The 72,089-nt window shown below is 42.5% G+C and overlaps 1 protein-coding gene and 4 non-coding genes across 8 annotated transcripts; all 5 read left to right on the top strand.

Annotated features, from left to right (window-relative positions):
• Positions 1–28,563: 28,563 nt before the first annotated feature.
• TRNAE-CUC lies at positions 28,564–28,635 on the top strand. The gene has a single exon. It is a non-coding gene; the product is annotated as a tRNA-Glu (tRNA).
• A 761-nt stretch (positions 28,636–29,396) lies between these two features.
• On the top strand, positions 29,397–29,468 carry TRNAE-CUC. Its single transcript has one exon. It is a non-coding gene; the product is annotated as a tRNA-Glu (tRNA).
• Positions 29,469–30,228: 760 nt separating this feature from the next.
• Positions 30,229–30,300, top strand: TRNAE-CUC. The gene has a single exon. It is a non-coding gene; the product is annotated as a tRNA-Glu (tRNA).
• A 760-nt stretch (positions 30,301–31,060) lies between these two features.
• Positions 31,061–31,132, top strand: TRNAE-CUC. Its single transcript has one exon. It is a non-coding gene; the product is annotated as a tRNA-Glu (tRNA).
• Positions 31,133–44,632: 13,500 nt separating this feature from the next.
• Positions 44,633–66,115, top strand: MMADHC (metabolism of cobalamin associated D). Of its 4 annotated transcripts, XM_043525087.1 has the most exons (9): positions 44,633–44,771; positions 45,409–45,454; positions 49,278–49,422; positions 49,675–49,892; positions 53,187–53,292; positions 55,357–55,487; positions 58,376–58,462; positions 62,037–62,241; positions 64,809–66,115. In XM_043525087.1, exons 2-8 carry the CDS (start codon positions 45,446–45,448, stop codon positions 62,229–62,231), a joined length of 891 nt encoding a protein of 296 aa, XP_043381022.1. In that variant the 5' UTR covers positions 44,633–44,771; positions 45,409–45,445; the 3' UTR covers positions 62,232–62,241; positions 64,809–66,115. The 4 variants fall into 4 exon arrangements, with proteins under 4 accessions (XP_043381022.1, XP_037768009.1, XP_043381023.1 ...); XM_037912081.2 differs by lacking the exon at positions 64,809–66,115 and having other exon boundaries at positions 62,037–62,366; XM_037912082.2 differs by lacking the exon at positions 64,809–66,115 and having other exon boundaries at positions 44,730–45,325; positions 62,037–62,366.
• Positions 66,116–72,089: the final 5,974 nt, after the last annotated feature.

The following is a 72,089-nucleotide window of genomic DNA, read 5'->3' as shown; positions in this document are numbered from 1 at the left end:
ATGCAACTCCATGGAAGGCACTGGGATGCAGATGAATGCAAAATTTAGCCTGAGGATGTTTAACTTGTACAATGCCTTAAAACAAACTTCAAGAAGTAACAGTTATTTATTTGCAAAAAGAAAAGGTGTACTTGTGGCACCTTAGAGACTAACAAATGAAAGGAGACTCAGGGAGCTTGGCTTGTTTAGCCTAACTAAAAGAAGGTTGAGGGGAGATATGATTGCTCTCTATAAATATATCAGAGGGATAAATACCAGAGAGGGGGAGGAATTATTTAAACTCAGTACCAATGTGGACACAAGAACAAATGGATATAAACTGGCCACTAGGAAATTTAGATTAGAAATTAGACGAAGGTTTCTAACCATCAGAGGAGTCAAGTTTTGGAATAGCCTTCCGAGGGAAGTAGTGGGGGCAAAAGATCTATCTTGCTTTAAGATTAAACTCGATAAGTTTATGGAGGAGATGGTATGATGGGATAACATGGTTTTGGTAATTAAATATTCATGGTAAATAGGCCCAATGGCCTGTGATGGGTTATTAGATGGGGTAAGATCCAAGTTACCCGGGAAAGAATTTTCTGTAGTATCTGGCTGATGAATCTTGCCCATATGCTCAGGGTTTAGCTGATCGCCATATTTGGGGTCGGGAAGGAATCTTCCTCCAGGGCAGATTGGAAGGCCCTGGAGGTTTTTCGCCTTCCTCTGTAGCATGGGGCATGGGTCACTTGCTGGAGGATTCTCTGTTCCTTGAAGTCTTTAAACTACGATTTGAGGACTTCAATAGCACAGATATAGGTGTGAGGTTTTTTTTTTGTAGGATTGGTGGGTGAAATTCTGTGGCCTGCGTTGTGCAGGAGGTCAGACTAGATGATCATAATGGTCCCCTCTGACCTAAATATCTATGAATCTATTAAATTTATTTGAGCATAAGCTTTTGTGAGCTACAGCTCACTTCATCAAATGCATTCAGTGGAAAATACAGTGGGGAGATTTATATACATAGAGAACATGAAACAAAGGGTGTTACCATACACACTGTATCGAGAGTGGTCAGGTAAGGTGAGCTATTACCAGCAGGAGAGCTGCGGGGGGGGAGGTGAACGAGCTTCTGATGGTGTGGCTGATGTGATTAGGCCCTATGATGGTGTCCCCTGAATAGATATGTGGACACAGTTGGCAACGGGCTTTGTTGCAAGGATAGGTTCTTGGGTTATTGGTTCTGGTGTGTGGTGTGTGGTTGCTGGTGAGTATTTGCTTCAGGTTGGGGGGCTGTCTGTAGGCAAGGACTGGCCTGTCTCCCAAGATCTGTGAGAGTGATGGGTCGTCCTTCAGGATAGGTTGTAGATCCTTGATGATGCTAACCCAGGAACCTATCCTTGCAACAAAGCCCATTGCCAACTGTGTCTACATATCTATTCAGGGGACACCATCATAGGGCCTGTCAAGGTTCCTCCCCAACTCTGAACGCTAGGGTGCAGATGTGGGGACCTGCATGAAAACCTCCTAAGCTTATCTTTACCAGCTTAGGTTAAAACTTCCCCAAGGTACAAAATATTCCACCATTTGTCCTTGGATTGGCCGCTACCACCACCAAACAAATACTGGTTACTGGGGAAGAGCTGTTTGGAAACATCCTTCCCCCCAAAATACTTCCCAAAACCTTGCACCCCACTTCCTGGACAAGGTTTGGTAAAAAGCCTCACCAATTTGCCTAGGTGACTACAGACCCAGACCCTTGGATCTTAAGAACAATGAACAATCCTCCCAACACTTGCACCCCCCCATTTCCTGGGAAATGCTGGATAAAAAGCCTCACCAATTTGCATAGGTGACCACAGACCCAAACCCTTGGATCTGAGAACAATGAAAAAGCATTCAGTTTTCTTACAAGAAGACTTTTAATAGAAATAGGAGTAAATAGAAGTAAAAAAATCCCCTCTGTAAAATCAGGATGGTAGATACCTTACAGGGTAATTAGATTCAAAATATAGAGAATCCCTCTAGGCAAAACCTTAAGTTACAAAAAAGATACACAGACAGAAATAGTTATTCTATTCAGCACAATTCTTTTCTCAGCCATTTAAAGAAATCATAATCTAACACATACCTAGCTAGATTACTTACTAAAAGTTCTAAGACTCCATTCCCGGTCTATCCCTGGCAAAAGCAGCATATAGACAGACAGAGACCCTTTGTTTCTCTCCCTCCTCCCAGCTTTTGAAAGTATCTTGTCTCCTCATTGGTCATTTTGGTCAGGTGCCAGTGAGGTTACCTTTAGCTTCTTAACCCTTTACAGGTGAGAGGAGTTTTCCTCTGGCCAGGAGGGATTTTAAAGGGGTTTACCCTTCCCTTTATATTTATGACAGGGCCTAATCACATCAGCCACACTATCAGAGGCTCGTTCACCTGCACATCTACCAATGTGATATATATATATGCCATCGTGTGCCAGAAATGCCCCTCCGCCATGTACATTGGCCAAACTGGAGAGTCTCTACATAAAAGAATAAATGGACACAAATCAGACGTCAAGAATTATAACATTCAAAAACGAGTCGGAGAACACTTCAGTCTCTTTGGTCACTCGATTACAGACCTAAAAGTGGCAATTCTTCAACAAAAAAACTTCAAAAACAGACTCCAACGAGAGACTGCTGAATTGGAATTAATTTGCAAACTGGATACAATTAACTTAGGCTTGAATAAAGACTGGGAGTGGATGGGTCATTACACAAAGTAAAACTATTTCCCCATGTTTATTCCCCCCCTTCCCCCGGCCGCTGTTTCTCAGACGTTCTTGTCAACTGCTGGAAATGGCCAACCTTGATTATCACTACAAAAGGTTTCCCCCCCGCCCCACCCCACTCTCCTGTTAATAGCTCACCTTACCTGACCACTCTCATTACAGTGTGTATGGTAACACCCATTGTTTCATGTTCTCTGTGTATATAAATCTCCCCACTGTATTTTCCACTGAATGCATTCGATGAAGTGAGCTGTAGCTCACGAAAGCTTACGCTCAAATAAATTTGTTAGTCTCTAAGGTGCCACAAGTCCTCATTTTCTTTTTGCAGATACAGACTAACACGGCTGCTACTCTGAAACCAGTTATTTATTTGTTATACATTATGTTTTAAATATACCAGTAAAGTCATCTGGAGTGCTAAAGGGATGGAGGGCAGAACTAGATTAAGAAATTTTCATGGAGAGTTGGGATTTGGATTGTAAAATAAGGTGAAAAAGGAAGGCACTAAACTTGTACTGTTGGGATGGGAGTACTGAACTTATGGGAAATGAGGGCATGTATATGTATATTGCTGCTCTGTGCTGGAAGAAATGTCAGACCTCTTCACAGACAATATGTATGATCATGTTGCCTTCTATTTGCTGGCCCACCAAGAGACTCCTAGTAACTTCGATTGGGGTTGGATCAGAACCTAAGTCTATTGTCAGCTAAATGAAGCTATCTAGCTCAGGATGTAGAAGCTTGTTTAGGACACTATGGTTCTAGGTCTTCTGTTGCACACGTTCATTACAAAGGGAAGAGGGAAAGTTTATAGTTAACACTTTTTAAATCTTGAAAGAATTTTAATATGAGAATCTGGAATCATAGAATCATAGACTTTAAGGTCAGAAGGGACCATTATGATCATCTAGTCTGACCTCCTGCACAACGCAGGCCACAGAATCGCACCCACCCACTCCTGTAACAAACCCCTAACCTATGTCTGAGCTATTGAAGTCTTCTAATCGTGGTTTAAAGACTTCAAGGTGCAGAGAATCCTCAAGAAGTGACCCATGCCATTCTCTTTCTTTTCTCCAGCAGAGCACTATTTTAGTGAACACAGTCATTCTGTGCTTTGGCTGGCTGAGGCAAGGACTGGAGTATAGCTCATGTAAAGGGAACTATATATATATATATATATATATATATATATATATATATATATATATATATATATATATATATACATATATATATGGAATTGTAAAAAGAAAACAAAGGGGGTTATAACTTCAAGGAATTATTTGTGGTTGGTGACATTCAGAAGAGCCCAAACACAGCTGAACTACCATGGTAGGTCATGTTAGGGGAGCCAGGAAGAGGAGAAGCTATGCAGGGGAACAACACAGTTCCTGAGCACCACAGAGCAGGTTTCCATGGGAACACATGTGGATGAGACAGGGATGTGATCAGAAAACTGCTCAGATCCACAGGCCACAAACCTCATGTGGAGGTTGTAGCCTGTCCAACTTGTGTAGTAGCAGCTGTGGATTTGCTGAGCAGGTTGCACTGGGGATTGTATTCACTCATCCCTCACTTTGGCCCCCCCATAAGAACCCTTATTCAGAGTTTGGATGGGGGACACAAAAGGGAAAAATTCAGGCTATATGTTAGTGAGAGAAAAAAGAAAACTCTTAGAGGGAATAGGTTGGTGCTCAGCACTCTAAAAATCAGACTAGAGTTATTTAAATGCCTAACTTCAGGCCCCCAGGTTCAATACTTCCTGTACAATTAATGCATTCAATATTTTAAGTTGTAGGTATAAAATAGAATGTCTATGCATGAATATTTAGTGAATGGTAAAAGGTAAGTCACTCAGAACACACAATCTCAGAAAATTCTCTGTGCCTTTTTTTTCCATCTTGAACAATGTTTATTTTGAAACCTCACTGCTCCCTGGAGCTACTCCAATGAAAACAATCCAATAATGAGTTTGCCTTTTGGGATCATTTTTGAGCAGCGATGGCAGACAGACAATCCCAGTAAACTATAGTTTAAAGGGTTGCTCCCATCCCCTCCCAAGAAGACTGAAATAAATAGAATCCCATAAAATTGGGAACTGTTAAAATGCTTGATTCTTGCAGTGACACCCAAGATTTCTAATGAACACTTTGTCATTTGGGGAAAAAATAAAAGCCAATTGCCTTTTACAACCGAGGAGAAATCTCTTAGTTTGAATATATGTTTACACTGGAAATGCATGATTCAGCTGTGTACTTGTAATTATTTATTTATTTTAAAATAAAAATGAAATAAAAACTTGTGCTCATGACAATAGAAGACTGAGTCAGACATAGTGCTGGTAGGCGCTGCACAAGCCCCCCTGCACTTTTCTGCTATGCGCTTTTGTCCTGACCTGTTTCACCTTCTGCCTTTGCTGTCCTGAGCTCCTCACACAGCTCTGCTAACACACCTGTATCTTGACACTGACCTACCGCCTACTGTTTCATTGCTGGGGTCCCCATACAGCATTGCTAATACACCTCAGTCCTGATCTGCGTCTCTCTCTGCTTTGGCTGTCCTGGGTTCCCCACATAGCTCTGCTAATGCAGTTGAATCTTGACCTGCAGCACCCCCTGTTATTCCACTTCTGATTCCCTACATACTCTACTAATGTATATCAGTGTTACCTTACTGAATACATTCTCTCTCGTCTATGTACCTTTTAAAAAGATTGTTGTGTACAGGATCGGAACTAGTCGAGGACTGCATACATCTTTCAAACATAGCAATGAAGATTTCCCTTTTTCTGCACATGTAAGGTTAGGTGACAATATAAGTCCAGCTGTGCACTCTCCTCTTTTGTAACAAAGGAAGCCTCCAGCAACATACGTGCAAAGAATTCAGAGGCTTGGAGTAGTGAGTAGGAAGAGTGTTGTGACACAGTTTGCTTTTATTCTTGATAAAGCCACTCCTGTTGCCTTCTGTGGTCACATCTTCTATTACTGCAGAGCCTCACGCTCAGGTACAGGGACCAAGGCAGAGCATGAATCATGCACTTCAGCAAACAAACCTTCCTCCTTTTGTCCACCCCCAATTAAATCTAGAAGATAAAAAAGAAACTAGAATCCATGTAACTGACAAAGCCATGCCAATTCTATACTCAGTTGTTTGTATGTTATATCCGCATCCCTTTGTGTGTCTGTACCTTTGGTCAGTAAGCTCTTCTAAGCAGGGATTGTCTTCTTTTTTGTGTTTGTACAACATCCAGCAGTGTCAGGGGGCAGGGCAGGGAGGAATTTCACTGGCTGTATCTGTTCTGTGGCTAATTAGAAAGCTTCATTCTCCAGGGGAGTCAAACATACCCCTTTAACAAACACTAAATGCACCATAAAGGGGCTAGTTGATCTTTGCCTATCTATGCCAACTGTGGTTCTAGCCCAATGTGATTAGAAAAGAAAAATATCATACTAGTTCCACAGAAATGAGAAACTATTCCTCGTTTCACTTAAATGCCACAGATAGCAGACAGGTTGTAATTCTAGCCATGAGAGAGTCCGTATTATAGAGCAGACTTCCCAACAGATTAGAACTTGAGGAAGATATAATTTTAATATTTATCTGTTATTTTGTTTTGTCTCAAAAGCAATAGAAACAATATGCTTGGCTTGAGTTTCAATGAGCAAGGCAATCATGGCTAAAATAAAAAGATGCCCAAATGTTCATTGTGTAAATATACTCCAATTTACTCTGGCCCTGGTTATAATTAGGCTTCTTCTTACTATTTTAAGAGAGATGTGAACACAAACTCCTCATACGTATAATTAAGACCTCCAAGTCTTAGCCTACCATAACAGGGTTTAAGAGAGTGTCTTGCTGTCACTCTAAATACAGCTTCCTGTTGTGAGTGTAATTACAGTTTTTATTGGCACTTCAGACTGTTTACCTCCTAGAGAGATAACACTGTTTATTATCAAGGTTTCCTTGGTCATATTGTGCTCACCTCTACAACATATTATCTCATGGCCACATTTCTTTATTCATGCTATGTCTAATATTTTCTGCATGATAAACAAAAGTCCAATGAATTAAACAGCAATGGTAATTTTTACATAATTTTTCCTGTGTTATCTTAAGGATTCAGGTGTCCTTCCATTTTGCTTTGACATGCTGATCCTCAGAACATAAGATTGTCTCTTTTCTTCATTAAAAATAATAATACATAAAAGCCTAAAACAAACTAGAATGAAACCCATTCAATTTCCACCACCGAGCTAGAGGGCTGCAAATAGCAGTTCAAATTAGATATCACAGTTTGGATCTATAAAATCTTTAGAGCACATCCATATTTAACATCAGGGAAGTAACAGATCTTTTCTACAGGCTGACTTAGCAGAGGATTGGGAAAGTAATTATACAGTAAAGTAGCAACATGCATTCAACCTTCAGTCACATGACCTCTTAATTTTTGAAAAGACTTGTCCTTCAGAAAGAAATTCATGGGAGACACTAACAATAACTTATTTCCATCCACCTATGTTAAGTGGTAGTAGAAAGATACCATGCACAGGAAATTGATTTCCTTTCAGTGATACAAACAGAGTCTGAGAGGGATTATATTTCCGTTTATCATTACAGTATTATATTCAATATTAATACCATTATTTAAACTGCTTTGAACCTATCTCCACTCTCCAATATTTCATTATTGTTCAAATTCATTTTTGAGGATTATGCTATACCTAAAAAAAATATTATTTTATGGTGCATTTTTACAGCCATTAGAGATGTAATCTGTCTAGTAGTGACGTGCATCTATCACAGTTGCTCCATGGAGCTAAAAATGAAAATGAGAAAATTGGAATATAAAAATTGTTTGTCATTAACTGCAAAATGCCCAAAGCAGTAACTATCCAGTTAAAAGAAGTGGAAGTTGGTAATTTTGTATATTTTTTTCAAATTTGAAATCTTAAAAGTTTTGCAACACATTGAAATTAGATGCTGTGTTTAGTCTATTTTTATCAGCCCTGTTTCTTTCCCATATGGTATCTGTCAATGGCATAATATTTTTTTAAATGTAAAAAATTTGGTGATTTACTTTCAAACTTTGTTTACCAAATACAGTAATAATATTTAGCACTTAGGCATATATGTTTGCAGCATCAGGGTTTTATATGGTACTTTGTATTTGTACAGCTAAAAGTGCTTCACAAGAGGGCAAATTTTAATACCCCTGTTTATAGGTTACAGAGCAATGAAGGGCCAGATTTGGACACACTTTCTCATTTTTCGTGGTAGAGCTGGTCCCAAAAAACAAAATTTCTGCAGAAATGTTTAATAAAAATGAAAAAATCTTCATTTTTCTCACAATTTCTCATGGAAACTTTAACGTTTTCAGTAAAACCTCAAAAACTGAATGCTTTAAGCCAAAATATTTAGATGAAAAAACAAAACTTCCAGTGGAAAGATGACATCTCTTCACTCTCAAAAACTCACTTCACTCACAAAAACCCAATTTTCTGTCAAGAAACAGTTTAGATGGAAAATTTTCAACAAGCCCTACTAATGGTAGTACATTACTCCACAAGTAGCCAAATTGAACTCAGTCAGGCTAACAGTGGAGTAAGTCCTACCCACCTGAGTAAGGGTGGCAGAATCTGGCCCTGTCATAAATATAAAGGGAAGGCTAACCACCTCTAAATCCCTCCTGGCCAGAGGAAAAAACCCTTTCATCTGTAAAGGGTTAAGAAGCTAAAGATAACCTCGCTGGCAACTGACCAAAATGACCAATGAGGAGACATTATACTTTCAAAGCTGGGGGGGTGGGGAACAAAGGGTTCTCTCGGTCTGTGTGTTTTTGCCTTTGCTGGGACCAGAGCAGGAATGCAGGTCAGGACTCCTGTAAAGGGTTAATAAGCAATCTAGTTAGATATGCATTAGATTCTGGTTTGTTTAAATGGCTGATAAAATAAGTTGTGCTGAATGGAATGTATATTCCTGGTTTTGTGTCTTTTTGTAACTTAAGGTTTTGCCTAGAGGGATTCTCTATGTTTTGAATCTGATTACCCTGTAAGGTATTTACCATCCTGATTTTACAGAGGTGATTCTTTTACTTTTTCTTCAATTAAAATTCTTCTTTTAAGAACCTGATTGCTTTTTCCTTGTTCTTAAGATCCAAGGGTCTGGGTCTGTGTTCACCTATGCAAATTTTAATCAAGCCTTCCCCAGGAAAGGGAGTGTAGGGCTTGGGGGGATTTGGGGGGGAAAGACATTTCCAAGTGGACTCTTTCCCGGTTATATTTTGTTAGATGCTTGGTGGTGGCAGCAATAAAGTCCAGGGACAAAAGGTAAAATAGTTTGTACCTTGGGGAAGTTTTAACCTAAACTGGTAAAAATAAGCTTAGGGGGTTTTTCATGCAGGTCCCCTCATCTGTACCCTAGAGTTCAGAGTGGGGAAGAAACTTTGACAGGCCCTTAGAGATTAACCAACATCACACAACATTTCAGTGGCAGAGCCAGGAACAGAAGAAAATATAAAATCATCAGTGATCAAGTTGGCAGATGACACAAAGATTGGGAGGAAAGATCACTGATCAGAGAGATTGGTTAAAGATGGACGATTGGTTAAAAAGTTCTTGGGGTTGTGGTAGATAATCCGCTGAACATAAACTCCCAGTGGGATGCTGTGGTCAAAAAGACTAATACAGTCCTTGGATGTATACATGGGGGAATATCAAGCAGGATTAGGGAGGTTATATTACCTCTATATTTGCCACTTGGTACAACAGCTACTGGAATACTGTGTCCAGTTCTGGTGCTCACAGTTCAAGGATCTTGAAAAACTGAAGGAGGTTCAGAGAAGAGCCACAAAAATGATTAAGAGATTGGAAATCTGCCTTATTGTGATAAACTCAAGGAGCTCAAACTATTTAGCTTATCAAAGAGAAGGCTAAGGAGTGACTTGACCACAGTCTGTAAGAATGCCTATATGGGGAACAGAAATCTGATAGTAGAGGGCTCTTCAGTCTAGCAGGCAGGCATAAAAATATCCAATGGCTGGAAGTTGAAGCTAGAGAAATTTAGAATAGAAATAAGACATATTTTTAACAGCGAGGGTAATTAACCTTTGGAACACTTTACCAAGAGCTGTGGTGATTTCTTCATCACTGGAATTTTTGTAATTAAGATTAGATGTTTTTCTAAAAGATATGCTCTAGTTCAAACAGGAAGTAATTCAAGGAAGTCCTGTTAGGAGGTCAAATTGGTTAATGATCACAATAGTCTCTTACGGTCTTGAAGTCTATGAATCCAGGGGTGAGATTTTGTGCTGCGCCTCTAGAACTCACAGAACTAACAGCCCGAGGGCAGGAGTGACTAGGGAATCTTTTAGCCACCTTTGCTCCCTCCTGATCCTGGTCTGCTTCAGGGCCCTGATGTGATTAAACAGTCCTGGGGACTTATTTAAGTCTAAGTTATGGTAGCCTCCTAGGGCTGCCATATGGGCTGCAGTGCTTTCCAGAATCTCCGCAGCACTGTGTGCTGTGACTCTGCCCTTTCATACTCCTCCTTCCCCTAGACCCACTTCCAGCATATTCCATACACCATGGCCAGGGTTTATAAGGGGGTTCTCAGAAGCCATCCATGGTCTCCAGACTCCCAGAATTTTCCCCCTATCAATTCAATACCTTTCACTGTAAACCCTCCTATATTCATGATGAACATGGAAAGCATTTTTATGTTCATTGTTTCTCAAAGAAAATCCAGCCCTGTATTTTCAAACCTGAACATGATTGACCATAAGTCAAATGTATATCCTGGAAAAATGATTTACACACTTCAAAGGAAATCAATATAGAGCTTTGTGGATTTGCACACACATTCATTCACACATCTACACATTCACACATGTAGTTGTGTTTCTCTATCTCAACCACCCCCCCATTTCAACTTGTTTGTTTGTGTATTCCATCCCTTGATCTTTCTCATCCCCTCATTCTCATTGTTTCATTTACTCTGCTTTTCATTTTAAGAGCAGCCCCACTGAAAATGAATGTAAAAATATCTTGAATTCTGACAGAGTCCTGTGGCACCTTATAGACTAACAGACGTCTTGGAGCATAAGCTTTCATGGGTGAATACCCACTTCGTCGGATGCAATGATGGCTACCCCTCTGATACTTGAATTCTGAAGCATTCTTGCAGGCCAGTCGGGATTTTTAACTCTTTTCCCTGCACTGTTATGAGTAAGTGTTGAAGAGGGGAGGAAATGGAAGAGGAAAACATCAGAGGGAAGTCTTCAAACTTGTCCCTTCTGAAAGATTGGTTGGTCAGAGAGGGTAGTAGAACACTAGTGTTCTTCTGAAGTGCTGCCTTTTCTGCCAACACCCTGCATTTGCCTTTGAGATTAGTGGTGCTGCCACTTACAGTGCAGAGGATCCAGTGGGACAAAGTGAAATATAATTCAAAACCTGTGTTTTAATCTTTAAAGCTGGGTGTGAGACTCAGTATGCTAAACCACACAAGGTTTTGAATTGTCATCCAGTTTGTCCCACTCAATCCTCCTCAACTGAGTCAGCAGCAGCATATCTTCAAATGGAAACATTGTAGCCAGTCAAATATGGAGAGAGAAAGTAATCTACATTAAAGATAAAACCCTGTGGGAAAAATTATTGCAAGGGATTGCCATGAGATATAGGTACTTTTATTGAATTCCCAGGATTTCCAGTATTTGGCAGGGGGGCGGGGGCGGTCGTAAGTTTAACTGTAATTCTGAATATCCTGATTTGTTTTGTATTTAATACAGTTATTTAGCTATTTGAGGCAGGGGGAGGGGATTCAGAGGAGCTCGGGGGTGGGAATTGGGTGTTTTTCTAGACATTCTCGTCAGGATTTTGACCCTTAAGTTACGGCTGTATGCTCTCAACCTTTACTTCAATTTAACAGCTTTTTACCTGGGAATTTCCACAGTTTTTTACAATAGTCCTAACATGGAACTAGTGTGAAAAGGAGAGCGGGCATTGCCCATGCTTCTTGTTGACTTCTTGAGATGGGCAGGAATATGGTAATGCCTAGGTACATGCTTCAACACCCTGACAATGCTTATGAGGCTCATCATGAGCCCCAGCCCACATGAGGTTTGTCCAGGGCCTCCCAACACCTCTGTAGGCCATAAGAGCCTTATGCACCCACCTTAGAAGACTGGTAGCCCACCATCCCCCTGGGGAAGCTCTTCAGGGGCTGCACAAGCCTTAGGAGAGTCATGGGACAACCAGTCCCCTTCTCTCTGCGAGCCATTGGAGGCTTGTTTCTATCAGATGAGCCAAATTTATTTGGGATCATCTGGATCTGCAGTGTTTACTAAGGCTCCTGCCAAGGAAGAGGTCATTGTGAGCATGCCCAGCACAGCTACTAAGGATTATAAAGGGTTGGATTCCTAAGGTTTAGAGTGTATGTGTGTACGCAACATGTGCATGCATTCGTGTGTACATAAATCCCCAAGGATTCTTAATATCTAAGGCAGCAGTTCTCAACCGGGGGTCCACGGCCCTCTGTGGATCGTGAGCAGCCCTGGGCAGCAGGGCTCAAGCTTCACCCATGGGCAACAGGACTTTGGCTTCAGCCGCAGGTGGTAGGACTCGGGCTTGGGCTTCAGCCTCACATGGAGGGGCTTGGGGATGGAGTACCACCTCCTCCCCCACCCCCGACTCACCTCAGCGGGCCACCCAGCCTATGGATCAGCACCAGCAACAAGTTTCACACTGAGTAAGTAAAACAAAAATAACATTCAGGTTTTTTTATTTTTGTACCTACATTATCCTTTTCTTTTTTTATATTACGTGTGAGTGTGTTTAACTGTATAACTCTCAATTTACTACAGCTTTTAATCTACTGGATATGCAGAAAAACAGTTGTTGTGGCACAGATGGGCTGTGGAGTTTTTAGAGCATGTTGGGGGGTGCCTCAGAAAGAAAAAGGTGGAGAACCCCTGATCTGAGGGATGGGTGGAATCCTTCCCCAGCCTGCTTCGCTTCAGGTTCCCCTTCTTCATACCCCCTTCTCTGCTACTGCCATAGCCCCATTTCCACTGTCCCTTCATGCTCTCCTCAGCCCACAATAATGCCACCCCCCCCACACACACACACACCTCTGCCCTATAAAAAGGAAGACTTGAGAAAGTCTACAAGAGAAGGAGATACTGGAGCTAGTAGTGGGCTTGTGCGTGGCAGCACAGCATGGAGGCATTTCCTCATGATCTGGATGACTCCAATAACCTTACTTTTAATTGTAATGTACTTTCTGTTCCTACACTAGATCAGCGAAAACAAAGTGTCAGAAGAGTTTCCTAACAACTTCTACTTTTTAAAATGTATTTTAATTTAAAAATGGCTTGTTTGACCAACTCTCTCTAGTGATTGATTTACAACTGGCAGCCCATTTCCACAAGGAAAAGGGTTACTGACTTAGGCCTCGACTACACTGGGATAGCTGCAATGATATAGCCACACAGATGCGAACTCGTAATGCAGATACGCTGCACTGGTGTAAAACGAACCAAGGCACTCCACTGTTGCAAGTCACAGTTCACACTGGTACAGTGAATCTACACTAGAGGTTGGCTCCAGTGCAGCTACACCCATTGACGAAAACCCAAGTGTAGAAAAGGCCCTTTCTTTCAAGGAAAGCATAGCTCTCCAGCAGTCATTTGTCAGACTGTTTCTAACCCGCTGTAGCCAACTTGCCATTCTCATGTTACTATTTAAAATCTTAACAACATCGACGGAGTTACACAAGGGATTAATCTGTAAGTCTTTCAGCATTTAGAAGCTGAAATAGACATATGGTCATTCCTTATACTTCATAAGTGAAGGCAAAGTAAGATGGAGCATACATCGTAAGTAGATGTTAACTCAATGTTCATTATTTTATGATTCATCTGAAAACACTACAGAATGGCCATTTAATTCTCTGCTTCAATTGATCCACAGGCTGTGAGGGGCAAAGAATTCAAAGCTTACGCAATAATGCCCAAACATTAACAGCTAGGGTTAAGTAGCCATCTGTCTACTAATTCCTGCAAAGGAGTTAACTGGAGCATAGTCAGAGCTGCCAATACTTAAAACTTTCCAGCATTGCATAGGGAAGAACATTGCCAGCTAGAGGAAAAGCAGAACTGCTGAAAAGTAAGAGTAATTAAACCCACTTTTTTATATATGTTCTTTCTCAAATTATAAATACAGCAACAGGAGAAAGACAAGTACAAAAAGAAAAAAAAACTCATTTATCACTACATAAGAGTAATAAGATGTCAGAATGCCTGAACAGAATGACAAAAGGGAGATAAACACTCATATATTTTTCAGTAGTGTCTTTCATGCAAAGTTATTGCAACAGAGATTGCAGTCTATAAAAGCAAACACGCATGACATCAGTGGCTATGGTGTTTCATCCTGTAGGGCTGGTGTGACCCCACTGAAGTCAATGGAGTTATGCCTGTTTATATCAGCTGAGACTCTGGCCCATCATAGGTAGTACATTTAGTTGTGAGTGAGCCGATATGGAAAAGACCTCAACAGTTTGGAATGATTTTCCCTTCCTTTCATACGTTGGCCCTTAGGGACCAAGGAGAGCTTTTCCTTCCCCACACACATCATGACTAGACTATCCCTCTTGAAATCCATTATTTCCTTGTGGCTTCTCAGAGGCCACAGTGATGGGCAATCTTGTTAAAACTTAAATAGATCACCACTACTCAGATTTATTCAACATAAAATCTCCAGTTGATCTGCCTGGATCAGGCTAATCCACAGGCTAGATGTCATCCATTCTTTATATCCCTATTTTCTGACTCATCTCTCTAACCCTGATGTCAGGAAGTCACAATAGTCTGGTTAGCAACAACCCTAAATGATCCGTTTTATTCCACCCTGCATTTCAGGCAGGTGCTATGAGAGTTTATCTTGAAGCAGTAGCTGCCTTTCATGACAAGAGAGTCATACAGAAAGTGAGTTTCATCAGGTAGGTTAGATATGTTTGAATAAATATAAGGGCATTGAGACCACCACGGAACTTGTCATCCTTCTGTGGTGCTTAGTGACAGCACTTAAGGCTAAAGTCCACTGAATTAAAATCACTGTCATGGAAATCAGCTTTCTCTTGGCCAATCAATTCTGCTGGGATCTCTGGAGACAGTTAGGCCCATATAATAGAGGAGCCTGTGTAGAGGCTAATGATGTTCCTATGTTAAGACAAGATTTATTATTTGACTCTGAAAGCTTTGTCACTGTGTTTGAGATAAATATAAAGAACTGTATATGACAATTTACTTCCTGGACTCCAGAAGTGGGGAAGTGACCAAGAGAAAGTGACACTTCAGAATGTATTAAACTTTGAAAATAATTAGCCCTATCCTACAGTGTGACATGGGGAAAGGGCCTTCTCTCTCCTTTTGTCTCTCTCACCAATCTGAGTGGTGGCTGGGGGACAAATCAGCACCCAGCACAACTTAGAGTGGCCGTGAGGATGATCTAAATTGTACTAGTATATAATAAATCCTAAGGAGCTGCTCCACTAGCCAAGATCCAAGAGCATTATTCTCTCCCGCCTCTCCCCTGATACTCCCCTTCTTACCTCCAGCTCATACGTGAATGCCCTTTGCATGGATAGGGATAAAATACTGTAGCAACTTCTACACCAGTCAGGATACTTGACAAAACAGCTTTCTTTCATATCTCCAACAATTATAAGACAAATTGCTAAACCCCTAGTCCATTTTTATGCAAAACTCCTTAAAATTTCATCCCCTTAATGAGCATTTTAACTGAGGAATGACATCAGGATTTGGCTGTAAGGTTTTGATTGGTGAAGTATGTTCTTATTAAAATATTTTTAACAGAGCTGAGCTGTGATACAATGCACTGGATTTTATCTCAAGTGTCACTTCTTTCACACCAATCAAGGTGTCTTTAGGAAGAGAAAAGGACAGGAAGAACAATTCACATTCAGTAGCTGTTTCCATAGAAACATACAAATTAAAAGATGGAAAAGACCTTTGACATAGCCCATCCAACTGCCAGGGCAGCAGTTAGTGTCATATAACAACGATCCTGGAGTTTCATACAGTGCCTCTTTCCCATTTGAGCTGTAGTTAGCCTGCATTTCAAAGCCCACAAGGCCACAGCTTTGTCTTCCTCTCACATCTAGAGTGGTCATTTATTTCATCCAGTTAAATCATGGCTCATGACATTGTAAAATCCACACCTGCATACAAGGAGGCAAAATTAAATCTGTTTTATACAGCTTGTGTATCTCTTTTTTTAAATTCACAGATGCTTATACAAATTAGAGGTGCATCAATGCACTTCTATTAGTTCCTGGTATTTCATCATCAGGAAGCTTTGTATACAAATCTTTAACCTCAACCATGAGACTACTAAGAATTAAAGAGATTATATATTTGTACTCCATTAGTTCCAGTTGTATATTCACACAGTATATTCAACAGTTGTATATTCTAATGGCTGGCTAGAAGATTGAAGACACTCCTTCCATGCTCAACAGTACCAAATTAAATTTCTAATTTTATAAATAGCACTTCCTTATTTACTTTCTCCATACCAGTCATGATTTTATAGACCTCTAGCATATCCCCCCCTTAGTCGTCTATTTTCCAAGCTGAAAAGTCCCAGTCTTATTAATCTCTCCTCATATGGAAGCCATTCCATACCCCTACTCATTTTTGTTTCCCTTTTCTGAACCTTTTCCAATTCTAATATATCTTTTTGAGATGGGGCAACCACATATGAATGCAGTATTCAAGATGTGGGCGTACCATGGATTTATATAGGGGCAATAAGGTCTTATTATCTATCCCTTTCTTAATGATTCCCAACATTCAGGTCGCTTTTTTGACTGCCGCTGCACACTGAGTGGATGTTTTCAGAGAACTATCCACAATGACTCCAAGATCTCTTTCTTGAGTGGTAACAGCTAATTTAGACCCTATCATTTTATATGTACAGTTGGGAATATGTTTTCCAATGTGCATTACTTTGCGTTTATCAGCATTGAATTTCATCTGTCATTTTGTTGCCCAGTCACCCAGTTTTGAGAGATCCTTTTGTAGCTCTTCACAGTCTGCCTGGGAGTAGTTGACTATCTTGAGTAGTTTTGTATCATCTGCAAATTTTGCCACCTCACTGTTTACCCCTTTTTCCAGATCATTTATAAATATGTTGAATAGGACTAGTCCTAGTACAGACCCCTGGGGGGACACCACTATTTACCTCTCTCCATTCTGAAAACTGACCATTTATTCCTACCCTATGTTTCCTATCTTTTAACCAGTTGCCAATCCATGAGAGGACCCTCCCTCTTATCCTATGGTAGCTTACTTTGCTTAAGAGTCTTTGGTGGGGGACTTTGTCAAAGGCTTTACGAAAATCTAAGTACACTATATCCACTGGATCCCGCTTGTCCACATGCTTGTTGACCCCCTCAAAGAATTCTAGCAGATTGGTGAGGCATGATTTCCCTTTACAAAAACCATGTTGACTCTTCCCAAACAAATTATGTTTATCTATGCATCTGACAATTTTATTCTTTACTATAGTTTCAACCAGTTTGCCTAGTACTGAAGTCAGGCTTACTGGCCTGTAATTGCCGGATCACTTCTGGAGCGCCTTTTTAAAAATTGGCGTCACATTAGCTATCCTCCAGTCATTTGGCACAGAAGCTGATTACAGTTAATAGTTATGCAATTTCACATTTGAGTTCCTTCAGAACTCTTGGGTGAATCCCATCTTGTCCTGGTGACTTATTACTTATTTCTGTTTAGTTTATCAATTTGTTCCAAAACCTCCTCTAATGACACCTCATTGTAACCTTCTGTAACCTAATCATTGTGTAAACACCATGTGTAATAACAGGAATCAGACATCATTTACTAGGCATCTTTTTCAGGGCACAATTACACAGTGACATGCATGAGACACCCACACACTCAGCTCCTTGGCTAGGGGATCATGTGCATGTTGACACTGGTGGGAGTTATTCAGCAAGTATTAACATGTTCACAATATCCAGATGGAACATACAAGTCTTCCAGGAATAAGAATATCATTACTTAGAGCAGATGAATCCAGGCAGTGAGCCAAATTGCAACAATCAGTTTAAATCACTATTTGGCCATTTTGGCCTAACATACCCATCATAATATCTCCTATTCCTGTTAGTTTTAAGATGATGGCGAAGTAAAAAGGCACCAAATCTTTAATGGACACTAATCTTGCTATTTGATGTTGGGGTCTAGGGATTCCAAGTGATCATGGCAAGAAATGTGTGTTACACTGATGGTTAGAATCTGGGAAATCTTCTTTGACATTCTGTAATGAGGTGGAGTGGCCTCCCTCGGAACTGGAGTGGTCCGCTACACGCCCCTGGGTGGGTGGAGCCAAACCCACCCTGCCCCCCTCACCGGAAGTACCAGGGCGGGAAAGGAAGTAGAAAAGGAGAGCCCTGGAGCTCAGTTGCTGCTGAGCCACAGGAGAGAGAGGATTCCTCCGCAAGAACCCAACCAAGCCCCGGCGTGGACCGATACCTTACCGTCAGGGGAGGCAGACGAGGACCCCGAGGAGCTACCAGAGTTACCAGCGGCCAAATACCCCAAGGAGACAGAGGGTCTTTGGACCACTGGACCCTACACCCAGACAGTGGAAGGAAGTAGCCCAGGGGAACCAGACTCTAGTCTGGTTCTCCTGGCAGAGTGAGAGTCAGCATTTTGCATCTGGATTCCCCAATGACCCAGCAGTGGAACATTCTGCCGCTGTTAGGGCCCTGGGCTGGGACCTGGTGGAGTCAGATGGGCCTGGGTCCTCCTACACCTTGCTGCCAACCCTCACCCCTGGGGTGGTGGCCCCGTGTGTTATTTGTAGCACCTGCCCCAGCCAGGTGGCTGTGAGCTAAAGACTGTTGTGCTTTGCCCTGCCCAGGGGGCTGGAGCTTTCCCCTAAAAGTCTGTTACTTGTGGCCTGCCAGTAGTGAGGCAGAGTGGTCTCCCTCCCTACTCGAGCATGAGGGACCACTACACATTCTCTCCATAAAATGATCTTATGTGGACATTTCAAAATGAGACATGCATGCCAATAAATGCTGCTAAGAAGAAATGAAAATTGGATGCCACTTCTTGTTCCATTATAGCTTTGTTTTATAACATGAACATGTAATAAATTATAAATTATCTGGAAAAAGGGGTAAACAGTGAGATAGCAAAATGTGCAGATGATACAAAACTACACAGAATAGTTAAGTCTAAAGCAGACTGTGGGGAGTTACAAAGAGATCTGGATGAGTGGGCACCAAAATTGCAGATGAAATTCAGTGTTGCTTAATTCAAAGTAATTAAATTCGAAGTAATGCACATTGGAAAACATAATCCTACCTGTACATACAAAATGATGGGGTCTAAATTAGCTGTTACCACTTGTCATAAATATAAAGAGAAGGGTAAACACCTTTAAATCCCTCCTGGCCAGAGGAAAAACCCTTTCACCTGTAAAGGGTTAAGAAGCTAAGACAACCTTGCTGGCACCTGACCAAAATGACCAATGAGGAAACAAGATACTTTCAAAGCTGGGGGGGAGGGGGGAAGGGTTCTCTTGGTCTGTGTTGTCTTTTGCCAGGACCAGAGCAAGAATGCAGGTCAGAACTCCTGTAAAGGGTTAATAAGCAATCTAGTTAGATATGCGTTAGATTCTGGTTTGTTTAAATGGCTGATAAAATGAGTTGTGCTGAATGGAATGTATATTCCTGGTTTTGTGTCTTTTTGTAACTTAAGGTTTTGCCTAGAGGGATTCTCTATGTTTTGAATCTGATTACCCTGTAAGGTATTTACCATCCTGATTTTACAGAGGTGATTCTTTTACTTTTTCTTCAATTAAAATTCTTCTTTTAAGAACCTGATTGCTTTTTCCTTGTTCTTAAGATCCAAGGGTTTGGGTCTGTGTTCACCTATGCAAATTGGTTGGGATTTTTATTAAGCCTTCCCCAGGAAAGGGAGTGTAGGGCTTGGGGGGATTTGGGGGGAAAGACGTTTCTAAGTGGGTTCTTTCCCTGTTATTTTTGTTAGACGCTTGGTGGTGGCAGCAATAAGGTCCAGGGACAAAAGGTAAAATAGTTTGTACCTTGGGGAAGTTTTAACCTAAGCTGGTAAAAATAAGCTTAGGGGGGTTTTCATGCAGCTCCCCACATCTGTACCCTAGAGTTCAGAGTGGGGAAGGAACCTTGACACCGCTCAAGAAAGAGACCTTGGAATCCTAGTGGATAGTTCTCTGAAACCATCCACTTAATGTGCAGTGGCAGTCAAAAAAGTTAACAGTGTTAGGAACCATTAGGAAAGGGATAGATAATAAAAATGAAAATATCACAATGCCACTATATAAATCCATAGTACTTTGAATCCATATACTTTGAATAGTAAGTGCAGTTCTGATCTCCCCATCTCAAAAAGGACACATTTGAATTGGAAAAGAGACAGAGAAGGACAACAAAAATGCTTAGGAGTTTGAATGAGCTTCCATATGGTGAGAGATTAAAAAGTCTTGGACTGTTCAGCTTGGAAAAGAGAGAACTAAGATGGGCTGTGATAGAGGTCTATAAAATCATGAATGGTGTGGAGAAAGAGAATAAGGAAATGTTATTTAATCCTTCACATAATACAAGAACTAGGGATCTCCCAATTAAAATAATAAGCAGCTGATTTAAAACAAACAAATGGAAGTACTTCTTCACACAATGCACAGTCAGCCTGTGGAACTTGTTACCAGGGGATGTTGTGAAGGACAAAGCTATAACTGGGTTTAAAAAAGAATTAGATAAATTCATGGAAGACAGGTCCATCAACAGCTATTAGCCAAGATGGTCAGGAATGCGACCCCATGCCTTGGATGTCCCTAACCGCTGACTGCTAGAAGCTGGGAGTGGATGACAGTGATGGTCAATAATTGCCCTGTTCTGTTCACTCCCTCTGAAGCACCTGGCATTGGCCACTGCTGAAAGACTGAGCTAGTTGGACCATCGGTCTGACCCAGTACGGCCATTCTTACGTTCTAATAAAGAAAGTTACAAAAATTCTACTAAACTACAACCTTTTTTTTACTACTGTTCACCTCCATAGCTGTTCCATAAACACACAATAAAAATTATAGCAAAAAAACATTAAAAGAGAATGATGGGATAAAATAGTTATATAAAATTGAAAGCATCAAAGGTAAACTTTTGATTATCCTATTCCTAATCTTCCTTATGACTGTCTCTGCTACTCCGTTTTATTACCTCTCAGCAGACCTTGAGCTTTAATATTTGTTGGAAATACTTGGGAAATAAAACATTTTAAATGTTATCTCCTAACTTCTTTAAGAAAAGTGTCTTAACCTTTCATTCTCATCCTCTCACCCATAGGCCCTGCATTTGAAATACCAAAGACAAAGACAAAACAGTCTGAAGACTTGATCTAACCCATATTGCTTTCTGTATCTGTGTGATCATTAGTCTGGTCACAAAGTATCTAGGAGTTAATAATCTGTCTTCACCTTTGAATTAGAAGACTCATTTTGAATATCATGGTCCAGATCCTATGTTTCTCTACATCTGTGTAGCTCCATGTGGAATGTGAAATGTTGGATTAAAGAAATTTACCCCAAGTGAATCAACCTAAAGGAACTTCCCTCTGAATTTGTTTTATCTTAAGTGGGTAAGAAAAAATTCTGAAGACCTCATGCATTTGTAGCAGGTTACATGTTTTCTTGCTTTTACCAAACCATCCTGGGCCAGATCCTCATGCTGGACAGTTACTTGATGTATATTTATTGCAACTCCATTGACTTCATTGTAACTCACACCAATTTTCACCACCATCCTCTTGCTTACTTTGTGTCCCATGTGTGAACACTAAGGGTATGAAACTAGTGTGATGGGATCCCCAGGGTGCAGCCTGGGATTGTGGGACTGCTGTGCCCCTTAACTCTCTCCAGCCTGGGCTATCTCTCACAATGCCTTGCTAGTGACCTGCAGCAAGCCCTTCCAGGCACTGTGATCACTCAGCACAACAGCATGTGGAGCCCCACACACCCAGCTAGATTGCATAAATGCTCCCAGAGCCACTCATGAATCACACAGACAAAGGCACCAGAGCCAAAGCCCCACATCTCCTAGCACTGTACCTCAGGAATATACCATTTTGCACTGCTCAAGACGAGCAGTGCAAATTTATTAACTGGTTCACCACTTCTCAGTGGAAAGTGGACATACACCAACCTTTGTCAAACGTGAGCAGATTTGCCACACAATTCATACAAACTCACTGGTAAAGATAAACAGTAAAACAAATTTATTCACTATAAAAGATAGATTTTAAATGATATTAAGTGATAGGCAAAAAGTCAGAGTTAGTTACCAAAAGAAATAAAATATAAGCATGCAATCTAAACTCTCAACCCTATTAGACTGGGCAACATCTAGATTAAGCAGTTTTTCTCACCCCACTGGATATTACAGTCCTTAATATACAGGTTTGTTCCTTAAACCTGGACCAGTCTCCTCTGTTGGAGTCTTGTCTTCTTCTCAGTGTCTTAGTTACTTTCAGCATAGATGGGGGCAGGTGTCTGTTTTATACCCTCAGTCCATGTGCTTGGAAAACACAAGCCCAGGCATGTCTGGATGCATTGCTGAGTCTCCAGGCAAGGTTGAGCAATTCCCCTGGCATGGCCTCATGCGGGTGAGTCACTGCATTGTAGCTCCTTTGTGGACAATGGTTGTTGATGGGCTGATTGATACACCACCCGTATTGGTTACTTTCCTTGCTGTTGTCTCTGGGGAGCTAATATCTGGCTGATTCCCCAACTTACAGTATGTTTTAGTGACAACCATACCACATAATTCTCATAACTTCATATGCATTAGTGATATACATATATGGATAGAGAAATGACTTTCAGCAGATCATAACCTTTCCCCTGATACCGTACAAGGCATGCTTTATATGTAAGATCACGATTATATAAAAATGAGAAATATGGTGGTCACAAGACACTCCCCCAAGGTATAGTATGTCATAACTAGAACCTCCTTTTTGTTATTTATTTGTATTTCCATAGTGTGAAGGGGCCCCAGTTGTGGGGCTAGGCACTGTACAAATCTATAATATAAGTATGGTCTCTGTCCCCAGAGGGCTTACAATCTACGTAGAATTATTTATTTATCTGCCAGTAAATGTAGGAGGCACTTCACAAAGAACACATAGCAGACAAGTCCCATCCCCAAAGAGTTTGCAGCCTAAGGGCCAGATCTTCAGCTGATGAAACTGGTGGAGTTCCAGTGACAGGCATTTTGCTCTATTTTGTCACACAATTGGCTTAGTGTACCAACATCAGCACTGTTGTGTGATCACCTGAGGAGGTGACTGAACCCATTCGAGGTAGGCATGGTTACAAACATAATGACAGATCAGGGATCTTTGGAATGATATCAGGAATCACCTCAACCCTATACTATGTTGCCCAGTGCAGCAGTCTGGGAGCTGACCTTGTCTGTGAAAACCGAGGCAAAAAAAGCATTGAGTACTTCAGGTTTTTCCACATTATCTGTCACTAGGTTGCCTCCCCCATTCAGTAAGGGTCCCACACTTTCCCTGACCTTCTTCTTGTTGCTAACATACCTGTAAAAACCCTTCTTGTTACCCTTCACATTCCTTGCTAGCTGCAACTCCACTTGTGCCTTGGCCTTCTTGATTACACCCCTGCATGCTCAAGCAATATTTTTATACTCCTCCCTAGTCATCTATCATTTCCACTTCTTGTAAGCTTCTTTTTTTAGTATAAGCTCACTGAAGATTTCACTGTTAAGCCAAGCTGGTCACCTGCCATATTTGCTATTCTTTCCACACATCGGGATGGTTTGTTCCTGCGCCCTCCATAAGGCTTCTTTAAAATACAGCCAGGTCTCCTGGACTCCTTTCTCCCTCACATTAGCCTCCCAGGGGATCCTGCCTATCAGTTCCCTGAGGGAGTCAAAGTCTGCTTTTCTGAAGTCCAGGGTCTGTATTTTGCTACTCTCCTTTCTTCCTTTTGAGAGGATCCTGAATTCAACCATCTCATGGTCACTACTGCCTTGGTTATCACCCACTTCTACTTCCCCTACCAATTCTTCCCTGTTTGTAACCAGCAGTTCAAGAGGAGCACGGCCCCTAGTCAGTTCCTCCAGCAGTTGTACCAGGAAGTTGTCCCCAACACTCTCCAAAAACTTCCTGGATTGTCTGTGCATTGCTGTATTGCTCTCCCAGCAGATGTCAGAGTGATTGAAGTCCCCCATTAGAACCAGAGCTTGCAATCTGGAAACTTCAGTTAGTTGTCCAAAGAAAACCTGTCTACCTCATCCTTCTGATCCGGTGGTCTATAGCACACACCCACCATGATATCACCCTTGTTCCTCTCACCTCTAAACTTAACCCAAAGACTCTCAACAGGCTTTTCTCCAGTTTCATACTGGAGCTCTGAGCAATCATACTGCTCTCTTACTTAAAATGCAACTCCTCCACCTTTCCTCCTGTACCTGTCCTTCCTGAACAGTTTATATCCATCCATGACAGTGCTCCAGTCATGCGAACTGCCCCATCAAGTTTCTGTTATTCCAATCACATCATAATTCCTTGATTGTGACAGGACTTCCAATTCTTCCTGCTTGTTTCCCAGGCTTCTTGCATTCGTGTACATGCACCTAAGATAGCTAGCCAATTGCCCTACTTTGTAAGTATGAGTCAGGAGGCTTCCCCTCTTGTACCCTCCTCTTTGTGTTTCCTCCCGGTATCCTTCTTCCCCACTTACCTCTTAGGTCACCATCCCCCGGCGAACCTAGTTTAAAACCCTCCTCTCTAGGTTAACAAGCCTGCCTGTGAAGATGCTCTTCCCTCTCTTCATTAGGTGGATCCCATCTCTTCCTAGCAATTCTTCTTCCCGGAACAACATCCCATGGTCGAAGAATCCAAAGCCCTTTCTCCGACACCACCTGCGTAACCATGCATTCACCTCCACAATTCGACGGTCCCTACCTGGGCCTTTTCCTTCAACAGGGAGGATGGACGAGAACACGACTTGCGCCTCAAACTCCTTTATTCTTCTTCCCAGAGCCACATAGTCTGCAGTGATCCACTCAAGGTCATTCTTGGCAGTATCATTGGTGCCCATGTGGAGAAGTAGGAAGGGGTAGCAGTCCGAGGTCTTGATCAGTCTCGGCAAACACTCTGTCACATCCTGGATTCTAGCTCCACGCAAGCAGCACACTTCTCGAGTCTTCCGGTATGGGCGGCAGATGGATGACTCCATCCCCTTTAGGAGGGAGTCCCCGACCACTCTTCACCCATCTCCTCCTCTTGGGAGTGGTGGTCATGGAACCCCCATCCCCAGGACAATGCATCCCATGCCTTCTGGCTGATGGGGTCTCCTTCTGATCCCTTCCCTCAGAGGGCTCTTCCAAATCCTTCTCCACAGCAGCACCTATGCAGAGAGCCTGAAAACAGTTTCACACCTCTATCTGCATTGGGGGTTGTCATAAAAATAAAAGGAAGGGTAACCACCTGTCTGTATACAGTACTATAAAATCCCTCGTGGCCAAAGGGACAAAAACCTCTGACCTGTAAAGGGTTAAGAAGCTCAAGTAACCTGACTGGCACCTGACCAAAAGGACCAATAAGGGGACAATATGCTTTCAAATCCGGGGGGGGAGGGAGAGGGGCTTTGTCTTTTCCATGTGGCTTTTGCCGGAGACAAAACAAGAAAGCAAACACTCTGACTCCTTAGTAAGTATTTAGCAAGGAAATGCATTAGATTATCTTTTGTTTTGGCTTGTGATTTTCTCTGTGCTGAGAGGAAGATGTATTCCTGGTTTTTCATTTTGTAACTTTAAGGTTTTGCCTTGAGGGAAATTCTCTGTGTTTTGAATCTAATTGCCCTGTGAGATTATCTTCCATTCTAATTTCAGAGAGGTGCTTCTTTTACCTTTTTTCTTTCTAATAAAGTTCTGGGTTTTTTTAAGAATCTGATTGGTTTTTTTAGTGTCCTAAAAAAAACAAGGCTGGTCTGTGCTCATCTTGTTTATTCTCAAGCCTCCGCAGGAAAGGGGGGGTGTAGAGCTTGGGGGGATATTTGGGTGGAATAGGACTCCAAGTGGTCCTTTCCCTAATTATTTGTTAAATCACTTGGTGGTGGCAGCGTTTACCTAATCCAAGGTACGAGAGAGAATTTGTGCCTTGGGAAAGTTTTAACCTAAGCTGGTAGAAATAAGCTTAGGGGGTCTTTCATGCGGGTCCCCACATCTGTACCCTAAAGTTCAGAGTGGGGAGGGAATAGGTTCTCCTCTTTCTTCTTCTGGAGGTCACATGCTGCTAATATTCTTCCCCGTTCTGCACTGCACTCTCTAAATCTTCAGCATGTTGAGCTTCCACTGACTTCTATCCAGAAAATCCTCATGTTCTCTGATGCAACGCAGGGTTGATACTTGGTTCTCTAGTCCTTTAACCTTCTCTTCCAGTATGCAGACCAGCTTGCACTTTGTACAGACGAAGAAGCTTCTGTCCTCTGGGAGAAAGACAAACATGGCACATTCTGAGCAGGCCATAACAGCTGATCACACACTAGCCATGTCTTCCTTCTAAGAGGCTCCTCAGATGTTGTGTGTACTGCTCACAGGAGCCTGAAAGGCAGAAATGCTGTGTGCAAACTCCCAGGTAAACTCCCTCTGTTTGCCTGTCCTCAGTTCGCAACCGCCAGCCTTTTTCTAGGACTGCTGGCTCAAAGGGGTGGCTCAGCTCAAAGCCTTCCCTCCAATCAACCACTCAAGGCCCACCTGGAACAAAGCACTACCAATTCACACTATGTAAACAAACAAGCACACGGTCAAACAAATGGTCACAGGAGACAGACACTCGAATCTTCACCCCAGCAGCTCACAACACAGCGCTCACTTTAGCTCCTCTCAGAGGGTTCCCAGGCAAACTCCCTCTGTTTGCCTGTCCTTTTATGCCTACCTTTTATGCCTACCACTCATAATCACTTAAAATCTATCCTTCTGTAGTTAATAAATCTGTTTTATACTTTATCTAAAACAGAGTGTCTTGGTTGAACTGCTTGGGAAATCTCACCTCAGGACACAAAGGCTAGCATTTGTCCTCTCCACATATCGAGGGAGAGGCAGAATACACAATGAACTTACACTGGTCAGGTTTCTGACCAGGGCAAGACAGTACAGTTCTAGAGTGCAAGGCTGGGGGGTTGGGAGATTTGCTGGTGCCTGTCTCCCTGTGATTTATGAGTGGCTCAGGGAGCATTCATGCAATCTAACTGGCTATGGGGCTCCACAGGCTGCTATATCGAGTAATAACAGCACCTGGAGGGGGTTGCTGCTTTTCACTATCAAAGCATTGTCTGGAGAGTTAAGAGTGTGCAGTAGTACCCCACTTCCACGATGTACCCTGGGGATCCTGTCACATCCTCAGTGGACAAACTGCTTCTATGCCCAATTTGAGCTATAGGGAGCCAGCATTGGTTGATAGACCGAACATGTAAGTGATCATCTGAGAAAAACATGCTGAAGGCAACACTTCTGTTCTCCATACCAGCCTCTAGGTGGCACCCAGTCCCCTGGCTAACAGTCTTGTTGACTCACTGAAGGAGAAAACTCTTCGATCATGTCTACACAACAGAGTTCTGTAGACAAAAAGTTATGGGCAAGTACACTGTCACATGATGCAGTTTACTCAAGCCCATGGTTCCATGGGCATCCTACTAGATTGCCAGCCACTTTTCAACTGAAGTGTGATGGGAGGGGGAGACTGTGTGACAGGGGGCAGAAAACACAGAGAGAATGTGCGTTGGGAAGTGTTTGAGAGAGTAGAGGACACCATGTATGGGACAGAGACAGAGTACATGTTGGGGGAGTGTGTGTGTGTTGGGAGAGAAAAGTGAGTTAGCATACTGCCTCTCTACGTGCAGACAGCAGCCAGAAGAAGTCACTCCTGACGAATGCAATGAAGCAGGTGGACATTGCTCGCTCTCATCTGGGCTGCCTGATTTTCTCACTCACACGCAGCCTTTGAAACCCCTTTGCTAATACCTGTCTTTCAAGAAGCTCTTCTTTCTCTTCTGCCTTCCCCTGACACATCCGCCCTTTTGCACTCCAACATTTAGGGCCTGCTCGGGAGGGGTCTTTCCCCTTTCTTCAGCTCTTGCCCTCTCCTGCCTTCCCACAGCTCCTCTCTTCATTAGTCTGAGAGGGCATTTTTCCCCTTCCTCTTCTCGAGTGGTGAGGATGGTAGGCGCTCAGCACCATGGTACAACTTCCGGCGCCACTCAAGGAAGGCTTTTTCTTGGCTGGTCTGCTGAGGGATGGGGTGCAGTCTGGACTTCCAGGAAGAACTGGGGGAGGGTCCAGCTGCAGGGGTAGTCAGGTGAACTGCGTCTGCCTACAGGAGGCTGACGTCACCGCCTGCACCACCGTCTGTCCTGCAGACAAACTCAACTGTGCTGTGCTCTCAAATGCCACTCACCCTCCACCCAGCAGTGGCCAGGCGCTGCAGGCAAGCCTTCTGAGTGCTGTCGGTAACGTGTCAGTCTCATAATCTGAAGGTCCTGAGCTCGAGCCTCAGAGAAGGGAGCTTTTTGCCTCCTGCTATAGCCCTTACCACTTGTAGCTCTCCCTCACCCGTGGTTGCTGGAGTCCAGGATTCCCCTGTGCCAGTGGCGTCTGGAGAAGATACACATGTATGCGGGTCGAGCAAGCCCCTACAGTGCCTCTCCCTGATGGTCTAGTGGTCAGGATTTGGCGTTCTCACCGCCATGGCCTGGGTTCGATTCCCAGTCAGGGAAGCAGGTGGACTTTGCTCACTCTCATCTGGGCTGCCTGGTTTTCTTGCTCACACGCAGCCTTTGAAACCCCTTTGCTAATACTTGTCTTTCAAGAAGCTCTTCTTTCTCTTCTGCCTTCCCCTGACACATCCGCCCTTTTGCATTCCAACTTTCAGGGCCTGCTCGGGAGGGGCCTTCCCCCTTTCTTCAGCTCTCGCCCTCTCCTGCCTTCCCGCAGCTCCTCTCTTCATTAGTCCAAGAGGGCATTTTTCCCCTTCCTCTTCTCGAGTGGTGAGGATGGTAGGCGCTCAGCACCATGGTACAACTTCCGGCGCCACTCAAGGAGGGCTTTTTCTTGGCTGGTCTGCTGAGGGATGGGGTGCAGTCTGGACTTCCAGGAAGAACTGGGGGAGGGTCCAGCTGCAGGGGTAGTCAGGTGAACTGCGTCTGCCTACAGGAGGCTGACGTCACCGCCTGCACCACCGTCTGTCCTGCAGACAAACTCAACTGTGCTGTGCTCTCAAATGCCACTCACCCTCCACCCAGCAGTGGCCAGGCGCTGCAGGCAAGCCTTCTGAGTGCTGTCGGTAACGCGTCAGTCTCATAATCTGAAGGTCCTGAGCTCGAGCCTCAGAGAAGGGAGCTTTCTGCCTCCTGCTATAGCCCTTACCACTTGTAGCTCTCCCTCACCCGTGGTTGCTGGAGTCCAGGATTCCCCTGTGCCAGTGGCGTCTGGAGAAGATACACACGTATGCGGGTCGAGCAAGCCCCTACAGTGCCTCTCCCTGATGGTCTAGTGGTCAGGATTTGGCGTTCTCACCGCCACGGCCTGGGTTCGATTCCCAGTCAGGGAAGCAGGTGGACTTTGCTCACTCTCATCTGGGCTGCCTGGTTTTCTTGCTCACACGCAGCCTTTGAAACCCCTTTGTAATACTTGTCTTTCAAGAAGCTCTTCTTTCTCTTCTGCCTTCCCCTGACACATCCGCCCTTTTGCACTCCAACTTTCAGGGCCTGCTCGGGAGGGGCCTTCCCCCTTTCTTCAGCTCTCGCCCTCTCCTGCCTTCCCGCAGCTCCTCTCTTCATTAGTCCAAGAGGGCATTTTTCCCCTTCCTCTTCTCGAGTGGTGAGGATGGTAGGCGCTCAGCACCATGGTACAACTTCCGGCGCCACTCAAGGAGGGCTTTTTCTTGGCTGGTCTGCTGAGGGATGGGGTGCAGTCTGGACTTCCAGGAAGAACTGGGGGAGGGTCCAGCTGCAGGGGTAGTCAGGTGAACTGCGTCTGCCTACAGGAGGCTGACGTCACCGCCTGCACCACCGTCTGTCCTGCAGACAAACTCAACTGTGCTGTGCTCTCAAATGCCACTCACCCTCCACCCAGCAGTGGCCAGGCGCTGCAGGCAAGCCTTCTGAGTGCTGTCGGTAACGCGTCAGTCTCATAATCTGAAGGTCCTGAGCTCGAGCCTCAGAGAAGGGAGCTTTCTGCCTCCTGCTATAGCCCTTACCACTTGTAGCTCTCCCTCACCCGTGGTTGCTGGAGTCCAGGATTCCCCTGTGCCAGTGGCGTCTGGAGAAGATACACACGTATGCGGGTCGAGCAAGCCCCTACAGTGCCTCTCCCTGATGGTCTAGTGGTCAGGATTTGGCGTTCTCACCGCCATGGCCTGGGTTCGATTCCCAGTCAGGGAAGCAGGTGGACTTTGCTCACTCTCATCTGGGCTGCCTGGTTTTCTTGCTCACACGCAGCCTTTGAAACCCCTTTGTAATACTTGTCTTTCAAGAAGCTCTTCTTTCTCTTCTGCCTTCCCCTGACACATCCGCCCTTTTGCACTCCAACTTTCAGGGCCTGCTCGGGAGGGGCCTTCCCCCTTTCTTCAGCTCTCGCCCTCTCCTGCCTTCCCGCAGCTCCTCTCTTCATTAGTCCAAGAGGGCATTTTTCCCCTTCCTCTTCTCGAGTGGTGAGGATGGTAGGCGCTCAGCACCATGGTACAACTTCCGGCGCCACTCAAGGAGGGCTTTTTCTTGGCTGGTCTGCTGAGGGATGGGGTGCAGTCTGGACTTCCAGGAAGAACTGGGGGAGGGTCCAGCTGCAGGGGTAGTCAGGTGAACTGCGTCTGCCTACAGGAGGCTGACGTCACCACCTGCACCACCGTCTGTCCTGCAGACAAACTCAACTGTGCTGTGCTCTCAAATGCCACTCACCCTCCACCCAGCAGTGGCCAGGCGCTGCAGGCAAGCCTTCTGAGTGCTGTCGGTAACGCGTCAGTCTCATAATCTGAAGGTCCTGAGCTCGAGCCTCAGAGAAGGGAGCTTTTTGCCTCCTGCTATAGCCCTTACCACTTGTAGCTCTCCCTCACCCGTGGTTGCTGGAGTCCAGGATTCCCCTGTGCCAGTGGCGTCTGGAGAAGATACACACGTATGCGGGTCGAGCAAGCCCCTACAGTGCCTCTCCCTGATGGTCTAGTGGTCAGGATTTGGCGTTCTCACCGCCACGGCCTGGGTTCGATTCCCAGTCAGGGAAGCAGGTGGACTTTGCTCACTCTCATCTGGGCTGCCTGGTTTTCTTGCTCACACGCAGCCTTTGAAACCCCTTTGTAATACTTGTCTTTCAAGAAGCTCTTCTTTCTCTTCTGCCTTCCCCTGACACATCCGCCCTTTTGCACTCCAACTTTCAGGGCCTGCTCGGGAGGGGCCTTCCCCCTTTCTTCAGCTCTCGCCCTCTCCTGCCTTCCCGCAGCTCCTCTCTTCATTAGTCCAAGAGGGCATTTTTCCCCTTCCTCTTCTCGAGTGGTGAGGATGGTAGGCGCTCAGCACCATGGTACAACTTCCGGCGCCACTCAAGGAGGGCTTTTTCTTGGCTGGTCTGCTGAGGGATGGGGTGCAGTCTGGACTTCCAGGAAGAACTGGGGGAGGGTCCAGCTGCAGGGGTAGTCAGGTGAACTGCGTCTGCCTACAGGAGGCTGACGTCACCACCTGCACCACCGTCTGTCCTGCAGACAAACTCAACTGTGCTGTGCTCTCAACTGCCACTCACCCTCCACCCAGCAGTGGCCAGGCGCTGCAGGCAAGCCTTCTGAGTGCTGTCGGTAGCGCGTCAGTCTCATAATCTGAAGGTCCTGAGCTCGAGCCTCAGAGAAGGGAGCTTTTTGCCTCCTGCTATAGCCCTGACCACTTGTAGCTCTCCCTCACCCGTGGTTGCTGGAGTCCAGGTTTCCCCTGTGCCAGTGGCGTCTGGAGAAGATACACACGTATGTGGGTCGAGCAAGTCCCTACAGTGCCTCTCCCTGATGGTCTAGTGGTCAGGATTTGGTGTTCTCACAGCCTGGGTTCGATTCCCAGTCAGGGAAGTGGGTGGACTTTATTTGCTTGCTGGAGTGCTTGACCCTCCAGGCTCTACTTCACATCTGCCTTGCCTCTTTCAGACCACAGATCAATTCGTCTTAGTTTAACTAAGTCTTGATGAAATTTAATTGAGACTCTTGCATAAGTGGCCAGCAACAGCACTCTTCACTATTGTGGAAAGATTGGTACGGTGACCTTCGCTTGTACTAATCGCTTTAAAAATATATTTTTTTAATATTTCTTATTATTTATTTAGCTATTTAACTTACCTCTGCCATACTAAATTTAGCATCTGTGACTGGCCCTGCACTGGAGCGGAATGGGTTAAAGCAGTGCTCTTAGCAGCCAGAGCCATGCCCACGTGACCCTGTGGGGCATGCTCCAACTGCTGCTGCAGTATAAAAGGGAGCAGCATAGCTCAGTTTAGGTGTTCTGCTGAGGAGGAAGGATGCTTGGTAGAGGTTCCAGCCTAGGAGCTGTTACAGCCCTTACCTACAGGAGCGAAAGATCCCGGGACCTGCACCAGAGGCCTGCCGCTATCGGAACCCCAGGGAGTGTCCAGCGCTGAGGAGGCTGGAGGCCCCGATACCCTATGGACTGCTGCTGCAGGAAAGCTGGTAGGAAGTGACCCAGGGTGGGTGAGGGAGTGGTACCTCCCACCCTCATGAGGTCACTGTGTTTTGGTGGGATTCCCTGTTGACCCAGTGATGGACTGCTCCACTGCTGTTAGGGCCTGGGTTGAGGCCTGGTGGAGTCGGGTGGGCTGGGCCCCCCTACTGGGGCCACCACCCCCCTGCTGATGGCCCCCAGGCACTGGCCACTTGGCCACCCTGCCTCCGAGGGGTAGGAAGAGGTGGGGTGGGTGTGGAGCAGGGGTGGGAAGAGGCAGAACGGGAGTAGGGCCTGGGGTAAAGTGGGGGGTCAAGCACTCCCGGGGAAATCAGAAAGTTGGCATCTCTGAAACATCTCCCTGACTCCCTATGGCCAGAGCGCCCCCGCCCCCGGACCCACTATGCCCAGTGCCTTCCCAGACCCCACCCCCCATACAAATGCACAGTGCCCTGCACAACACCACCCCTGTCCAACACCCCCCTGCCCACAGCCCCACTACAACAACCCATCACCTCACACAGAACCTCCACTCCCTAGTGCCCCAACACGCACAGATCTTCCTTGCCCTCTTACAGCCCAGCACCCCCCAGAGACCCACTCCCTGCCTCCCAGCTGCACTCACCGGCCCTGCTGGGAGGCGACTGTGTCTGCCAGGCTGAGCTGGCAGCACAGCCAGGGCTGGTCCCGGGGCGGGGAATCGCTCCGGCCCCTCATGAGTGGCAAGCCCCCCCGCCCCGCCCCAACTGGCTGAGACTGACCAGGCTTCTGCCTCAGTCCCAGGCGGCTCAGCTCCGGGCAGACAGGCGAGGGCCCATAAGTGGTGGGAAGCAGAGACTGCCCAGAGCCGGAGTGCACTGGGGTCCGGCCAGGGGGTGGAGAACAACCCTCGGCCGGGAGGCGGAGAGGATCAAGTGGTGAGCGAGGGGGAGCTGGTGAGCTCTCGGGTGTAGTACAAGTGGAGCAGGCCGGGGTCCCTCCTGAGCATGAGCCCGGCTCCATGGTGACACCGGTGCCATTGTAAACCTGGTGCTGCATTTTGGTCCTACCTGTAAGGAAACATAGAATGGGATTACAGTCCAGCAGCCTCTTTTCTGCTTATCTCATGCTCCCGGCTCCACTCAGCACTAAAACTTCCTGCTGAGAGGGCAGAGGGTACTTCCTGGGAGGAACCAGGAAGTACTCCCTCCACACAGCAGTTTGTAGTCCACAGTTTCTAGCTCTTACCGCTGCTGCTGAAGAACATTGGATCTTGGGCTACATAATCTCAGGAAACTCTTTTCAGTAGGAGGTCACAAACGTTAGTGCTTTAATCCAACTAAAGTCTTTGGTCTTACTATAGGTATAGGGGTATCCGGGTTAAAATTAATGGCCTGTGTTATACAGGACATCAGACTAGATTTGGGGTTCTCAGCATTTTTCTTTCTGAGCCCCAACCCCCCGCCCCCCAACATGGTATAAAAACTCCACAGCCCAGCTATGCCACAACTGTTTTTCTGCAGATAAAAGCCAGGGCCAGCATTAAGGGATAGCAAGCAGGGTAATTGCCCAGGGCCCCATGCCACAGGGAGCACCACAAAGCTAAATTGCTCAGGCTTTGGCTTCAGCCCTGGCTAGTGGCACTCGGTGCCCCGGGCTGCAGTCTTGCAGAGCGGGGCTTTGGCTTTCTGCCCTGGGCACTAGCGAGTCTAATACTGGCCATGCTTGACGGACCCCCTTAAACTTGTCTGCGGTGCCCCCGAGGGCCCCGGGTCCCTGGTTGAGAAACACTGGACTAGATGAACTAATGGTCCATTCTGGCTTAAAACTATGAATTTCTGCACACCTTGGACCAGATCGTGGTCCCTTGTCCATAAACCAAATAAATAAGATTTGAACATAGGAATCACAGAGATAGAGGAAGGGCAAAAATATTCCCAGCCCCACCTCTTTAAGTACAAATACAACTGTTGCCTGGCACTCCCCTAGAAAGGGGAGATTGTCCAGTCACGGACCTGCCAACCACAATACTGTTCCCTTCTATGGTTCATTTCCATCTCCATCTTTCCTGCCTACACGATGCTATAGAGACAGCTTTCCGTGGTGCATATCACAGTGGTTCCACTGTACTGTATTTAGAACCTCTGGTGCATGCAGGTGGCAAAGGAGTTGGGTCCATGGGATGGGCTTTTGTTCGTTTTAAACAAATACAATACTGAATATTTGCAACAATATATCAACTTGTATCCCACTTCCCAGGCACTTGTATCACAAACCTCACCGCTTTCGATTCCAAGAGCAAGGTGCATTTCTTTGATGCTTCTCTAACACAAACACATAGCAACAGGTATAATTAACTACAAAACCAATCCTACCAAAACAAGACACTCCATTCCACACACTTCTCCCTCTGGGAAGGGGATGAGAAAACAAACAACATATGACAGATGTGGAGTCATGTTGCTTAATGCAGCTATATTAAATGGAGTAGAACTTGTAGTCTGTAGGAATGCAGTACTCCAGGTGAGCCCATGTATTTACGATGTGAGATGATTAACATTTTAATTGCTGGATTACAGTATTGTGTAAAACCCATATATTTCAGAACAGGCCCTGGGGTGGATTCTGTGTGCCTCTGCCCAGTGTTATGAAGTTTCCTCAATTGCAAATGAATAAATATTCAGCAAACTCAATTTATAGATATTCCTCAAAACATGTTAAAATGAAGAATCAGTTAAAATCTTCTGTTTGTGTGCATTCCTCTTCCAATTGAAAAATGTCCTTTCCAAGGTAAGAATGTAATCAAAACCAGGTACTAATTACTTTCCTGACACCCTGGGAGAGAAATGTTGGCACTATAAAGGACTGGAAGATTTTCATGATTAATATTTGATAAAACTGTAATTGGATAATTTGATTTTTGCTGTCTCCTTTGAATTATGGTAGCAACTTCTTTGCAATTGATGTTTATGAATTCATGCCATAAATTTCAGGGGGGAGTAGGACAAACCATTGACTGATTTGAGAAACCTGAAGTGTTAACCTTATGGTATTGTTAAAACTCGGATTCCTGAGTCCAAGCCAATATAGGCTAAACAGAATCTAGAAAAGTTTTCTGTGTGAGAAGAAAACAAATTAACTTTATATAAAGAGTTAAAATTGCATTTCTTCAATCCTTCTATACCTAAGTTCAGAGTCCCACCACAATTATTAATTTGCAAGCAAATGAGATTTGTATGTGATAACATAGAAATAATCCAATTGTCAAGTGCGCCAAGCAACTGTGCAATTGTTTTGTGGGGGGGAAAAAAAAAAGAATGAATGAAAATACTGAAATTATAAATCGTCATTGTTTAAAATTTAATATAAAAGATCTGCTCCTGCTTCCACTGAAATTAGTAGCAAAGCTATCATTGAATTCAGTGGGAGCAGGAGCCCTCTGATTGTAACTGGATGAATGTGACTTCTATGGATAATGAAGCTAGGGGGAAAGGAGTCCAGGAGAGCTGGCTGTATCTTAAAGAATCCTTATTGAGGTTACAGGGACAAACCATCCCAATGTGTAGAAAGGATAGTAGATATGGCAGGCAACCAGCTTGGCTTAACAGTGAAATCCTTGCTGATCTTGAACACAAAAAAGAAGCTTACAAGAAGTGGAAGATTGGACAAATGACCAGGGATGAGTATAAAAATATTGCTTGGGCATGCAGGAGTGAAATCAGGAAGGCCAAACCACACCCGGAGTTGCAGCTAGCAAGAGATGTTAAGAGTAACAAGAAGGGTTTCTTCAGGTATGTTAGCAACAAGAAGAAAGTCAAGGAAAGTGTGGGCCCCTTATTGAATGAGGGAGGCAACCTAGTGACAGAGGAAGTGGAAAAAGCTAATGTACTCAATGCTTTTTTTGCCTCTGTCTTCACAAACAAGGTCAGCTCCCAGACTGCTGCACTGGGCAGCACAGCATGGGGAGGAGGTGACCAACCCTCTGTGGAGAAAAGTGGTTCGGGACTATTTAGAAAAGCTGGACGAGCACAAGTCCATGGGGCCGGATGCGCTGCATCCGAGAGTGCTAAAGGAGTTGGCGGATGTGATTGCAGAGCCATTGGCCACTATCTTTGAAAAGTCATGGCGATCCGGGGAAGTCCCGGACGACTGGAAAAAGGCTAATGTAGTGCCCATCTTTAAAAAAGGGAAGAAGGAGGATCCTGGGAACTACAGGCCAGTCAGCCTCACCTCAGTCCCTGGAAAAATCAAGGAGCAGGTCCTTAAGGAATCAATTCTGAAGCACTTAGAGGAGAGGAAAGTGATCAGGAACAGTCAGCATGGATTCACCAAGGGCAAGTCATGCCTGACTAATCTAATTGCCTTCTATGACGAGATAACTGGCTCTGTGGATGAGGGGAAAGCGGTGGATGTGTTGTTCCTTGACTTTAGCAAAGCTTTTGACATGGTCTCCCACAGTATTCTTGCCAGTAAGTTAAAGAAGTATGGGCTGGATGAATGGACTATAAGGTGGATAGAAAGCTGGCTAGATTTTCGGGCTCAACGGGTAGTGATCAATGGCTCCATGTCTAGTTGACAGCCGGTATCAAGTGGAGTGCCCAAAGCGTCGGTCCTCAGGCCGGTTTTGTTCAATAACTTCATTAATGATCTGGAGGATGGTGTGGATTGTACCCTCAGCAAGTTTGCAGGTGACACTAAACTGGGAGGAGAGGTAGATACACTGGAGGGTAGGGATAGGATACAGAGGGCCCTAGACAAATTAGAGGATTGGGCCAAAAGAAATCTGAGGTTCAACAAGGACAAGTGCAGAGTCCTGCACTTAGGACAGAAGAATCCCATGCACCGCTACAGACTAGGGACCGAATGGCTAGGCAGCAGTTCTGCGGAAAAGGACCTAGGGGTTACAGTGGACGAGAAGCTGGATATGAGTCAACAGTGTGCCCTTGTTGCCAAGAAGGCCAATGGCATTTTGGGATGTATAAGCAGGGGCATTGCCAGCAGATCGAGGGATGTGATTGTTCCCCTCTGTTCAACATTGGTGAGGCCTCAACAGGGGTACTGTGTCCAGTTTTGGGCCCCACACTACAAGAAGGATGTGGAAAAATTGGAAAACGTCCAGAGAAGGGAAACAAAAATGATCAGGGGACTGGAGCACATGACTTATGAGGAGAGGCTGAGGGAACTGGGATTGTTTAGTCTGCAGAAGAGAAGAATGAGGGGGATTTGATAGCTGCTTTCAACTGCCTGAAAGGGGGTTCCAAAGAGGATGGATCTAGACTGTTCTCAGTGGTAGCAGATGACAGAACAAGGAGTAATGGTCTCAAGTTGCAGTGGGGGAGGTTTAGGTTGGATATTAGGAAAAACTTTTTCACTAAGAGGGTGGTGAAACACTGGAATGCATTACCTAGGGAGGTGGTGAAATCTCCTTCCTTAGAAGTTTTTACGGTCAGGCTTGACAAAGCCCTGGCTGGGATGGTTTAGTTGGGGATTGGCCCTGCTTTGAGCAGGGGATTGGACTAGATGACCTCCTGAGGTCCCTTCCAACCCTGATCTTCTATACTATACTCCTTTTTTCTGATTTTAGATTTTGAGCTATGCACCAAATAGATTTATTTTATGCTAATAATGTATCAACAAAATAAAGCAATCGTCTCAGAGGAGCTGTTTTATGACTGAAACAAACTGAAGGTCATGTCAAGTGTTCATTCACTAAGGGATATGGACATCTAATCTTTTTTTTTATTTTGAAGAATTTAAATTGATCTATACTTAACTAACATTACTGCCTTGAACAGACAGCAATGAAACAGCAAAAATAATAGAAAAGTTTCTTAATCCTGTTACTTCTAACATGTTTTATGTGTGGTTCCCCTCTGTACTGTAGAGGGAAGCAGCATTCAGCTCTTACACGTTTAGAAATAACACATCCCTGACAGACATAATCATGCCAACATAACACCCAGCATGGATTCAGCTATGTTGATGGAAGAGGGCTTCTGTCAAGATAACTAGTATTGTTGGGGGGGGGGGGGCAGGGGTGAAGTGTTCCTACACTAATAGAAAAATCCCTTCTGTCGGTGTATGCTGCATCTACATTACAGCGCTAGGGTGACATAGTCTGCATAGCATAGACATACCCTCAAGCCTCAAAGTACATAAGTTTTGTGACATTAAACATCTTTCCCTTTGTATTATTATTTCAGTGTTTAAATAGTGCCATTAGTTTGCATAGTGCTTTTCATATATACCACGGATATCCCTACCCCAAAGATCATGCTGCAAGCAAGGGCAAACCTAAAGGATTAGCTGCATAACCTCAAGCCAGAGAGGAGACCTTTATCGCAGTCCAAGTGAAAAATAACAAGGGAATGGACCAGAGATTCAAAAGTGGGTACAGAGATGAAGAGACAAATTTTGAAGTTCTAGAAGGAAAAGCAACAGGACTTGAGAGAAGGAAAGGGAGGAATCATAGGGCTTGCCTCGACTACCACTTAAGTCGATGTAACTTACATCACTCAGAAGTGTGAGAGCGCTCTCCCATCAGCATAGAAGTGTCTTCACCAGACACGCTACAGCGGTACAGCCACATCGGTGCAGCTGTGCCAATGTAGTATGGTAATGGAGACTATCCCTAAATGATCCTAAATTTATTAACTTGAGTGACCAAGGGCTCATCTACATAGTGGAGTAATGGAGGTGTGCTTTCTAAAAGTGCTCTAACGTGTTGAGCATTAGCATGTAGACCCTGCTGGTGCACCCTAAAGTTTGTTGTTTTTTTAGCATGCTTTAACAAAGTGTTGTTTGAAACGGAGAATAGCATAATTGTCATTGAATACGGAGAAAGGAGTGAACCTGCCGGAACCTTTTGGAAGCTGCAGGTGTAAAGATTCTAATCCTCTGTTCTAGCTGAGCTATGCTCAGTGCAGAATTGCAGGGAGTGAAGAGAGAAGTGGCTGTAAGCCATCTTTGCATTTCCCCCTTTCTTGGGCCAGCTGGGCCTTCTGTGTACAAGCTTGAGTACCCTCACCCACTACATCAGTGGGTTGTGTAGAGCCATTACACCCTCTGGGGATTCCTCCTATGATGGCAGAATTTCCTGGGGGCTAGATCTACTGGATTTTCAGCTCCCTTGATATGCTAGAGCAGTATAATGGGCCCAGAACACAATAGAGATTCATGTTCAGACAGTGAGTGTGTTAATGTATGTGCATGTACATAGTAGCCTCAGCAGTCTGCACTAACTGGGAAACAAACTGTTATGAATTAGCAAGTAAATGAATAAACACAATTTTAAAACTGAGCCAATGGAATTACATCATTTAGCCCGATGTGGTTGTTTATGAAAAAGCTCATGCCTCCCCAGCAGATCTGACACCAGTTCCCCAAAAAAGGAGAATTGGTAGGTTTTGTTAACACAAGAAAGACAAGTCTTTTTATTATTATTTTGCAGAGTGTGCTTTGGGAAAACACACATCACTTCGAAGGGAGATTTTTCAAAGGCAGAAATGGCAGTTAGGCTCCCAGTTCCCATTGACTTTAAATGGAACGTAGGTATCTAACTGCCCTTTGTGCCTTTGAACATCTCCCCCTTTGGTTTGCTCAATAATAATACACACTTTTATTCATTTTTCTTCATTCTGTTCCCTAATCCTAAAATAACCATAGCTTTAGTTTTCTTCTGCACTTGACGCAGACTGTCTGTTATCAGCTACTGCTACCTGGTGGACATAAGCAGTACTGCACCAGGCTACAATAAAAGATACATTTATCTCGATACTCTTGTACCCAAATCCTGAGCCTAGCCCTACAAATATCATGTTGCACATCTTAGATGTGCCAATACAATAATGACCATAAATAAAAGTCCTTTAAATAGACAGAAGGGACTGCACTTAATTAGCTTCCAGGCTCTTTCAGCAGGTCAATATCTCCTTACAGAGGAAAGTCTGTTTGCAGAGTTGTTGTAAGCATATCCAGGATATCAGAGAGACAAGATGGGTGAGGTAATATCTTTTATTGGACCAACTTCTGTTTATGAAAGAAGCTTGTCTCGGTGAGAGTTGCACCGAGCTCTTCAGGTCTGGGAAAGGTACTCAGAGTGTCACAGCTAAATACAAGGTCAAACAGATAATTTAGCATAAGTAGTTACCACATATTCTATGGGACTATTCAAGGTGAAGTGTCCCATCAACACCCCTGTAGTTATAGGACAAAAAGGGGGGTTAGTTGTTGTAATAAGCTGTAAATATAGTGCCTTTATTAAGAACATGATTTTTAGTGTCTAACAAAGTTATGAATTTAAGATTCCAGGCTCATCTTTGAAAGTGTTGTGTAGGTTTCCTTTGAAGAGGAGGACTGATGGGTCAGATTTAGAGTGATCACTTTGTGAAAAGTGTTCACCCACATGTGATATGGTGTTTTTTGTCTTATCATTTTCCTGTATGAGTTCATTCGAGAATGTAGTGATTGTCTGGTTTCAACTACATAATTACAGATTTCACAGTAGCAGCCGTGTTAGTCTGTATTCGCAAAAAGAAAAGGAGTACTAGTCACACCTTAGACTTTGCATTGGTTAGTCTCCAATTGGTTAGTCTCTAAGGTGCCACTAGTACTCCTTTTCTTTCTGCGAACTACATAATTGTTATAGGGCCATTTAGTGTAGAGAAAAGTCCGGTCATTTGGAACAAATGTATTTTGAGGGTGGAGGACTGCATCTGTGAGCATCTTGATACCCAGGTATATACATCATAGGAGAGGGGGGCAAAATGTAGCTCTTTGACACCAACGGTGCCTCTACATACAGGTACAAAAACACTGTCAAACTGTGGATAGGCATCTCAGTGACCACCTGCAGAGGTGAGAAAGTCCTGTGGATATTGATTGTGGTGTGGGAGAACTTCCACTGACCTCTTTATCTCTCTCTCTCCCCATTGTCTATTCACATATCACTTTGTTTTTGCTATTCTCTTTCACCCCTGATCCAGTAAAGCCCTTAAAGTGCTTAATTTTAAGTTTAAATGCTGTGCTGGATAGGGCCATAGTGCATATCCCTAATGCAAGCAGGTAAGATTTCACACACATCTCCTTGATATACTAGGACTTGGAAGACAGCAGATGTTTTTCCTCCATTCCATTGAGGTTAGTGTATTCAAATACTCAGTGTTTTTTCTTGCTATTTTTTTAAGTGCTGACATATTTGGCATTGTGCAAGAAAAAGATCATATCTGCCCCCAAACTGTTTACAATCTATGAGACAAAGACAAACAGGATGTACTGGGAGATCAGAGTTAAATGTTACTTTAGAAAACTTTACTTTGATTTTAGTTGGAGAGCATTTCCCTTTTGTCTGCATTGGAATTTTGGGATGAAATCCAGACCCCACTGAAGTCAATGAGAGTTTTGCTACTGACTCCAATGGATCAAGGGTTTCACCCAGGCTTTGTTATGAAAGCAGCTGGTTTATTTAAAGCTATTTAAAATTGTGTATGCATTTACTAAGTAACCACATAACTTCATTACTCACTGCTTCCTCCCCATGACTCTTCTGTTTCAATTCCTTTGTTATGAACGTATGAAACAAGGCCCAAATCCTGCAATCAGAATCTCAAGGACAGACCCTTGCGCTTGCATGGATTTCATTGCAGGATAAATGCCTAACACTGTATCATAATCCCATGTTTAGAAATATACTGTGTGACATATAGGGTCCAAGAGGTTTCTTCTTTGTTTATACTGTGAAAAGGTATAATTTTGTTTGGTTTTCATATCTGTTCCCATCTGACCTGCTTTTGTCCCATTTAAAGTGTAATTAGATAAAGCAAAAATACTGAACATTAATGAAACATTTACTTCAATAACTTCCAAATCAATCTTCTATCCAATAAATTTATCTCTTAATTTTAATGTTTTGTATGACAATAGTTCTGTAATATTATAAGCAACCCATTCCTTAATCTTTCCAAATCTTCCAAGAGTACATATACCATAATACTCATGGTGTGGCCCAAAGGAATGAGCAGGAGGAGCTGGGAAATCCTCCATTTACATTGTTAGTCAGTGTCACAGCCAGGACTAGAAATCTTGGCCACTACCTGTCTACACTATAGTGGGAAATGAAAATGGCTGAGATATTCTTCTCGGCTGCCCCTCAGACTCCATTCCAAATACACACACTAGTTTTTCTCTCCTATTCTTAAATCTATTTCTACAGTATATTGTTTTAAATCAATCTACCTAAGTCTAAGGTCTTGTCTACACTACAAAGTTTTGTCAGCAAAACCTGCCTTTTGCTGACAAAACAGGGGAGGTGTCTACAGAACAAAGCTACTTTTGACAGCAAAACTCTGCTGTTTTGCTAACAAAATAAAACCACCTCAGTGAGAGGCATAAAGCCTTTTGCAGCAAAGTTAAAGCAACAATGCATCAGCATAGACACTGCAGTTTGTTTTGTTGACAGAACTGGCTTCCGCCAATATCCCACAATGCATGCCTTGACTGCTCTGCTCATTGTTTTGATTTCTGCTGCCCTGCAGGCATGCGCTCCACCCCTTTCAAAGCTCTGGGAAGTATCTGACAGCTGAGTGTGCTGCTCCTTTTGGGGAACAAAGAGCAAATCATTTGTGTGGAATGTTCCCCAGGGGTTGGCACCACTATGTTGTGTGATAGACACTTGACAAAAAGAAAAGGAGTACTTGTGGCACCTTAGAGACTAACCAATTTATCTGAGCATAAGCTTTCGTGAGCTACAGCTCACTTCATCGGATGCATGCTGTAACTCACGAAAGCTTATGCTCAAATAAATTGGTTAGTCTCTAAGGTGCCACAAGTACTCCTTTTCTTTTTGCGAATACAGACTAACACGGCTGTTACTCTGACACTTGACAAAATTACCCTACTTAGTGACGGGGGGGGGGGGGGGGGGAAATGTCATTCAGTGTTTCTTGAAAAATTACCACAGACCTCAAAATTTTTACCACGGACATGTTGCTGACCCCTGGTTCTGCCCTGCACTAGGAACACCGCACCAGGCAGGCTGCTGCTGGAGGGGGAGAAAGACTGCTGTGTTTTTTGACATTCCTCAGCATGGGGAGCTCCCAGAACTGCTCCAAGCAGCTGAGGAGGCTGTGGGAGAACTCGGAGGGAATCGCAGAATCGTAGGCAGGCAGAGCAAGCGGGCTGCTTGGGGAGGGTCTGCTGTGCAGAGCAGAGCCAGGGGCTGACATGGGGTGGCGGCATCCCCTTCCCCTTCCCCTTCTTCAGGATAGGTTAGTCAGCCTGTTGTCTCCCCTACCCCAGACACCCCTCTCCTCTCCCTCCCCCCACACTCTTCAGATGAAAAAGCAGCTGACAATCTACTAGGATGCTCCAGAACTATGGGACTGAGAAACCTGCATCATGTGGCACTCTACCTGCCCCATGAGGCATTGCAAACCCATCCCAAAGCACCCTACGGCCAGTTGCATAGTGAGGTAGCTACCACAGGGCCCTGCTCTCTCTGTCAATGCTAGTATGGATGCCCTCTGCTGACACGAGGCGCTAGTGTGGACATGCAACCGTGATTTTAATTAAAGCGGCATAACTTTTGCCGACAAAACCTTGGAGCGTAGACAAGGCCCAAGTGAAGGTGTTTGCAGGGTTGCTGCAGCTGTGCTGGCCCCAGGATGCTGGAGACCGGGTGGGTGAGGTAATCTCCTGTGCGGGCCCCTGAAGGAGAGTGCTGTGTAGCTGGAAAGCTTGTCTCTCTCCTCTACAGAAGTGGGTCCAACAGACGTGACCTGGCTTGTCTCTCTAGTGAATCCTGGCACCGGTGCAGCTCAAGGACTCAGTGCTCTGCCTTGAGCTGTGCCAGGGGCTCCCCGGCTGGCGGCTGCCGCGGGGGCCCGGGGTCGTGCCCCCTGCGGGCGGAGATGCCGGCGCGGGCCGCGGACCGCTCGCGCCGCACGCGCACGGCCACCGCCAGCCCCAGCGAGTCCCTCTCCGCCGCCGGCCTCATCGATGGACTCGGCGATCTCCCCCACCGCCTCGATGCAGCGTGGGTCGATTTGCTCCGCCTGTTGCGAGGAGACGGAATCCCGGCTCTCGCGAGCCCGAAGGCGGGCCCGTGCCGCGAGCGCACCGGTTCGCGCAGCTCGCTCCGCGGCCTGGGTGAGCTCGGCGCTCTCCTCATCGATGCTCTCCCGGAGTCGATTCCTTGGCCGCGGCGCCATTTTGCAGGAAGAGCGGGGAGAGAGGTAGGAGCCTGGCCGCGGGCCCCAGCCCCTGTTCCTCCGCGGGGCCGCACAAGCCCGTGGCCATGGGTCGGGCTGGCCCAAGCCCCGGCGGGCGCCGCGCCGCGTAGCTGCCGGGTGCGAGGTGGACCCGCAGGGGCTGTCGTGCCGGGACAAGCCGCGTCTGCCCTCGGGGGGCTGCTGGTTAAAGGCGCTGACCCTGCGCTGCGAGGCGGGGGCTGCTGGCCGGTACTAGGTTGAGGCTGCAGTAAATCGCCTCCCTGCTGGCGTCTCCCAGCGCAGGAGTTTCAACTTCTCGCTGAGCAGCCTCGGCTCGGGTTAGCCAAAGGGCGGCGCGGCCGGCAGGGGCCTGGCATTTCCGCGGGCCGCGGCGGCCTGTTCAGGGTGGGGGCTGTCTGCAGCCTGGCCCGTTTCGCCTTGGTTGGATGGCCCCAGGCTCCCTGCACGCTGTCGGCGGCGTGCGGGCGATGGTGCGGTCCCGTCTGGAAGCGGTGAGGGAGAGCTGCAGTGCGGTGGGGCGCCCGAGCAGCACGGGAGCAGTTGCCTGTTCTAGATAGGTTTGTATGCCATCCTCATAAGCATAGTGTCTGGCGCTATGTAACCGGTCGCTGGTGTGTGATACGTCTTTCTTCTGTTTCAGGAAGAATTTTATTTAATTAGAGAAACAACCCTCAGAAATGGCCAATGTGAGTAATTTAGTCATTGAGCTCTGCTACCAATAGCTTATAATGTTAGCTGTATCATTAAGCTAAACAGTATTAAGCAGGAAACTTAATTTTCATTTGTATTGTGGCTTCCGTTGGATGCCATGAAAGACTCCCCATGCCCCTCATATCTGACAAGATTAGACCTGAAGGAGAGCTCTGTGTAAGCTCAAAATCTTGTCTCTCTCATCAGCAGAAGTTGGTCCAGTAAAAGATATTACCTTACCTGTTTTGTGTCTCTAAGATAAGACAACATGCAAACTACAAAAAATTTTGTTAATATTTTATATGGCACCAGATTCTCTTTTATTTTTTCATGGCATGAGTGAAATTCTGTGCAGTTTTCCTATATAATGTTAGGTTGTTCATAAAAGGTTCTGTTGTACACAACTTTTTTTTTTTTTTTTTTTTTTGTAAAAACAGTGTTGGATTCTTGACTGATAGAAAAATTTGGTTGGCTGAATTTTTCAGGCTGATTTATAAATTCATGTTTGTCCCCAGTCCTTATGCACTCCAAACACTTATGCGCATGCTTTGGTCCCCCCACTCCTGGGGTCGTGTGGTAATTTTTATTGTTAGAATTTTTGTTGGGGTCATGTCACAATGAAGTTTGAGAACCCCTGATATAGGGTATTCTTTTACACAAGATTTTACATAAGATAATGTAAACTGTAAGGGTAAAGATTAAGTGGTTGTACTGTGTGTACAATAAAGTAAGAATATAGGTCTGTTCTGTGTCTTGAATATATTTTAATGTTTATTATAAAGTTTAAAAAATAAAATTGTTTTTTAAAATTGTCCAGCAATCTAAATCATTTATCTTGTGTAAATCTTTCACATTAGATAGCAAATTTTGATATTTCAGAGGATGCTTTGGCAGCACAAATTGTAATTTTAAAAAGTGAGTTCTGATTGTGCTGATATTAACAGTAAAAATTATTTGATTGAATAGTGTGAAATACAAGGCTGTGAAAGCCGTTACTTAAGGCTGATTTCAAGTAATTGTGTACTGATTTTAAGCACTTTGAGATCTAAGGATAACAAATGCTGTAAGGCCCTGATCCTGGCAGTATGAACATGGATAATCTGATTTATGTCAGTGACATTCTTTGTGGGTGTGTGTTTGTAGAATTGGGCCTTACGTGGTAAGTTTTATTATTTTGATATTCCTCGATGGTGCCCCATTTGCAACAGTGCCCCATTTCAAGTAGAGCATTAGGGTGGAATCAGATTGCACTATGCTGTGATGTGGCTTTTGAATTTAATGGAATTTTGGGCCCAAAATTCCAACTTAAAGTCTAGATTCCTGCAAATGCTGGTGCATGTCAAGTGCTTATATGAACATGTATAAGTGTCTGCAGGATTGTGGTGTTTGTCTTTAGAAAGATAAGGTGGTTGAGGTAATGTATTTTATTGGACCAACTTCTTTAGGTCAGAAGCTTAAAAGCTTCTCTCTCATCAACAGAAGAGCTCGGTGTAAACTCAAAAGCTTCTTTCTCTCACCAATAGAAGTTGGTCCAGGAGTGGGCAACCTGTGGCTCCGGAGCCACATGCAGCTCTTCAGAAGTTAATATGTGACTCCTTGTGTAGGGACCGACTCCGGGGCTGGAGCTACAGGCACCAGCTTTCCAGTGTTCTGGGGAATGCTCGCTGCTCAACCCCTGGCTCTGCCACAAGCCGGGCCCCCACTCCACCCCCCTCCCCTGAGCCTGCCATGCCCTTGCTCCTCTCTTCTGTCCCTCCCCCCCTCCCCCCCCCCCCCAGCCTCCTGCATGTCATGAAACAGCTGATCAGGAGGGACGGAGAGGTGCTGGTGGCGGGGCTGCCAGTGGGCAGGAGGTGCTGGGAAGTGGGGATGGAGCGGATGGGGGGCTGCTGACCTATTACTGTGGCTCTTTGGCAATGTACATTGGTAAATTCTGTCTCCTTCTCAGGCTCAGGTTGGCCACTCCTGTTGGTCAAATAAAAGATATTAGACCACCACAGCTACAACAACACTGCATACAAGAAGTGTTTGGTTTTGGTCAGATATTGTCTGTTTAATATGTATTGTAGATAATAGACATCCTTTTTTTGTTAATGTATAAGGCACAGTAGCCTTTACTATGTAAAGGCTTTGTGTTCAGGTTGGCTGGCTTAGGTCCCGATCCTGCGTACATGCACGTGTCTAACTTGAGCATGTGAGCCGTTGCATTAAAGTCAATAGGACTACTCACATGCTTAAAGTTAAGTGTGTACAGACATGCGTATAGCACTGGAGCCTTAAGATTTAGTCCTATCCTGAAAATCTTTTTGAAAATTTCCCCCCAGTTCTAGGAAAGTAAAACAAAGGCCCAAAAAGTGTCTCACAAGATGAACCTAAATTGTGCAGCAAGACTGGGTTTTTAGGGCACTGCAGTTCAGCACGTTGAACATCTTGTGGTAGCTCTAAGTATGTTAAAAATGAAGAGGTTTATTTAGTTAAATATAATGGTGGTATTATTTTGGTATTCAGATTCAATTTATTTTACTGTTCCTAAACATTTGAATTGGCTATAGATTTGTTTTTTGAGTGCATAATTGGATCGTTGAAGTTGAGAAACTAGAAGTTGTTGGAAGCTTGAAGTTATAACAGTTAGATAGTAGTTGGAGTTCTTGAAACTTGGGGAGAAGATTAAATTTGTGGGCTTAAGCACATTAGCTGGATATTTTTGCTAAACCAGTCAACAGTAAAATAGTGAACAATGTTGACATTTAAATTTATCATCATTAGGATTCAGAGTTAACAACATTGAGATGAATTGGAGTTGGTCACGCTTCCGAGTGCTGTTGTTTCAGGCTGTTTGCAGACTCGGGAAGACAACATTGCATCCATTTACACTCGGTTTGTTTTTTAAGGTTTTCTTTGTTGTTATAGAAGTAGGTGTTGTCTCTTTGTTTTTGTATTTTTGTAACTGAACACTTAGACTTGGAAACACAATTCTGTCGCAGATTCTGCCTCTGCAGAATACACGAGCTGTGTGACCTTCTGATTATAAACCCATATTGCTGACTTTTTGCAGCTGAAAATGTGTGTTGTGTCTGCAGAGCAAAATAATGTTGTCGGTACTAATTTTAGGCTTCCCTGGCTTGACTGTGTCCCTCAAGTTGTAATATTGCAGGTAGATGGTATAGTGACTGAATTCCTACTCCTGCCCATTCTGATAATTTGGTTTTAAAATAAATTTGTGTGCGCACTCTGTGTGCGCTTTGGCATTCTTTTTACATTTTATTATTATTCTTAGTATCCTGTAATACCTTTGCACAAGGGGATGGACTAAAAACAGTGCTAGTCTGTAGGGCAAAGCACAGAGATTAGATATCAGTATTTACTTATCTAAAATATTTTGATGGATCCTAAGATCAACTTTCCTGATTGTTTTGTATTTTTGGGGTTTTGAGTTTTTTTTTCAAATGTAACAGCAGGGGAAATGATACCTAGTGTATCATGACCCTATTCATAAACATATTTACATTCATGTGTTGTCACAATGATACCCCTGGCTCTTAACCCCTTTCTAACTGTAGCTCAAATGTGGAGGTATTTCATTGTGCATTTTTGTTTGCATTATGCAGTTTTCTTTTATCAAAATTGAATAGGAAACTTACAGTACTAATACAGTGTAAAATATTCCTACAGTTAAAAAATACAATTAATGACACTTCATTGCTATAAGTTTTTCTTTATGGAGTTACATGTAGTTTTGTATTCTAAAAAGTTAAATATAAATTCATGGATCACTTTAATTGCAACTATGACACTCAGTTCTGCTTTTGTCCTCTTTAGGTGCTCTGTAACAGAGCAAGACTGGTGACCTATCTACCAGGATTTTACTCCTTGGTCAGAAGGGTTGTAAATCCCAAGGCTTTTTCCACAGCAGGATCTTCTGGCTCAGATGAGCCTCACATTGCTGCTACACCTCCTGATATATGTAAGAAAAAATAAACAAATTTTATTACATATACTGCCTGCCAGAGTAACTATCTGTCTCAAATAAATAGAGATAAAATTACTTTTGTTTTTAATATGGTGAATCATTTAGTTTTTTCACTTAATCTTTGTGATTACTTTCTTTTTTTTTCTGTTTTACGTGATTGCACTCAAATGTTTTTTATTTAGGGGTTAAAAATAAGTGTATATTTTTTCAATGTGAAGAATAATGTAAGCGCTCAATTTTTAACAGGTCCAAGAACTGTGTGGCCAGATGAAGTAATGGGACCATTTGGTCCTCAGGACCAGAGATTCCAGCTCCCTGGTAATATAGGTTTTGATTGTCACCTAAATGGTACAGCTTCTCAGAAGAAAACACAAGTTCATAAAGGTTTGCCTGATATATTAGTGGAGCCCTTATCAAGTGAGAGACATGAATTTGTGATGGCACAATACATAAATGAGTTTCAGGTAAGAACAGTAATTTAATACATGAAGCTGAAAATTGTAGTAGCGTTTTGATTTTCTTATATGCCCGAGAGTAATCTCCCAAAATTAGAATATTGATAGTGCTCTGAAAGTGATGTAAGATGAAAATGAACAGAGATGGGGGGGGGGGAGGGATCATATAGAACATTTCCCAAGAAAATCATCAACTGTCTCCTTTAAAACCCCTGACACTATGACTAATGCGATTTTTTTTTTTTTGCAAAATGTCTAATGAAATAGCATTTTAAATAGCTGCTTATTTGTATTAGCTATATGAAGACAAGATTACATCAATTTAACTTTAAAACAAATTGTTGACTTAGTCTTATTGATCTGTTTTTTGCAAAAAGATCAATAAGACTAAGACTGTTAATTGTTAAATTTTAATGATTTCCTTTAGATTGGATGGGTCTAATTCATTAGGACAAAGTCTCCCTTATTTGTGCTTGTGGTTCTTGTGTGCTCATGAAAGCCAACATGAGAAGTGTACTAACTAAACTTGATTATAGTTGAAGTTACTCCCTTTTGGGAATAGCAAAGCTCACAATGATTCAGAGATGCCTTATTAACAGTAGGCAGTTTGACTATTATATTTGCTGGCCTTGCATATTAAGAAATTTTTAGCTCCTGTATAATGTCATCAGTGATACTGAGACCTCACTGGTTTTGGAGCCAAATTAGCGATCAACATTACCCAAAAAAGCCGCAGTAGTATGAATTCATTATTTTCTTTACTCTGTGTGTGTGTGTGTAAGTAAGTAAGTAATATATTCTCACAGCAAAATGACTGGCCAAGTATTATTATTTATCAACTCCAATTGGTTATAATAACATAGTAAAAGCAGCCTGATTGGCTAATAGCTTAGGTTAAATAATTAAATCACAGTGTCTTAATATCACTACAGAGAGCTTCAGGAGATGCGTTAAAGAGCCACTTTCTGCTCCCAAGCCTCAGTCTGAGTATCGCTGAGCTAGTATATTAGCTTTTCACAGCCCACATGAATTTTGTGGCATCCTCAAACACAGGAAATCAGTTTAAAAATTATGATAAACTATTTTTATGTAAAAATGCTGTACAGTATTTCTTGTGTACATATAACCTGAGTTTGAACAATCCATTTGCCCATAGTGAGCTTTTCGGGCTCAGCGCCTTGAACTTCTGTGGAATCAAAGCTTTAGTTTAAAAAAAAAAAATGAACCAAGTGTAATTGACACAGGTTCTGTCTGGCTGCAAGTAACTCTGTACTGAGAGCTCCAGTGCCTCTACTGCTGCTTATAGCTTTGCCAAGCTGTTGTAGAGAGAAGACTGAGAAGAGCACTGTCAGTTTCTTGTGTACAGCATCCTGAACAGCAGCAGTGGAATCGGGTCAATTTCACGCTGCTGCTGTTTGGAAAAGTTCTGAGTATTAGTAAAGGCAAACACTGAAGCTTTTCTCTTGGGAACAGGAAACGGAGGCAAGGGAAGGGTAGAGTAGCAGAGATCCCTTCACTCCCCCCCACACCTGGTCCCATAGCAACTAGAAAGCAGCAGGAGGTTAGAATAGCAGAGATATCCAGCTCCCCCATCAGAGGAGCCAGGAGAGGTGTTTAAGTAGCCAAGGCCCAACTACCTTTCAGTGGCCAGAGTGTACTGGGGTGGATTTCAAATCTATCTGACTCTGATGTGCCGAAGGTTGATACAAAAGATAGAGCCTCTGAATAGGGTGAATAGACAGCACCCTGGTAAAAATACCAGCTCACTTCCTTTCCCAGCAGTTGTGGAGAGGAAGAGTGGGTATTGGTTTTTGATAACTAGGTTTAATCCTCTGGCTATTGGGTGTCCTGTAAATTTGTAAGCCTTGTAAGTGAAAGGACTGGTTGGATGTGGGACAAAAGAGAGAGGAAGAGCCATGAGAGGTGCATTCAGAAAACGGCAGTGTTATCTGAGTATGAAAACACGTGCACCCGGACTGCAGTTAGTGAGTTTTTGTGAATTCTTTGGCAAGATCAGAAGATCCACTAGGTTATTTTCCACACTGAGAGGAAAACAGAAGAAACCTGCTTGATGATTAACATTTTATAGCAAAATGCTAACCTAACATGTTGAGCCTTTTTAAAAGGAATAGTTTTATAGACTGACCATGTGCCTCTGCATTTGCTGCAGCTGAGGATGCTCTACAAACATACTGTACATACAGTCCTCTTAAAAAAAACGTATTTACTAGTTCAACATTATTAGACTGTCAAAGGGAATTGCTACATTAGCTCGCTGGAATCCCATATTAATGGTAAAATAACTTTCATATTATATGTGGATTAAAGAGCCAAGAAATCCATGTTGAGGTATAGAACAGATGTGGAAAGCCTGATGTAACATTTCACTCTCCCATAGCAGATGGCTCTTTTCGTTGTCCTCTTAAGAACTGCAGTTTACTCCTGTAACTAACTTGCAGAACTTCCACATGAAAGGCAGCTACAGAACCCAAATTTTAGCAACTAGAGCCCTAGATTAGTAGCTTTAGTTATTAAAGAGCTTATATGGCAGTAGTAGTGGATAGTTTTAGCTGTGAGGCTACAACAGTTGCAAAATTTGCTTGCAAAATTTGCTTGCAAAATATCAAGCTTAGGAGCACTGCATAATTCTATGTAAATTTTTGTTTTGACTCCTGTAGTGGTATATCTACATCTGTTTAGTTTTTTTCATTGCAGTACACATTAAAGATTTATAAAGCCATTTTCATGCATTCATAAAGTGATACGTTTAGCAATTTGTTTTATCCATTTATTTGAATGCTGTAGGTGTAATGTAAGTACAATTAAATAAAAAGTAGTGTATTTAGACCCATCTGATATATGAAAATGGGATAGGTAAATGCTGTGATAAGTTCAAAACTCATTTGTTACACATTTAAGAACTTTTTTTTTTAAATAATGATACATAGGGCTGATATTGCAGCTTCCCTTACACAAGTAATTACAATTGACTTCAGTGGTTATAGGATTAGATTTTAGGAGAAGGGTTATCTTGATAAATCATAGGCTTGGGAGTCAGGCGACCTAGTTCTGATGTTGTTCAAAAAAGCCTCAGTTTCTCTGCCTATAAAATGGAGTGATGAGGTTTAGGGACTTGTTGCAAACTTTGTGAACAGCCTTTACTCAGTGGAACTACTATGAATAAGCATCTGCAGGATCTGAGGATTACACAACTCCAGTCGGAAATACTATTTTAATTGTTAATCATGTCACACATTATATAAACCTGAAAGTTACCATTTGTATTTCCTTGATTTTCCTCAGGGCACTGATGTCCCTCCTAAACAGCAAATAAGTAATGCTGAAACATACTTTGAAAATGCTAAGATAGAATGTGCAATACAAACTTGTCCAGAACTGTTACGAAAAGGTACATCTTTCACATTTTTGAACAATTTAATTTTTAAGGTTTTATGAAGTAAAAATATATAAATAGAGTTTCTCACCATCAGACCAAGGTTGCGGAATATGTGAATTATTGTTCCTATAGCTTCACATTATTAAAAAATGCAATAATAATCCAAATTCCTGAATGATTACTAAAAGGTTTACATTTTACATAATGAAAATCCTTAACTCTATATGAAAATCCATACAAAATTGTTGTACAAGTAACAGCAATATTTATAAAGTAATTAATTTAAAAAGTAATGACTCAGTAGTAAAATTAAAAGATCAGCCGAAGTCTTTTTTTTTTTTTTAAAGCCATGATACACTCATAGTCTGACCCGAACTACCTCTGTAGCTGCTGTGTGTGCACCCGTATCAGCTTATGATCCAATGGATTGTGTAGGGATGCTTGCCATATCTGAACCACTCCTCTGCCCTGTGTTCGCATGGGGAGAATTGCCATGGAAGTACTGAATCCCATTATCTGGCTTCTCCTCTTTCTAGTCCTCCGCAGAAACAGTTTTGGATGGACTTGGGGTATAGCATGACTGCAGGACTCTTGGGGCTAGGTTAACAAAGGGTCTTAGGTGCCTATGTTTTTGCAGTAAAGTTTCCTAGGTACCTGTTTCTGCTACATCGCTGTCAGCAGCTGAAGCCCCAGTGCAATCCACAAACTGGGGGAAGTTAGACAGAGGAGCACCTGTCTCACCTGCAGAGCTCAATCCAGTAGGCATGCTCAGAGGCTGCCTAACTCCACATGCATGGTGAGGAACACACCTCCCTCAACTTTTAGATCAGTGCTTAGAGTGCTCCCCTGGAATGTGGGAGACACCAGTTTTCTGATGAGAAGCAATTTGTAGAGGGATCTGCCACTCAGGTGAGTGCCCTAACCACTAGGCTATGGGATATTGTGATGTGGGTCTCCCTTAGTTTCTCCTGTTGAAGCTGTTCCACTGTGGATAAATAGAGGCACTGGAGATGGGGGACTGTATCCTTGGTCTCCCACCTCCCAGGAGAGTGCCCTATCCATCAGATTATAGATTTATTCCTGCTGTTTCTGGCCCAATGACTTCTCCTCCTCCTCCACGCATTAGGCTCTAGGAGAAGGCTCCCAGCTGTGAATCCCAACTAGAAAGAGGCACCTTCTTGTGGACTTAGGCATGTCATACCCAGGCCGAAAATTTCAAGACCACAAGTATGAAATAGTCTTAAAAAGCAGTCCAAAGGTCCCAAAAGTTGTGGGGGTGGGGCTTGTGGTGTCATAATGCTGAGTGTAGGGAGACAGGTCATGGTCCAAAAAAAAAGAAACCCAGAGAAAAAGCGGCTCTTGGAGTGCAGCAGAAAAACCCACAGGCCACAACTGAGCAAAAAACCCCACCAATTTTGAAAAAGGTAAGCCCAAATTTGCTTAAAGTAAGCTGTTTTGCCAATGTCTAATTATGTGAGAGGGACAGTGTTTAGAATACCCTCTTTTCCTCAGCATCTCCCCTTAGCTAGCTTAGGCAGTTCTTCAGTCAACATGATGCCTTTTGTGAATCCCATTCTTAGGTGCCTGTCTCTCCCCATCATTACATAGGGAGTCTGAGCACCTAACCCAGGCTTTGTGAATCCCAGTAATTTTGTACTTCTCTAAAAGTTGGATGTTATGACATTGTGTCACCACACCTGAGTCCATTTGTGAATCTAGCCCTTGGCCTACAGTGTAAACACACAGTTAATACAAGGATAATTAACACCTGTAGTTTAATTGTAATTACTTCTTGCTGTACTACAGTATGTTTTAAAAGAATAACATCTCATTAGCATAATACTTGGGTATCTAACTTAGCTACTAAGTCTTTGCTGAGCAGTAAGATACTTATTTACATGCACATTTTAAAATGTACAGATTGGTGAAGTTTCATTATTACAACAGTTTAAGTGAAATGTAGCACACTGAATGAAAAGCTCCTGACATTTGAGGCATTCTGTCTGAAGTAGAAAAAGCATAAAATATACAAAACCAACCCATTACACTCTTAACATGCTGATTCCATTTCTCTAGACTTTGAATCAATGTTTCCAGAGGTGACTGCCAATAATCTAACAGTACTAACCATAACCCAGAAAACGAAAAATGATATGACTGTATGGAGTGAAGAAGTGGAAGATGAGAGAGAATTGTTATTAGAAAATGTAAGTATTATTTGTATTTAGTGTCAGCATATTCTTATATGTGGACATATCTTTTGTAGATGGGGCCCTTTTTTGTTTGTTTAGACCTAATTTAGTTCTGGAACTGACTTACTGTCTAATTTTCTTAGACCAATCCCTTGACCTAGCCAGTATAATTTTTTCTATTGGTAAAATGGGGATCATGAACTTCACTAGTTTTACAAAACTCTCTTTGATATCTTTTGATGAAAATGCTAAATATTAATCTTATTTGGGGGGATGATTTAAGGAGTCATCTTGTTATGTGGCAATGCGTGAAAGCCTTTTCATATATTACCCAAGATACTTGGTGTTATAATCTGTCAAGATTCTACAAGGAATAACGGCTATCTTTTATTATCACTGTAGTTCAAGAGCAATGCGTTTCGTGCTGTTTTGTTGCTTTGCATGATTTAATTCTCATCCTTCCGTAGTGTTTGCTAAATTGGCCTGTTTTATAACCTACAAAGCCATGATTGGTCACTTTTTTTTTTTTTTTATATTCTAACAATGTATTCAGTTAAGGCTTTTAACCTGAATGTCATTGACTTTTACAAATTAATCTTCCACATTAACTTAATACAAGTGAATCTAGTTGCATTGCCACTAGAGGTCTCTTTCTAGAAAAAGCAACTTTGTTAATTTGTTATTTATTCCAGCAGATGTCAGTGTTTACTGCTGACACTAATTTTCTTAACTGCATTATCTTAAAATATATCCCTATAAATTGTTTGATTATGTTTTTTAAATCTCTCTAATGGATAGGTTCCCTTCCTGTATGATGATTTTTGTCTACCAATCCATCTAATTATGGATGGGAGACAGCATCAGTAGAAATTAAGATGAAAACAGTTCTTCTCACTATCTTTAAAATTATAAACTGCATTTATAAATTATCAGTAGAGGCAATGTAAGGGTTACTACAAGAAGAGGAATAAGCAGTCTAAAGTATCAGCATGAAGACTGCATACAAAGTAAAATTCCCTTCGTTTTAGTGTGTCCTTGTCTTTACATTATTTATGGTCTGTTGGTCTTTAGCATTGTAATCTGGTCTAATTATATGTTAATTGTCTTCTTTCTTCCTTGTGCACCTCCTTGTCAACTCTAATATAATCATTGTAAGGGTGTAGATGTAACCTCCTGGCCTAAAGGTTACTAACAGCAAATTCACAATAAAATGCCCTATTTGTTTGCTTTGTAGATGGTTAGAAATAACTTCAGAAGAACTAATTTAATGTGATAGGCTTTTGCTAAAGTAATGGGGGTTATTTATAGACATATCTGGGTGTTTACAGTAGGAAGACTCAAGTTTAAATTAACACATCACTTTAAGTGACTGCTCTGAGACCGTTACAACACTGGATCAAAATATCTGTTTTACCAAAAATGTATGCATTAAATGCGTCTTTAGATTTCTTACTTTTATGTCGGTGACTTACTTTAAAGTTTAAATTAGTCTTCAGATCCACTGAACCTTAAAGTAGAGAAATGGGAGAATAGATCAATAGTAAGGTAGAGCTCTTGGTATTTTGGACCACTGGAAGGGACATGGACTGACTAATCAGCTTCTGAATTACTCTTCAAAAATTTTGAGACATAGGGCTGTGTCCAAACATTAGAAAAAATTTCAACTTTTACATTTATCAGGCATCTTTTTATTTTTAATAAAAAAATAAGGAAATAAGTACACAATCTAAATTTTAAGTAAGATTAAGGAGTCTGGTCTTCCACTGCTCAGGAATATGCCTGTGGTTTAGGCTAGGACCTCATGATATCATGTCCTCTTTTGTTCCTTTTTGTTGCAGTATCAAGGCAAAACAGCATAGTTTTACCAGCTGGGTTAACATGGTATCTAATCTGGTGTGTGTGTCACAACTTTGATAGTGTCCGTTTATGGTTTGTTTCTTTTAAATAAAATCTGTTGGACAAATGAATACAAGATATCATCAGAGACATTAAACCTTGGCCTTATCATGTCACCCAGATGTACTAAAAGTTGTTTCTAAAATATAAACTCCTTTCTTTTTGTATGTTTTTGTGAGATGTTAGCATGACATGTTGTCATCCCTGGGTGCCTTGCTTGTTTCTGAAAAATATTGCTGTAAAATCTCAAAAGTTGTTAACCAGCCTCCTCCCATTTATTTGAAAAACACACAGTAGAACTTTCTTTTTATGGCCAGAAATGTTCAGAGGAGTTGAATCCCCCGCTAATCTTGCCCAATGGTTAACTACAACATGACAGCTGGTTTCAGTAGTCAAAGTATCAGATACTTACAAAACTGTATTTTTAACTAAAAAGTTTGGTGTCCTGACTTATGTTTAAAAGGACTTGTAGTTAGACTTCCGTAATTCAAAGCAACCACACATTACTGTCCTGTTCTCCATGATATCTTCTAACAAAACTTTTTGGAAATACTTAAATAAAGTTGTATATTTAATGGCTTGTTGTAGCAAACTAGGAAATTCAGTTTTGATCTGTAAATGACTCATGAAGTAGAGAAATAACTGAAGCCATGTTTGACTTTTACAGAGGTTTAACAGGTATGATTCTGCAAACTGCATAAGCAATCAAAGCAATTAGATGATCCTTGAACAAACTGTTAATCCTCTACTGAGTGGCACAAAGAATTTCTTTTAAATCTCATGTGATGGTAGTGGCCTAATATATTGTTAATTTTAATCCTTTTAGTACTGTTGTTGGCCTTTTTCGTTAAAAGGATGTTAAGTCTGACATTTATTGGTGCAGGTTAGAGAGAGACTCTGCACTAGTTTTAACTTAAAAATTCATTCAGTATTTACATATAAAAGGAGCACTCCTTTTTAATGTAATTATTTCCTCCCACCTTTTATTTTTTATTTTTTTTTTTTAGTTTGTTAATGGTGCCAAGGAAATTTGCTATGTACTATTCTCTGAAGGTTATTGGGCTGACTTTATTGATCCATCATCAGGATTGGCGGTAAGTTACTCTGCTGAAAAGAATGGGTGGAGAATGGAGACTGATATAATAGACTGGCAATAGTATGTGGATCATTTTACCTGTCAGTTACTGGTTCAAATCCAGCTCTTTTAGGTGTTGACCAAAAACTTTTTACCATCTGATAGCTTCCTTGGTGTCTTAAAGTGACATCATGGTCTTGGCCCAGTTGCCAGTTACTTTTTATCCACGCTACACGAGCCATCGTTGCAGTTGCTACTCTGAAAAACAGTTTTAGCAAAGAACCTAAGTAGTGGAGTATAGAAAATGAACTAGCTTCTCCTCCTTAGAAGTATACAGTCACTGCAGAATGAGGTGGAAGTACATTAGTGCATATTTCTTCTCTGGAATATTCGATAGCACTTGAGTTCTTGACCACCTTTTTTATGACAGTAATTTTCTTTAAGACTGAACTTAATATTGTTCAGTATACAGTAAAACTACAGTATTTAAATCCCCTTTTGCGGTCGAATGCTCTATTTTAAGGTATACTGGTAGATGGCTAATAATTCAAATAGCCATCCATTCTGACTGAGGCTGCCAGCTTTTTGAAAAAAGTTAAGACAAATAGAATACTGAACTGAATTGAAATTGACTGACTGCATTGCATGTCTTCATCCTTATTTATAGCATACTTTAAAAAAAAAAAAAAAAGAGGTACACCTCTAACACACTGACCAGAATTTCACAGCTATTTACCAACTGGGTAACAACAACCAAATAGTCTCCTAGCACTAGTCAATTATGTCCCCAGTATGTGGAATATATGCTAATATTATCCCTATTAAACAGTCATTGGCATTCATTATCAAGTTAAACTGGTTACCTGGAATATGTGTCATTAAAATTGCCATGCCTATTAAATGCAATCTAGTTAAGTGGAGTTTACTAAGCTCTTCTTTTGCGGAAACATAAGTAATCCTCTTCAAGCACATAATATACAAGTCCAGCCCTTTTTCTGTGCCAGGAATGAGCAACTTCAAGGTTGTAGAGGACCACTAAAACCTTTTGCCTGGTCATACAGAATTTTTTATTTTATTTTATTTTTAAGATTGACCCAGGTTGCTGAGTGGTGTAGTCTTCTAGCAAAGCTGCTGCCTCATACCACTCAACTCCCCCATCAATGTAGGCACAAACTGTCCCACACCACCTAGCTTCAGTTACTGCTTCACCATTGGCTGATTGTTTGTGAGCTGAGAGCCAATCAGATTCTGGCCAGCCACCCTGCCTCCATCAGCAGGTGGGGACAAGGCACACCTCTGCCATGGGGAGAGGAAGTAACCAGAGCTGACGAATGGGCTTCCCTTGTGGCGGAGCTTGTTGTCCAAGGGGAGTAGAGCAGAGGCTGGGAGCAGCAGGACCCTGTGTGGCAGATTGCAACACCAATCAAATTTGACCTGGCCACTCCTCTGTCTTACCAGCAAGGAAGGAGTTCCAGCACCTACCTTTGGTTACTGCCTCCCCATTGGCAGAGGTGCACCCTGACATGCACATAGTTTGGGGTCAGTTGCCCATCCCTGGCCTATGCCATTCTAGACTACAAAGTGAATTTTAACCAAAGCCTGGTGCAGGTTTGCATTGCTATATGAGAAAAATATTATAAATTCCTCCACATTAGAACATTCTAGCTGCAGAGCTAAGCATTTTTAGTGTATAAAGATTTTTTTTTATTTTTTATTTTTTTTTTTTAACTGAATAAAGTCAGTGATCACTGTGGTGGGGAGGGAAAATAATATGTTTAGCTGGGCTTTCTTTAAAGCTGGTCATGGGGCTACTGCAAATAATGCTGAATGCCCTAGCTCCATCCACCTTTTTAATTTAGTTCAAGGCAAAATAAATAGCTTTCTTTGTTTTTGTTGAAACTTACAAGTTTCTCACACTTTTATGCATTTATTGAGAAATTTGATGGCCTTCTGTCTTGTACTAAAAGTTTGGTAGAGGTGGGGAGTCTGCTTTTGGGCTCAATTCTGCAAATCTTAATCACAATGGGAAGTATTTACTCATACATCTACTTACAGTGAAGTTTTCAAAATCAGTTCCTGTGCTGGGGAACTTCATAATATATCACAAATACCTCAGTTTAAGATCTGACCATGTGAAAGTGCTATTTGCATATATGCAGTTTAAGTGAAAAGACTTGGGCATATTAAATCCTGTTTTAATAAGTGTCTGTATGCATGCCTCAGGTTTTTTTCCTTATTTTGGTTTTAAATACTATTTAGTATATGAAATATGCTAGATTTATGATGTGTATATTATCATTACTGAAATAAGAATCTTTGAGTACAGGATTGGGAACAGGAATGCCTACATTCTAATCCCAGTCCCAACACCCACTGCATCACTTTACGCAAGTCATTTAATGTCTATGCCCCAGTTTCCTCATATATGAAATATGAATAGCCACCTGGAAGAAATATTGTATGGAATAATTAATATATATAAAGCACCTTGAAGATGCAAAAACAACGAAGGGTCCAGTGGCACCTTAAAGACTAAGATTTATTTGGGTAAATCACTCTTAAGTGTTTTTAATTACAACCTTTACTATGAACAACATGTTTTCTGAAATTGGTATACAAAATCTTTTTAAAGAGGAAATACTTTTAAAATGTATAAATCTATAGCAATTGTAATTCACTTTTATTTCCAAAATGCAAAGAAAAATCTAAAAACTATTGGAGTATACCTCAATCATTTTATGGATGATGGTGTCTTTTAGAATCATCGTAGTTAAGATGGATCAGCTATTCCATTTAGAATCCCCCTTTTCTTTTCCAGGAGTTTACAGTTTTTCCATTCAAAAATTTTGGATATTTGATGTACCATGTTTCAGAAGCTGCATTTACTTCTAACAAAGGGGGGGGGGGGAGGAGGGAATAGTCTGAGAGCTTAATAAAATGTTAAATTTGTAAAGTGTATAGGGATTTAAGAACTAAATTCCTGGTCCTGCAAGCTGTTCTGTGAGAGTGGGTGCCTGTGCCTTTTATTTCAGAAAGTAAAGGAAATTAGACAGTTAACTCTAAAAAGGTGTGCTTGTTAGCATGTACTTAAACTACTCTTCAGAAATAACTTTAATATAGTGGGCTCCTTTTAAAAGTTCTACTGTTTTAGTTTTTAATTTTACCATTTTAAGGATATTCTTTATCCTAAGGAATGCTTCAAGAAATGGTAAAATATTTCAAAACAAAACATATTTTTAAGGGCAACCACTGTACTCATGCCAAAATAAAGCTTACAAGGTGTTTGTTTATGTGTTTTAAACAACCTATGTCAAAATCCTTTGGGGCTAGGAATTAATTGTGTTTCTCTTTTAAAAAATCAAAACCCAAAAAAACCTCCCTATGTAGCTTATTCACAGTGAAATCACTTACTGATTTTTGGAAGCAGTTTTGTTACTAGTATTGTTAGGCTTGTGGTGTTTTTTTTTTTTTTAACTCGGGTACATCTGTAATATTTTAAACCTTAAAAACATATCTTTTGTAAGATTGTCACTATGCTGAACTGATTAATCTAATATATCTTTAAAATATGACAATTGTCTCTCTTTCCCCAGTTTTTTGGACCATACACAAACAACACACTATTTGAAACAGATGAACGCTACTGCCATTTAGGATTCTGTGTTGATGACCTTGGCTGCTGCAAAGTTATTCGTCATAATCTCTGGGGTACTCATGTGGTTGTAGGAAGTATTTTCACAAGTGCTGAACCTGATAGCCCTATCATGAAGAAATTAAGTGGAAAATAGCAATTATGAGGTTCTTACAAGTTAATATTGGACCTGTGTATTTTTACTTGATGATTTGTCTATAAACACTGTCAGGAAATGCAAAGTTTTAGAGTATGCTCTTATAAATAATAAAATAACTGTTGTTTGTCTTTAGTCTGTGAGGAATACATATTCACCACATGATTTACACTGTTAATTGACAACATTTTAGTTGATAGGTATGCAGATATACCATATGATTTTTAAGCTGGAAGTTACCCCTGTCCTGAGTTGATTGAAAGTATAAAACCAAGCATAATTCAGGCACCTTCTGGTTGTTAATTGAAATGCCTGTAGCTATCCATGTTAACAAGATCACTCTGAGCACATAGCTTTTCCACGCTGTGGAGATGGGACCTACTCTGTTCAGAGGGTCTTGATGTGCTGTCTAGGTATTCTCTTTGCTATCTGAAGCAATGCCACATATATACGTACTTTGAGGTTTTGGGCCTTATCCCCGTGAATAAGATCCAGAGAAATGTTTGCAAGATTAGTAAGCACTGCTGTTTGCAAAACCAACTGAATTATTGCACAGAAATTTTTTAAAAAACCTTGGTAGACACAAATTTAATATTAATTTGCTAAAAGAATGCTTGGTCTCTCAGTAAGACTGCAAATTGTCTTCTCCAATGAGGATCTCTACAGTAGTGTATTTTCACAAACATCTTATTGCAAAAATAAATTATTTTTTTTTCTTTTTCATTTATGGAAGTAGACCACTGTCTCCTTGAAGAGTCTGACTAACCTAATCTGAATTTTAATAATTAACCGCAGTTAACCTCGCCAATGGGAGCTGCAGGTGCGGTGCTTGGGGAGGAAGCAGTGTGTGGAGCCCCCTGCCCCCACGCATAGGAGCCGGGGGCGGGGAGGACATGCCGCTGCTTCCGGAAGCCTTGCAGAGTAGCCCCCGACCCCGCTGCCCAGCTGGAGTGCAGGAGCGGGGCAAGTCCCAGACCCCGCTCCCTGGTGGGAGCTCGAGGACTGGATTAAATTGGCTGGTGGGCCGGATGTGGCCCATGGGCTGTAGTTTGCCCACCCCTGGTCTAAAACTATACAGCATGAGAATTGTTATAAAGACAAATGAAGGCATAGCTCACCTCTTAATTTACACAGCTAAACATTGTACATTACAAACCATCCATTCCTATCAAAGCTGAGGAAAAGCAGTTTGCAACAGATTAACTAGAAAATTAATTAGCTAAATTATTTGTCATCAGTTTTTGCTTTTTTTTTGTTTTAATATCAAAATTGCTGTTAATGGGGTTGATACATTTTTAAAATAAAAGAGTAAGGTTAATTCCTGGTTCAGTATATTTTAGCAATAAAATAACAAGTCTTTATTTCCTACTATTTTGTAAATAGCTAAAGACCAATAAGGTTGGCATGATCTCTTAATCTTAGGGAACTTTAACTCACTGCCATTGTAGTCCTATATGGATGGCTTGCATAAGATTGTGCTGGTGTTTATAACATTGACACAGGATTTTCTTGATAAATTCTGAAAATGGGATTTATAACTGATATTAAAAATGAAATGTTGAATTGGGTGACTGCCCACAACAAAGATATTCAGGGGAATGGATATTGTCTCTCTTGCACATTGGTATATATTGACAGTCGATATTGACAGTGATGACTGGCAGATGAAATTTAATATTGATAAATGCACATTGGAAAATATAATTCCAACTACACATACAAAGTGATGGGGTCTAAAATGGCTGTTACCACTCAAGAAAGATCTTGGAGTTGTTGTGGATAGTTCTCTGAAAATATCTGCTCCAATACATACACATATCATTAGGATTGGAAAAGAGACAGACAAGCACAACGAAAATGACTAAAGGTATGGAAAAACTTCCATATGAGGTGAAATTAAAAAGACTGGGACTGTTCAGTTTAGCAAAGAGATGAGTAAGGAGGGATATGAGAGAGGTCTGTCAAGGCATGAATGGTGTGGAAAAAGTGAATAAAGAACTGTTAACCGTTCACTTAACAAAACCACTGGTCACCCAGTGAAATTAATAGGCAGTAGGTTTAAAACAAACATAAAGTACTTCTTAAAACAATGTGCAGTCAACCTGTGAAACTCATTGTTAGGGGATGTTGTGAAGGTCAAAACTATAACTGGGTTCAAAAAAGAATTCGATAGCCAAGATGGACCTATCCTCCAGGAACCTATTACCCAGGATGGTCAGGGATGCCACTCCATACTCTGGATGTCTCTAAGCCTCTGACTGCCAGAAGCTGGATGATGGGATGAATCCCTCAGTAAATTGCCTTACGTTCATTCCCTCTGAAGCATCTGGCACTGGCTAGTGTTGAAAGGCAGAGTATGGGGCTAGATGGACTGTTTATAACTATCACCTACCTCATTGTAATTGAGAAGAGGTTTGGGAAAAACCTCCACCTGCCCAGTTTGATCAATGTGGAATAGAAAGTTGTTGATTAGCCGGTTATCAGTTGTGTGTGTCTCTTTCTCTAGAGCCAAATACTTTACTTGTGTTTAAATTGTTCTGCAAATCTTTAACATTAATGCTATGATTCTGCTAAAAGGTGCTGGCTGCAGGAGTCTGCAAGAACTGCTCCAGAGTTCAGTAGTGACATCTCTATACTTGCAGGGCTCATGTCTTAGCAACTAGTGTGTGTATAAGCATGACCGCTGACTTGGTACCACAGGAGAAGTAGCATCTAGCAAAGCAAAGAGGTTGCTGATGCTTCAAACAACTACCCAAAGAAAATCTGGATGAGGCAGGGGACAGAAAGATGTATCTATTCTCCTCTCGTGAACCTTACCGATATTGTGGTAATGTCTAAATGAGATCAGGGCCCTATTAGGCTGTACAGGTAGACCCAGGAGAACAAACCTTCCCTATCAGAGGTGAGAGAAGTGGGCAGAGGGTCTGGTGGAAGTATTCCTGAGGAGCTCAGCAAGTGAGTTATTGCAAAGCCGATGTTGAACACCTCACTCCTCCAGCTGCTGCTTGAGGCATGGTGGATGCCTGGCCGCTGTCCTGCTCTGTTGCCTTCAGATTTGGTGGCAGGAAATGGGAAAGAAGAAGCAGTATCTCTCTATCTTTTCCCTGCACCTAGACCTCTCTTCTTCACTTCAGTGTGGGGTACCCACAGTCCATACTAAGGACTTGTCAGCACAGGGAAATGAGATTGTTTGCAGTGTTGTAGCTGTATTGGTCCCAGGATATGAGAGAAAGCAAGGTGGGTGAGGTAATATCTTTTATTGGAGCTTCACAGAGAAGAGCTCTGTGAAGTTTGAAAGCTTGTCTTTTCCACCAGCAGAGGTTGGTCCAATAAAAGATATTACCTCACCGACCTTCTTTCATTGTGTTATAACATGTTAACTAGCATATTAGATGGTATATTTTAAAAATCATGTTGGTTGGCTAAACCAGGGCCAGCTGACATTTTACACACACGTCCCTGGCTGCACAAGGTGTTCAGCATCTTATTAATGTGTTACAACCCAGTGTCACTTCCCAGTACAAATAAGCCCCGAGAGAGGAGCATGATCTTTAGAAGTGGTCCCTCTTGTTGGTTGTATTAAATCAGTGGTGAGGTGGTGTTTACAATGTGTATATCTACTACTTCTGCTTTAGAAGAAACGGAAGAGCTCACTCTCCCTATGCTACTGTATTAGAATACACAATCACAATTAAGAAAAGTGAAAATAAAGGTACATTCTTCAGAATATCAAGTCTGCTTAATATCCATTCAATACCTGGTAAGAGTCTAGGCTCACCTATGTGTGCGCTCCTTCCAAACGAGAGGAAAAATATACGTTCTGTAACGTGACATGATAAACTATTTATCTTGATGGGAAAATAAATCTTTGTGTTTAAAGCAAAGGATGTGGTTTAGTATTTTCAAAACATTGTGTGGGAACTGTAAACACATTTTTAACACAGTATATCTACAAGACTGAATAAGGTACTTCAGTTCCTTTAGCAATTACATTGTTTACTGGTTCAAATTATACATGAAATCTCTGAGGGGTCTAGATTATAAGGATCTACAGATACAAATTTGTTCTGATGCTTTTGGTGTTGGGCCAGATTTCACAGCACTCTAGCCCTATTTTCCAGTTCACAATCAATGCAGCCAGAATCTCACAAGAACAGGCATGGTGAGCTCAAAACTCTATGGAAACCAATGATCTCTTGTAACAGTCTGGGACAAAAATAGTTCACAAGATTTTGGCAGCATTGAATTGATTTCAACTTTAACATGGATGCACATTGGTGCTATCCTCTCATCTCACCTCTATTTCAAGTCAGATTCCCTGATATAGTAAGTAGCAGGTAATAATGTTACCTTTTAACTTCCATTTCTGAGCACTGCCAAGTGAACTGGAAACTTCAACTGTGTTCAGTGCCCAGGTCATGACAAGGGATTGTGGAAGGAATATATACAATAGCTGCCTAATGTAGAAGGAAAACCAAAGGGGGTTAAGTGACCAGAAGTACGGGAGCCCATCCTGAATCAGGCCAGGAGTGAGCTATAACGTGGGAAATAACTGGTATTAATTAAGACAGGATTCATAGTCCAACTTAAAGATGGCTTGGTCAATAATTATATATAATGAGAATAAGCCAGGTTTTAGCATTTGCTGTACTCACAGTACCATCTTCTGTTACTGCATACCTTGGCACTGCTCCCATTGAGCTGGGAGTGGTGCTTGTGTATTTTAGGGTGGAATTTGGTTCCCAGCTATTACAGCCTTCACTAATGCTGCAGTGCAGTGTCGTGGCTGCGCAGGCACTGTAGGGAGAATATACCCTTTTGTTGATGTCGATTCAAAATCATAAAGATGTCCCATATCCTAGTTTAATCTTGTAGTCGTGTATCCTTTTTAAAACCTGTGAACAGCATTTGGGATTTATATCTCATTACTGTGATTCATAGTTGATGGTATTGTTTTCAGTTCTCGGTGGTGTGGACATTTCAAAGTTGGTGCAGAAAGGGGCTATCTCCTCACTATAGTCTGTTCTCAGTTATACCAATATCAGTCCACAGTGTCTCCATTGAAACTGGAGCTCCCAGAGCCAGAGCTTGATGACTACAGGGTACAGGGCAAGGTTTACTTGTTCACTCAGTCTTCTAACTAGCAGTGGACTCAGGTGGGCATCTACAATAGGTTAGATAAATGGCCAGTATTTTAATAATTGATATGCCAAAAAGAGTTCAGGCCAGATCCTGCACTCCTTTATACTAATTCTAGGGGCTTTGGTGGAATTACCCAGTGTGTAACAGCCTCATTTAACCAGACATAAAACTTGTAAGATAGCAAATAAATCTTTTCCCTTAATTTAATCTTTCTCTAGTATAGAATAACTAACTCATTTTACTCACAAATCATGTAGAGGGAGTGAATAAAAATACCCATTAATGTAGTAAAGCTTTGAAATGTAATATCAGATTAATTGCGCCAACTGCTTCACATGGGCTCAGCCGTTAAAGCCTTTTTTTTTTATTAAGGCCCACTTTCACAATCTGCTTTTACACAGGATCCTGAAGGTTGTCAATCAAATTAGTGTTTCTATACATATGCTTGAAGAAAGCAGGAAAAATAACCCAAACAGTTAAACAGCGCTCATTCACAGGAGCGTAAATGGTAAAGAATTCTATTCTCTCTCCACACCCAACACCTGAGTAAAAAAAACCCTTAAAATATCTGAAAGGTCAAAGATACATCTACAGGGAGAGAGGCCCTTTTCTGTGTCTGCCATCTTGATTTCAGGCCTGTTGCCCTTCGCTGGTAATTGCGGTGTCACTCAACAGCAGATATTGTAGGTAATAAAACTGCAAGAAAGCAAGCTTGTAATTTTAGACTACTCCAAGTAGCTGACCCGAAGCAGGTAAGGCTTTAGAGGCAGCCTCTCTAAAATTAACTACTTTCCTTGTAACTTGTGTAAAACTAGGACTGTGAACATGTCTTATCTAAAGGTTTTTAGTCAGTCAAGCTAAACTAATTGCTGCAATTTATAGTGAAAAGTGTATGTATTAATTAGATGAACAATATATTTTTAATTCATATTGTCATGCAAATAATATGGCATCCCGTAAAATATGTTTCACATTCAAATTATATTGATTTAAGTCAGGATGCCACTTTGGTACTCTAGTTTATGGGGAGTTTTTATTGGGAGAAATTTTCAACATGGACAATTAAAATATTTTAGTGCATATGTTTTCCCCACTCCCTTTTCCCAGCAGTACAGATGGACCATGATAGGGCTGGTACACATGGGTTTTGTGCACCAGAGAAACATGAAAGTTTTGGTGATTCAAAATCTGTGTGAGCACAGAGTTGGATGTTTATTTTTTGAATTCATTCCAAGATTGTAAAATTAAACTAAGCAATATGGCGCAAGGATTGTCATTGATTATATGGTTGTACAGCATGCAGCACAATGGAACCCTGACCTAACTGAGGCCTGTCAAGGTACGTCTATACTACTGTTAAACACCCGTGACTGGCTCATGTCAGCTGACTCAGGTTTGTGGGGCTCAGGCTGTAGGGGTGTATAATTGCTGTGTAGAGACATTTGGGCTCAGGCTGAAGCTTGGACTCTTGGGCCCTCCTCCTTTGCAGAAGGCCTTGGGTTCCATGCAGAAGGAGGCATTGTTATACTTGGGCCTAACAGAAAAGGAGATACAGACTCAGAGGGAGCTGATAGAAACACAGCTGTCCTCTGTGCTTGCTTTATTGTTTAGCCAGCAAGCCTGAAAGCAACATGAAAGTAAAGCATTTCACTGAGGAGGGGGAGGTATTCAACCATTTAAAGGGAGAGGGTATCACATTCCTCCTCCCTACTTTAAAAAGCGCGCTCGCATGCTCTCTCTCCCTCTCTATTATATAGCTAACATAAAACACTATATAACCCAACAAAAATTGTAGGTGGGCTACTATGGATGCTTAAATTGCAAGGGATTATTCTGCCCTGGAATAACAATTCATGAACTAAACAATTTATAAATTCAGGTGCACCACTGGTTTTTGCACTCTCTTGGGATAACATGGTGATGGCAGTGCAGCAACATCCTGAACAACAGGAACTATCAGTGGCAAGGCATCAACTGGATCTAGTATGGAATCAAATGGATCTGGTACCAAAGTTTCTCTCAACAAGTCTTTGAAATTAGGAGTTGTGATGGGAGGAAGTTTGACTGGAGGAACAGAAAGTCCGACTGGAGCATCCCTGGACTCCAGTACTGGTCCATATTCAATTTCCACAAAATACTGTCAGATAGTTGTAACAAATAAAACAGATCCCATGCATTTTACAGGTTCTCCAGGTACCTACTTCACTCCACAATCATAGTTGTGAGTCCATACAAAGTCCCTGACTTGACAAGAACGATAATGCGTCTCATGTTGTCAATCAATTTTCATAGCTTGGGATTTGGCTACACTTGAGGCAATATCAGGATGTAGGAAGTCCCAAGAGCTATGCAAAGATTGCTTCAAGAAAAGAGTTGCAGGTGACTCCTGGGTAGTGGCATGTGGTCTATTCCTGTAGACAAGCAACAAATTGTCCTATTTCTATGGATGACGCAAAATAGACTTGTTAGCTTTTAAGGCATGCTACACAAATTGTGTAAATGGGGATTCTTATGATCCAACACTGTACTCTGTAGTACCATTGCCTTCATAAGGGAAAGCACATAATCCTTAGCGGTTTCTTTGTTGATATCTGTGCTAGTGATGGGTAACCTAGCTATCAAATGGAGATCAAACACTTAGTCCGAACTTTCTTTGGGTTGATGAGAGCTTGGGCACGGCGGGCACAACAGCCCATCAGCATTGTCAATGCTAAGTCACTTTATGGAACTGAATGAGCTTAATGTAGAAATGCCCATCGTTTTATATGCGCAACAGCTAATGATGGAATTCCATGTTTCAGTTCAAAAATTGAAATGAATGGGTGATGACCCATCAGCGAGGTAAAATGTCTGCTATACAGCTCGGTATGGTACTTGCAAATTCCAAATAGAATGCTGAGAGCTTCTCACTCTGTGCATAGTTCTGCTCAGGTGTAGTGAGTTTTCACGATAAAAAGGCAATTGGTTTCTCCATGCCATTCGGAAAAATGTAGGAAAGCACTGAAGCTTACGGTGAAGCAGCACAAACCATTCCAGTAATAGTGAAGCTGATATCAACAGTTTCTTTGCTTCCTTAAATACACATTCACACTCTTTAGTCTCTGTCCATTTTTAATTTGCTTGTAACATGTCATCTGATGGTGCCAATACTTCACCAGCTCAGGCAGAAATTTACCATAGTAATTAAACAGTCCTAAGAATGATCGTAACTGTGACACATTCTCTAGCGGTGGTGCTGCAAGAACCGCCTTCTCTTTCTCTGGAGATTTCCTTAAGCCCGTGGCATCAATTCCATGTTCAAGAGTACAGCTTGGGACAGTATCACTGCAGGCAGAATTCCTGTCTGTGTGGCTGAAAAACAAGTGCTGGGTTCTAAGCGAATAGCGGGGCTGCTCCAAAGCCCACTGCAGTCTGCGGAAAGATGGCCGTTGATTTTAATGGGCTTTGGATCAGATCCAATGTTTTACAATTGAGGCATGATATATATTGCTGCTACTTTCAAGTATTCCTCTATATAATATTGCTCATAGTCTTTAGGAACATAAGAATAATAAAAATATATTGCACTTACATAGCAAGGAACCAAGGATGTCAAAGCAATTTTAAAACATGAATTAAGCTTCAACCCATATGTGAGGTAGATATTAAGATGCTTTTATACCATAGGTACACGGCTATTGTTTTTAAATGCAGGTCCATTGAATCAAAGTGTCATATATATATTGTGCCATAAATGCTGTTCAGATTCTGATATTGTATCCAACATGTGGTGTCTGAACACCTTCTAGAGGTGCATTAAGCACAGTGAACAACATAGCATGTGTGGTTGTCTCTCTTCCTCTCCCCAGGGGGCAAACCTCATGTGGATTTTAAAAATATATGATGCTGCGTGGTTTGTTTGTTTTTTAGTGAAGGCCAGATCAATGAAATGTGCCTTGTCCTTGAAATGCAAGGTAGTGAGGTTTGTGTTTGTTCTTAGATCCTGCTGGGGTTTGTTCCAGTCTTAGACTGCCCCTCCCCATCCCGCCTGTAAAAGCATTGTTCCCTGCACAGATGGGCATTACCTGTATGCTGGGCAGTTCCATTCTGCCACAGTTGTCAATCATGGTCCCCAGCCCAGAACTTTAAGACAGTTTTTACTATCTCAGGCACAGGTCATTATGAGTGTTGAAGACGAAAACTGAGATCTTGTATATTACACTATTCAAGGGGGAGCAGTGAAGTGAGTGAAGGAAAGGCTTGATGCAGTCAATGGCAGCCCATGTTGCTAAAGAGACACACTGCTGTGTTTTATACTAGTTGTAGTTTCTGAGGGCTGACAGTTGCATGCCCATGAAAAACTGCTTTGCTGAAGACTAGTCAGACCTCAAGGTATCTTATAAAACAAAAATGGAGTCCTTGCCCAGGACAGTTGACAATGTAAGTTAAGATGAGCTGATGGAAAAGATAGGGTGGAGATAATGGACCCAAGATAAACATATCTCTGACGGTTACATAGTTTTAGTTTAGTTTACGTACAACCATAGTAAGAGAAGGGGTCGGGATTCTGGGTGCAGTCAGGAGTGGGCTTCTAGGTGTACAGGATCACAAGAAAGAAGGCTTGGAAGTAAGTATGGGACACAGACAAAGATCCATGGGTCCTACACATGCCTGTCACAACATGTGGTGTAACCTCATCCAGTGCATCAAATGCCCCCAAAACAACTATGTGGGTGA

Source organism: Chelonia mydas, chromosome 11, assembly GCF_015237465.2.
Source record: "Chelonia mydas isolate rCheMyd1 chromosome 11, rCheMyd1.pri.v2, whole genome shotgun sequence".
NCBI classification, from domain to species: domain Eukaryota; kingdom Metazoa; phylum Chordata; order Testudines; family Cheloniidae; genus Chelonia; species Chelonia mydas.
This window is presented reverse-complemented; position numbering and strand designations above follow the sequence as displayed.

Coding starts and splice junctions, on each gene's coding strand:
- MMADHC (XM_043525087.1), top strand. Junction 49,423..49,674: donor TGCTACACCTCCTGATATAT/GTAAGAAAAAAT, acceptor AATTTTTAACAG/GTCCAAGAACTGTGTGGCCA. Junction 49,893..53,186: donor AATACATAAATGAGTTTCAG/GTAAGAACAGTA, acceptor GATTTTCCTCAG/GGCACTGATGTCCCTCCTAA.